The following is a 72,089-nucleotide window of genomic DNA, read 5'->3' as shown; positions in this document are numbered from 1 at the left end:
TAAGTTGAAACAAGACTCATCTGAATAAAAGTGGCATTGAAGAAAGCATTGACATTTTGTCCCCAAAATGCTCATGTTATTGATACTGCTGCTTGTTTTTCTCCCTCATATTGTGAGCAAGAGCCATTCCATTCTTTACAGCTTGAAGACCCGATTTGTCCAATGCAAAGTAAGAAACATCACTTCACAGGAGTTTTCTCAGTCAGGAAATATTGTCATTGGGTTTATTGCTTCTCGGTTCTACATGATGCACTTCCCTACAATTTCATCTGAACAGCCTTCTTTAGCACCCCAGAAGGAACTCATGTAAGTCACCCTCTTTTTCCTCTGTAGAATTAATGTTTTTATCTCACAGAAATTAAGAACAGATAATGAAGCAACAAGAGGTATTTTCCTCCGATATAATCTGAAATGTGAGATGCAAATCATATGTTGGTACTTCTGAACATTTCTATATTTTTTGAATGTAGCTCCATCCCTTTCTAAGAAATCTCACATTCAACAACAGTGCTGGAGAGACAATACAGCTTAACGAACATGGAGAGTTAAAGGCAGGATTTGATGTGACCAACTGGGTAATGTTTCCAAATCAATCTTTTGGTAGAGTCAAAATTGGAAGGCTGGATCTTCAAGCTCCTCCAGGCAAGGAATTAACTATTCAGGATGAACGCATTGTGTGGCATAGAACATTTAAATCTTTTTCTTCCAAATAACTGGAAATGGATTTTTGAAATGTGCCTGATGACTTTTTTCAATATTGTTACATACACTCCAATTAGTGCACCCCATTCTGCAATCAGCAAAAGGTTTCAAGACTTCCAACATGTACCCTGAATTGGTTTCATTTAAAGAGGGTCTCTGGAGACTCAGGAAATGCTTGTAATGTAAGGCTAATCTGTACATATATTCACAGTAAGCATAAGAAGTTGGTTCATAGCCCTAATTTCAGGTGTATAGTATTTCCATTGATTTCCCATCCTTTCTCCCATGATCCCAGGGATGGTTACAGATAGAACATCAGCAAATCAATCAAATGCAACATTCATAATACAGAAATAAAACAAGAACTAATAATTTAATTGTACACAGAAAATAAAAAAGGCAAAGAATAAATGAATAGCAGCTGGCCTTCTGAAAGAAGAGTGTTTTCAACTGCCAGCAAAAGAGTAAATGGTGGGCAGCAGAACTACTTAGGAAGGGGGATTCAAAAAAATGGAACATTAAAACTAAGATGGCTCTGGAGTATGTTGCTTACTCTCAGTCTTCAGGTAGTAATTTTATAAAATACGAGCAGGAAAATATATGGGGATATCATTCCCCATCAAATCTCCCCAGGCTCCAATGGGATTAGAACCACCAATATCACAGCACTGTATTGTCCTACTAGGGAATTCAAGTCTATGTCTCTTTCAGAATCAGTTTCAGGAGTGCTGATCATTTGATCACTTTCACAAACCCTTGAAAGTCATCTCTGGGCATCAGAAGAAGACCAGCACCTTAATCATGGGCCAGCAGCAAATTGGTAGCCAGTGCCATTCTCTCAGCAGTGGTGTGACTGGTTGCCAATACTGTGTCCCAGTAAGCAGTCAAGCAATTTGTATCAGCTTCAGCCTCTTGACCAGCCTCAAGGGATTCCCCACATAGACACCAGGTCTACAGCCCCCCTTGTTTCAGATGTTACAGAGAAGTGGAGTCCATTACGTCAACTCAGAAGGATACCATGGTCAATGGCATCAAAAGCTTTGACATATCCCCTGTCCTTCTCCTCATAACCAAGCATGAAACCAGACTGGCATGGGTCAGCCATGATACACTGGAAAAGAGATATAGGACATATTATAGAATTAAGTGTGTTGGAAAAAATGAGGAGTAAGAATTTATAATTTACAGACTGTGATACGTTGAAAGACGTATGAAAACTTCATGAAGATTATATATAGGTGGTATTTTATGCCCAGTAAATTAGTGAAAATGTATAAATCAGAATCAAGTGCCTGTTGCAAGTGTCAAGAAAGGGAGGGTACTTTTTATCATATGTGGTGGACATGTGGAATTCCGCAGAAATTCTGGGAGGTGATATATAATGAAATCAAAAATGTTACAAAAAGACCAGAAACCTTCTTACAAGGTATATTAGGAACAGATACCGCCGCAGAACTGCAGAATTTCTTTAAGCAATTACAGCAGTCTGAGGTATATGCTAAGAAATAGAAAGAGAGAATGAACCCAACAAAGGAGGAGTGGCAGATACAATTATTGGAATATGCAGTATTGGCAAATTTAACCAACAGAATAAGAAATCAGCAAGATGGCGTGTTTAAGAAAAAGTGGAAAATTTTTACAGATTACCTCAAGAATTATGCAAAGCAAGATAAAGTGTTAGCAGGATTAATCTAAATGTAGCAGTTTAAATTATTAAAATTATAGTGGGGGAAAAATTGAATAAAAGGGGAATTAGAATATGTAGTCTTAATTGATAAATAAATGGAACCATGGAAGGGGGAAACATAAGTCTATTATTCAATGTGTGGTGATATTCAATGAAATGTGAATTGTAATGAAAATGATAAAATTGGACATTTATTTATAGATTCTTCCCACTTCTCTGTGTAATGACAAGTGCCGTCCTGGATACAGTAGGAAAAAGAAGGAAGGGGAGCCTTTTTGCTGTTATGAATGTGTTCCTTGTCCAGAAGGGAAGATTTCTAACCAGACAGGTAGGAGATATTGTTGTCACAGAGGTCAATGTGCCTTTGAAACTTAAGGTAGGTGTTTTCAGTACATTCCTGTACTACTAATTATTTTAACAGTATCATAACTGTTTTTAATGTACAGTTTTAAAATGTTGCATCTGTTGGGATCTGTTGGTAAAGGGTGAGTAATAAATTGAATATTAGTAAGTGCAGAATGAATTCCACAATTATCCAGCAAGACTGACGTGACTATATTTGGTATTCAGCTAAGTTGTTGTGCATGCAGAACAAGGCCTGCGCATGCAATGGAACCTCCCTGCTCCCCCCCCCCCCTTCAGCACCTAAACCCATTCTGAGTTTCCCAGAAGGCTCCAGGGAATAATTATGGAGTTCATGGAGAATAGGGGGAGGCCAAGGCGGGAAGTGCCAGTTCATGTGTGGACCTCATTCACCATGTGCTTGGTCCACAGAGTGCTACATTGAAACCCACCATATGGCTTTAAAGGGGGGAAATAATCATGCTTAACATGTGCATTATCTTGTTTGAATGCTGAAAATATTCCATATGCAGTACACTTTCCACCAACAATGTAAACAATTCCTTTTCAGAAGTAGCCCAGTCCAAATTTAAGACATTTAGTAAAACAAGTTACTATTTAGACTTTCATGTTCTGACATCAGCAATTCTGGCCTGGGCCTTAGAAGGACACCAAATGGGTTTTATTATATTTGTTGTTGTTGTTGTTTAGTCATTTAGTCGTGTCCGACACTTCGTGACCCCATGGACCAGAGCACGCCAAGTACTTCTGTCCTCCACTGCCTCCCGCAGTTTGATCAAACTCATGCTGGTAGCTTCAAGAACACCATCCAACCATCTCATCCTCTGTCGTCCCCTTCTCCTTGTGCCCTCCATCTTTCCCAACATCAGGGTCTTTTCCAGGGAGTCTTCTCTTCTCATGAGGTGGCCAAAGTATTGGAGCCTCAGCTTCACGATCTGTCCTTCCAGTGAGCACTCAGGGCTGATTTCCTTAAGATTGGATACGTTTGATCTTCTTGCAGTCCATGGGACTCTCAAGAGTCTCCTCCAGCACCATAATTTATTATATATCTTTTGCTAACTATTGGTATTGGAAGTAACATCTCTTATTCTATATTTCACTACAGACATTTATTGTGAGACACATCACATCAAGGGGAAGCTGAATTTTCAAAAATTCATCTTCATTATAATTTTCCAATGATATATATAACAAAAAAATTCAATACACATTACTTATTCCATTTTTATTAACCCCACCATAGAAAAATAGATATAAAGCAAAAACAAAACAACAAAAAATATGTATATTGAGAAACTGAAATTACATGATCTGAGAACCTATTAATCTCAATTTATTTCTTCAAATAAGTAAAACATGTGAATCAATAGAATGATTTATTATTATTTTTTTATTACTTATACCCCATCCATCTGACTGGTTTGCCCCAGCCACTCTGGGTGGCTTCCAACAGACGTCTTTGAAAAGTTGCGTAGTTGTTTAACTGTTTGACATATGATGAGATGACATTCCACTGGGCAGGTGCCACCACCAAGAAAGCCCTCTGCCTGGTTCCCTATAACTTACTAGCAGTGAGGGAACCTCCAGAAGCACTAGCAGAGGAAGAGGAGTGCGGGTGGAACGCACAGCCCCTGGCAGCGCGATCCCAGTAAGTGCCATCGCAGCTGCCACCCACCTATGCTGGGTGCCACGCCCCTGCAGGCAGCATACCCCGCCCCAGGATGTGCACCAGCCCTGCCCCCACCTGCTCTCTGCTCCCTGGTGCCGGAGCATGAAGCTCCGTGACTAACCAGAAGGCCCTTGGAGCTGGACATTATTGTCTGGGATGAACAGGCCCTGAATATATACATATTCCTATATACAGGGCCTGAATTGTGCTCAGAAATGTAGTGGGAGCCAACGTAGATCTTTAAGACCAGTGTTATAACATCATGCTCATTAGGGTGGAAGGTGGCTGTGATTTTTTAAATTAGTTTTATGCTTTCTGCTAGTTCTTCCAGGGCTGGCATAGCTGCCCCACAGTTCTGGACTAGGATCTGTGGAATAATGTGCCTTCTTTGCTGATATCTCACATCTGATGGAACTGTTCTTTGCTTAAAAGCAAAGATGGATAGTCTTCGCATGTGAGGAGTTTGCAGTTGAATGACAACCCTTGGCTAATGAAAATGGAAATGAGGAGAGATTTAATGCAGCTCCAACAATGACTTTATTCTAGATATGGATGCCTGCACCGAATGTCCAGAAGATCAATACTCAAACTTCCACCAGAACCAATGCATTCCCAAAGTCATAACCTACCTTTCATACGAGGAACCTTTAGGAATGACTTTAGCTTTGTCTGCTCTTGCTCTTGCTCTGATCACAGCTTTGGTGATAATGATATTTGTGAAGCACCAGAACACACCCATCGTCAAAGCCAACAACCAAAGCGTCACCTACATTCTTCTCGTATCCCTCCTACTGTGTTTCCTCTGCTGCTTGCTTTTTATTGGAAAACCTGGACAGCTAATTTGCTTACTCCGACAAACAACGTTTGGCATCATATTTTCTCTTGCTCTTTCCAGCTTGTTAGCTAAAACCATCACTGTAGTCCTGGCATTTATGGCTACTAGACCAGAATCTAGAATGAGAAAATGGATGGGGGAAAAGCTGACAAACTCTATCATGTTTTCAGGCTCCTTTATTCAAGCAGGAATTTGTACCCTTTGGCTGAGTATTTCTCCCCCATACGCAGATACAGACATGTACTCCGTCAATGGGGAATGTACTCCGTCAATGGGGAAATTAGAGCAGAGTGTAATGAAGGCTCAACTGTCATGTTTTATACTGTCCTGGGCTATATGTGCTTCCTGGCCATTGTCAGCTTCACGGTGGCATACCTTGCTAGGAGGTTGCCAGACACTTTCAATGAAGCCAAATTTATCACTTTCAGCATGATGGTGTTCTGCAGTGTATGGTTGTCCTTTGTTCCTGCCTACCTGAGCACCAAAGGAAAATACATGGTGGCTGTGGAGATCTTCTCTATCTTATCCTCCAGTGCTGGGTTACTGCTTTGCATCTTTGCCCCTAAATGCTATATTCTTCTGTTCAGGGCTGACTTGAATAACAGGGAGCAACTAAAATCAGGAAAAGACTAAGTTATATGAGAATTAAAAACAGATGGAACTTCCCTCCCCCCCCCTTTGAAGTATCCAATCTGAATGGTAGAATGAATAGTATAATGACCGACACATACAGTACTTCACAGAGGTTAAATATACCAAGAAACATCCTTTCTAAAGCTTTCTAAAGCTTTCTTGACCTGAAAATTAATCTCAACGATGTTAATGGACCTTTTCTTTGACATTTTAGTGAAATTATTTGCAAGATCCACAAGGTGAAGTTGCACATTTATTCTCTTCATATTCATCAGCCAAACAGAATTATGGACTGAAATTTCCATGAATAAATATAAGATAGGGACTGAAGGTAATAATATATTGTTATTTTTCTCTCTGTTGGAAAAACGTTAGTGGAAATGGTGGTTCATGGACCAGTGCCTTTATGTAAGCAATTGGCTGCTGGTCTGTGATGATTTCCCAGAAATTACAGGAGTAGGAAGGGAAGGGAAAGGGCAGCCAGGATACGGAGGAGGAGGAAGCGAAGAGGAGGAGGAAGAAAACTACCTACCTATCTGCAGGGCCATAGCTAGGGGGTGGCAAGGTGGGCCCCCACCATGGGGCACGGGTGATGGGAGGGAACAAAATTTGCTTTAAAATATGTCCTTAAATATAAATATTGATTATTGCCTCATAAGAAATGGTTTCAAATAGCGGGTGAATTGAATGGGTGGAGGGGTTGGGGTTGGAGGAGAGGTGGAAAGAAGAGCTAATTTGTCCATGGCTAGGGGGTGCAATGTGGACAGTTGTGCCAGGGGTGCAAGATCACCTAGTTACGGCTCTGCCTATCTGCCTATGTCAAGGGGGAGGGGGCTGGAGTTGTTGCTGCTGCTGAGTCTGAATTGGGAGTAGGAAGACAGGGTCCTTGGAAACACTGAGCCAGGGGAGGGAGGAGAAACCCATAATGAAGCAAGGAGTGTCTGGTGGCCCCCTCAGGAGCAGTTCAGCAGACTCCCTTACCTGGACCTTGTGTATGGACCTTGTTAAGGTGGCATCTGTACTCTTTAATTAAGTACTTCCCTTTCATTCCCAGATACAGACATGCAGTCACTGAATGGTTAATTCATATTTGAATGCAATGAGTGCAATACCGTGTTGAATGCAATACCGTGTTTAATTGTGTCTTGGGTTATATGTGTTTTCTGTCTGTTGTGAATTTCATTCTGGCTGTCCTAGCCAAAAAGTTACCTGATGGTTTTAATAAGAATAAGTATACAAATAATGCACTATTGTTGTGTCAAGAACATGCTGCAGAATAACCCCACAATAAAACACCAGTCTGCATGGGTACGTTGTTTCTTTCCATCTATCTACCCCTACCCAAACATGCTGACCCACGTAGAATACAACTCAGATTAATCAACCTTCTTAAGAGTCAACAGCCACTAACTGTTATTGATGTTGGCTTTTCAATTTATGCAAATTTTTATGGTTGGCATATAAAGGTAAAAAAGGTGAAGGACCCCTGGAAGGTTAAGTCCAGTCAAAGGCAACTGTGGGGTTGCAACCCTCATCTTGCTTCAGATCGAGGGAGCCAGCATTTGTCCACAAACACCTTTCTGGTCATGTGACCAGCATGACTAGACCACTTCTGGCCAATGGAAACGCTGTTACCTCCCCACTGCAGTGGTACCTATTTATCTACTTGCACTGGCATGCTTTTGTACTGCTAGATTGGCAGGAGCTGGGACAAAGCAACGGGACATCACCCAATCATGGGGCTTCAAACTGCCCACCTTCTGATCAGAAATCCCAAGAGGCTCAGTGGTTTAGACCACAATGACTATACTAAGAGTTATTATGCAGCGCCAAGTCAGCACCATTTCTACTTTTTGTAGATCCAAGAGAAGACAGAGAAAGAATGCCCTTTCAATGTTTTATTCACTCTCACATTTGTTGATACACTTATATGTAGTAAATCACTTCAATACTATGACATGCCTCCTAACTTTTTTAATGAAATGCTGAGAAGAAGGGAGATGTAGAGTGAATTTTTTTTGGCCATCTCTCCAACAACCTATTATTATTAATATTATATCACTCAATACAGTGGTACCTCAGGTTAAGTACTTAATTCGTTCTGGAGGTGTGTTCTTAACCTGAAACTGTTTTTAACCTGAATCACCACTTTAGCTAATGGGGCCTCCCTCTGCCGCTGCACCGCCGCCATGAGATTTCTGTTTTCATCCTGAAGCAACGTTCTTAACCCGAGGTAATATTTCTGGGTTAGCAGAGTCTGTAACCTGAAGCGTATGTAACCTGAAGCGTTTGTAACCCGAGGTACCACTGTTCATGCAAGAAGCTGAGAATCAATGTACCAAGATGAATATGGGTCAAGCAACTGATATGGTCCAAACATATAAAAGAATGAAGAAAAGAGAAAGAGGATAAAAAACTGAATTCTTACATTGGTTCATAAATCACAATCTGTGAAGGCTGTTCCATGAAAGAGGGTGTATTATAAAGGAACACGACTTGAGAAACAATCCCACCAATGAAAAGGTCACCTCATTGGTACAATTCATGAGGTATTGTGATTGGCGAGTGTATGTAAGACACCATCCTCCTCCTCCACCTCCTCTCTCTTTCTCTTTCTCTCTCTCTCTCTGTCACACACACACCCACATTTTTGTAATGTGTTCAGATCATAGTTACCATAACACATATTCAATGAATATTGCATTTATTTATTGTGGGTGTGATGAAAGTGTCATGCTGGCAATGCTTGGACTGGCTAGTAAATATTTTGCCTTCTATATTCTATTGCTGGGCACAAGGCATTAGTAAGCCTTTCCTCATAAGTGCCAATGAAATGAATGAATGGATCTGGTATACTTCTGTTTGCCCCTGCAAACTGACCTCCTAAAGGAATATACAGTGGTACTTTGATAGTGCTTCTATCATAAACATCACATGTTGTTTATTTAACCAGACTGATCCATTTTTGTTCTACAAAGGGTCCCTTTCTGCATCTCCTACCTCCCAGAAATTAATACAGCTCCAAGGCTTCAGCAAAACTTAATCTGACCTGCTTATTGCAGAATCAAGATCCCCATGGTCAAGGGGAAAGTCATTTTGTAAGTATTCTCTTTTTCTATTCCCATTGGACAAATTATATCATTTAGGGAAAACTCATATAGTATTCTGAACAAGGGCCTTGCCTTGCCTTAAAGTAACTCGGTCTCAAGTCACCTCAACATGACTCTGACGCATCTTTTTATACAATATGTGAAGGAGCACAGCCAATAAACCACTTGCATAAGAGACTGGTTGAATTGTGGTAGGATGAAAGTGATACCTGTTCCACCTGCATATACAAATCATTATCACATATTATTTTATGTTCATAGAGGGAGGAAAATAACACGGCAGAGTTCTTTTTCAACTTACATTCATTAGAATTTGTGCATAATATTCATGTTATTAAGTTGTGTGGCGAGTTCCCGCCCCCCAGTGGAAATAATGAGACAGGACAGAATTATTAAGGTTAATGGGCTAAATAAGGCCACAACCTTATTGGTTACAGGTGATGAGTGGTATTGGCTTAGGCATTGGTCCAGCAGACTATATCCGACTTCAGCCCATCCACCTGAAGTCCAGGAAGGGTTAACCACCAGTAGGGGAAGTCCTGCTGACACACATCAACCAGGAACTCCCCCAGGGTCACCAGTTGGGGGTGTGCCTTAGGCCATCACATCCATAGGCTTCGGACAGGGCCACACACCCGGAATCCTTTATCAATATCAATATACGGGGCAGGTGATGGTGCTACGTCCCCTCTTTCATCTACAGAGCAATACCAATGCATAACCACCAATATCAAGAAAGTTGTGATGATTTGCTATGAGGTAGGCAAAAACCAAGTGGCTGGTGCCAATTTGCCAGGACCCTCAACGGCGACCAACCAAGGCCCATAGCAAGGTCAAGGAACGAAAACCTTATAGGGCGGGAGGGTGGGAAAAGCAGCAACAGCTGGCAGGCAGCAAAGAGGGAGATCCCTGGCTGCGTCCTGGTTTAAATCAGGCAGGCCACACCCCCAGAGCCAGCTGATTGCCTGGCCAGGAAGTGACACGGCCGGGAATCCCCCCGCGCGTGTGGTGGGGCCGTGAAGCCCGCTACTCCACCTCCTCTGAAGGGCGGAAGTGGCTTTTCTCTCTTTCCAAGAGAATAGAAACCACATTGAACTAAGTACAAGTGAATGATTCTACTCTGATTTTGGGAAAATATAATACCATACCCTCCAACACAGTGACAGCAAAATCCAGGAAAAATCTTACTGAACACCATATTCCCATTTTTTCCTCATGAATGAACGGTGGTGGTTTTGGTTGTCATGATCTCACATGTTTTTGCAAGACTATTTCCCCAAGGAATGGTGCCCAAAAATGTGTGTTTGCGGGAACCGTGCAAGATTGCACGACCCCAACCCTTTAAAAAGTGGGGGTTTCGAGAGGGAAAATTGTGGTGCAAAATCTTGCAAGACCTTGGTGACCAAAAATGCCACTGGTCTCTCATGATAAAAATTGAGATGCCCCTTCAAAGGTCTTTTGTCTCATTTGTTTAATCTTCCATTCTATTTATTGGTTCATCAGTTCCATATATTGTGTCTGATGTAATTTTATTTCTCTCAAAATTTCTTGAGACTTTGGTTTTGCTCTCAGTTTCTTTTCCCCTTCTTCTATTTTCTTTAAAATTTTATCTTTCTTCTAATTTTGCTTTTCTTCTTTATTGCATTCTGTTGGATCAGAAACCCTCTCATAACGGCCTTACTTGCGTCCCAAATTGTTCTTTTTTCGACGTCAGTATTCATATTTATTTCAAAATAGTCTCTCAGAGTTTTTTGGGCCTTTTTGTAAACTTCTTCATCTCTGAATAAGGTGTCATTCATCCTCCATCTAAAAGAACCAATTGTTATTTGTTTCATCTCCATCCTAACGGCATTGTGGTCGGAGCAAGTTTTTGGGCAGATTTCCACTCTCTTTATCTTCGGTGCCATCCCTCTAGTTATCCATATTGAGTCAATTCAAGTCCATGTCATCTTGGCTTCAGAAAAGAAGGTTCCCTCTCTTCTCAAAGGATTCTTTGTTCTCCAGATATCCACCATATTGTCAGTCATTTCAAAGAAGGTTTTAGGTAGTCTGCCATCATTGGTGACTACCTGTTTTTGTGCTTTGTCCATATTTGTAGATACCACTCCATTCATATCTCCCATCAAGATTAAATTGTAATCCAAATGTTCAAGTAAAGTCTCATGCAACTTCTTAAAGAATTCAGATTTTCCCCCGTTCGGCGCATAAATTCCCACTGCCAGAAATTTTTCTCCTTGATATTGAATTTCAACTGCCAAATATCTTCCTTGTTCATCTTTGAAAATTAATTTTGGTAAAAGTCTCTCCTTTACATATATCACAACTCCTCTTTTTTTTACTCTGTCCGATGAAATAAATTCTTGTCCCAATCTCTTATTAATAAGTAGTTTCCTGTGTTGCCTCGTTACATGTGTTTCTTGCAAACAAATCAAATCCAGTTGTTCTTTTTTCAATATATGAAACACACATCTTCTTTTTCAAGGGGAATTCAGTCCATTACAATTCCAACTAAGAAGTTGCAAAGCCATGATGGGATTACTTCGCTTCTCTTCCCACTGCTCCAAGTAGTTGCTCTTCGTCTCTCGGTGGTTTTCTCTTCTCTGGGCTAGGGAGTCCAAATGGTAAGTTTGCTATACCCAAAATTCCTTTTTCCAGTGTTTTTGTCACTTCCTCTGATTCTGCTTGTTTCTGAAGGTGTTCTCCGTAGTCTCTCAAAAACTTGTCTTTGTCGTTTACTGTTCTTATTCTTATTTTCCTTTCTTTATATTTGAACGATAGGCCTTGGGGAAATTCCCACCTGAAAAGTATCTTGTTCCTTCTCAACAAAACCATGAGATCTCTGTAATGTGTCCTTAAATCCAAAATGTATTTTGGAATATCCTTAAAAATCTCCATAAAAGAGTCCCCAATTTCCAGAGTTCTCTGGTAATGTAAGTTCAGAATTTTGTCTCTTTCTTCTTTCGTTCGCAGAGTGATCAAACAGTCTCTTACCCTATTCTTCTTCTGGCGTAGCCCAATTCTGAAAGCACTCACAATCTTAAATTCTTCCTTCCCCAATTTTTCTTGCCAAACGTCTGTAAATTCCTTTGTAAGAAAGTCCTCCAGGTTCTCAGGTTCTCCAGGTTCTCAGATTTTGCTCCTTGGATCGTAATTCTATACAAGACAATGCCAAATCATGATCTTCCAATTTCTTATATGCTGGTGAAATCTTTTCCTCAGCGGCAGATGCAATCTGTTTTGCTTCCTCAGCTACCTTCTGGGTCGTGGCTGATTCCTCAATTAATTTTTCGATAGATTCTGTGTTAAAAGTCACTTTCTTTACCAAATCATTAATACTTGCTGTATTCACATCAGTTTTTGTTGATGCTGCCACCACCTGTTTTTTTGTATCTACCACTTCTTTTGCTAAATTTTCCAAGGAGTCATTGATTTTACTGAGTGCTTGAGTCAACACATCGTCAGTTGACATAATTTTTGATTTAGTCTGCGTGGCGGTTGCCCTTCCTGTTACTCCCGGAGTTGAAGGCTTTAGCTGATGGTATGTTTTGCCTGACCTAGTATGATGTATTGGGTCTATTTTTTCTTTACCATCTGCTGCCATAGCCTTCTCATGAGAATTCAAGGTCAGATCCCACGCCTGGGAGATTTCTTAAAAGTTTGTTTTGAGAAGGAATTTTCCAGTGGCACAGTTACTATAGCAAGAGAGGAATTTTCCAGTGGCTTAGCTATTATTGCAACAATGTCATTGTCCTCTAGGGGGATAACTTCAGCAACAAAATAATCTTAACAACAAATATAGTCTTTAAGAGGCCCCCTTAGCCCTTCCAAGCCACCATTTTAGAGTTCCAAATAGCTACTGTAAAACCCTAAAAGGGTTACTTTGTGCCCAGAAGAAGTCCAAAAACACTGTATCTTTCTTGCAGAGTTACTTAAAAGACTTAACTTTCCCTTTCAAGTCGAGCCCCTTTCAAATGGCAGTCCGTTTCCAGGGCTTTGAGACAGCGGAATTAACTTTCAACTTCAACTTTCACGCAGGAATATAATTTAAATCTTCCCCCCTCCGTTCCTGCAAACTCGGGGGGAGACCGCTTTTTGGTGTTTGGTTTTATATCTTTCAAAAAAGAGTCTTTTCAAGGTTTCCGCTTTAAAAGTCCCTTTTGCTTTGTTCTATCTACAAAGAGGGGAAGCAGACTTCCTGTTTATACTTTCCCCTTTCAGCACCAAATTTGTTCAAATTTGTTCTTCAATTTAAATCCAAGAAAAGCCTACTCACGGGTAGATATTTTAGCATCAAATTGTCCAGGAAAAAGTCAGCGCTCTCCAGCCACAGCTGCGCAGCTTCACTCCACGAAAATGACAGTCGGCTCTCAGCAATGCGCCGCTCACTCCGATCCACTTCGGAGCCTTTAAAAAGGCTTTTTCTCCGGCCGGGGGGGCGCAAAAGGTGCCCACTGAGCCCCCACGCTCACAGGCTTCACCCGCCTGTGATTCTCAGAGGTCCCCGCTTTGCTGTAGCAGCAGGACCCGATCTCGTGGAGCTACTCCCTCTGGAGCTCAGAGGGATTCCGCCATTAGCGGGAGGCGCCAACCCGGAATCGGCAAATAAGTGTGGGAAACTTTTGTCCTGGCAAATGAGAAAAAGACAAAAGTTAAATACCATTACAAATATAGAAGTGGAAGGAAAGAATATACATAACCCAACTGAGATCAGAAACTGTTTTCAAAAGTATTTTAAACAATTATACTCAAAAGGGCCTCAGAAAGATACAGACATAGAACGTTTTTTAAAGATAAATGGATTACAGAAAATTTCACAAGAAAACAAATTGATGTTGAATCACAAAATATCAGAACAGGAAATAGAAGGTGCCATTCAAAGTATGCAATTGGGCAAGTCTCCAGGACCAGATGGGCTGACCTCCCGGTATTACAAATCTTTGAAGGACTATTTAATACAACCTTTGAAGGAGGTCTGCAATGAGATCTTGGAGGGGAAAAGGGCGCCGGAGTCGTGGAAAGATGCATACATTACGCTTATACCGAAAACAGAGACTGAAAAGACTCAACTTAAGAACTACCGCCCCATATCCTTATTAAATGTGGATTACAAAATTTTTGCTGATATTTTGGCTAGAAGATTGAAAAAAGTTTTGGTGGATGAGATTCATAAGGACCAGGCGGGCTTTCTCCTGGGAAGGCATTTATCTGATAATTTGAGGAACATAATTGACATTTTGGAAAAATTAGAAGTAAACATAAACACGAAAGCAGTTTTTGTATTTGTGGACGCGGAGAAAGCCTTTGACAATATTTCCTGGAGTTTTATGAAAAAGAATCTACACGGTATGGGGGTACGGCAAGGGTTTGAAAACGGTATAGGCGCAATTTATTCAGAACAAAAAGCAAAATTAATTGTAAATAATGTGGTTACGGAGGAATTTAAGATAGAAAAAGGGACACGACACGGGTGCCCAATCTCCCCACTGCTTTTTATATCGGTCTTGGAGGTTTTGCTGAACATGATTAGAAAAGACCAGTTGGTTAGAGGGATACAGGTCGGAGCCAAACAGTATAAATTGAGAGCATTTGCAGATGACCTAGTTTTAACGTTACAGGAGCCAGAATCTAGTACGAAAAGGGCTTTAGACCTAATTAATGAATTTGGTCAAGTAGCAGGATTTAAACTGAACAAGTCAAAAACTAAAGTTTTAGAGAAAAATCTAACATCAATGGAAAAAGAAAGGTTTCAGAATGAGACTGGTTTGACTGTGGTTAAGAAAGTCAAATATTTGGGGATTAAGATGACAGCGAAGAATGTGAACCTATTTAAAGACAATTATGAAAAATGCTGGTCAGAAGTGAAAAGAGATTTAGAAATATGGTCAAATTTGAAGCTTTGCTTGCTGGGCCGAATTGCAGTTATAAAAATGAATGTATTGCCTAGAATGTTATTTTTGTTCCAAACATTGCAAATTGTGGATAAGATGGACTGTTTCAAGAAGTGGCAGAAAGATATTTCTAGATTTGTCTGGCAGGGCAAAAAGCCCAGAATAAAATTTAAGATTCTAACTGATGTAAAGGAAGGGGGGGGGGCTTTGCCCTACCGGACTTCAAACTTTACTATGAATCAGCAGCTTTTTGCTGGTTGAAAGACTGGCTGCTTCTTGAGAACACAGACATTTTGGACTTGGAAGGTTTTAATAATGCTTTTGGGTGGCATGCATATTTATGGTATGACAAGGTTAAGGTTCATAAAGTGTTTAAAAATCATATTGTCAGGAAAGCATTGTTTAATGTTTGGATAAGATACAAAGATTTACTGGAAAATAAAACCCCAAGGTGGCTGTCACCGATGGAAGCTAAGGCTTTCAAAAGACTTAATATGGAGTCCAATTGGCCAAAATACTGCGAGATTCTGGAACAAGAGGGAGACAAATGGAAATTGCGGAGTTTTGAGAAACTAAAGAGTAAAGTACGAGATTGGCTTCATTATTACCAGATAATGGAGGCTTATAAAATGGATAAAAAAATCGGATTCCAGGTGGAAAAATCAAAATTAGAAACAGAATTGTTAGAACCTAAAACTAAGAATTTGTCTAAGATATATAACTTGCTGTTGAAATGGAACACTCAGGATGAAACTGTGAAGTCTGCTATGATTAAATGGGCACAAGACGTTGGACACAACATTATGTTTGCTGACTGGGAACAGTTATGGACCACTGGTTTGAAATTCATGGCATGTAATGCCTTAAGAGAGAATATTATGAAAATGATTTATAGGTGGTACATGACCCCAGTCAAGCTTGCAAAAATCTATCATTTGCCCGATAATAAATGTTGGAAGTGTAAAGAGACTGAAGGCACATTCTTTCACCTTTGGTGGATGTGCCCAAGGATTAAGGCCTTCTGGGAAATGATTTATAATGAATTGAAAAAGGTACTTAAGTACACCTTCTTGAAGAAACCAGAGGCCTTTCTTCTGGGCATGGTCGGCCAAATGGTATTAAAGAAGGATAGAATTTTTTTTATGTATGCGACAACAGCAGCTAGAATTCTTATAGCAAAATACTGGAAAACACAAGATTTACCCACTCTGGAGGAATGGCAGATGAAGATGATCAAATACATGGGATTGGCGGAAATGACTGGCAGAATCCAAGACCAGGGGAAAGAGTCGGCGGAAGAAGATTGGAGGAAATTCAAGGACTATCTACAGAAATACTGTAAAATTAATGAAAGTTAGAATGATGTTGGACAGAAATTAAATGGTTACCAGCTGTAATGTAAAGGTGGAATAATAAATTAAAATAAGCTATATTAAGGTGGTAACAAGGACTTTGCTGAATTTAAGATTCTAAACTGGAATACAAAAGGGGGAGGTGAGAGGAAGTCCGGGATATAAGGTAATGGAAATAAGAATTGGGAATTATACTTGTTTTGTTTTGTTTTTAAATGTATATTTTTGTTTTTTGCTGTGTTAATTGGATTTCTTTTGTTTATAAAATTGGAAAATCTTAATAAATATATATGGGGGGGGGGGAAATTGGGATGCCCCAATTTTTCTGAGACACTTGCTGGGTATGCCATACAAGTTTACCAGACTGTTCAGCTCCCACTGTTTTTCCAGTTGTTTTTCTGTATGTAGCAGAAATAGCAATGTCTGCAGATGGGGAGATGATTATCACCCCTATAATTATGAGCATATAATTACCCTGCTATACAAACCCCAGGAAATGTATGTTCAAGGCCTTGAGAAAATAAACCACAACAATAAAAGTACTTGTAAGAGTCTTCTCCAATGCTCAGAGCTGGCACAAAGCATAAAGGGCAGGAAAGGCCCTGTCATTCTGAGCTCTAACAGTTTTAGGATAAGTTTGCAGTCTTTGGGTGTGCTGTGGTTTCTTCCAGACTAAGCATATTTTGAGTTGCTCGAACGATCTGCACCTCACTGTATCTGTTTTTCCCAGCAGTGCCTCACTTATAGATCCCCCTAATAAAGAAAATACAACTTCTGTGTGCAGGCAGAAAAAAAATGTACAATCTTGCAGTTAAGAACTGAGGTGCATTAAATAGGGGAGAAATCAATTAAAATCAATTAAAAAACATGAAATAGGAGTGGAGGAGATAGATGCAGTCACCTTCTTACACCAACTTCCTTGTGAAGGTAGAAAAATTTGCACAATCTTTCAGTCAAGAACTGAGGTGCATTAAAGAGAATTTTTAAAATAAAAAAAATTTAAAAACATGAAATAGGAACAAAGGAGATGGATGCAGTCACCTTCTCACACCAACTGATCAATGTAAAAATGGGGTCACATCTTGTTAATGTAAAAATGGGGTCACATTAAGTTGAAACAAGACACATTTGAATAACAGTGGCATCGAAGAAAACAGTGGCATGTGTGTCTGGAAGGAACATTTTGTCCCCAAAATGCTGATGTTATTGATACTGCTGCTTGGTTTTTTTCCTCATATTGTGAGCAAGAGCCATTCCATTCTTTCCAGCCTTAAGATGCGTTTTGACCAATGCAAAGTAAGTAACACCTACTTCACTCCACAGGAGTTTTCTCAGCCAGGAAATCTTGTCATTGGGTTTATTGCTTCTCGGTTTTACATGAGGCACTTCCCTACAATTTCATCTGAACAGACTTCTTTAGCACCCCAGAAGGAACTCATGTAAGTCACCCTCTTTTTCTTCTCGGTAGAATTAAAGGTTTTATCTCACAGAAATTAAGAACAGATAATGAAGCAAAAAGAGGTATTTTTGCAAATCATATGTGTTGGTACTTCTGAACTTTTATTGGCTGCACTTTCAGCATAGGTGGTTTTGTTTGTTTTTTAGTAGATGTAAACCTGTTCATTATTTTATCACTTAATTCTACTGTTACTTTTTTGCAGTCTACTAATATTATAGATCTAGTGTTCCACATGATATGCTTACGTAATTTCTTTCTGGACACCTGATTTTAGAGAGCAGAAGGGCTGCCTTGATGCACCTTATACTTCAATTAGTAATGCAGGAAATATTCTATGCACAGCAGATTTTTCTAATGAATGTATCCACCCTCTATTGTGTGGGCAGGTAATCCCTCCCCTTACCTGGCCTGGTTTCCCTGGCAACGCTTCCCCCAGGTGGGATTGGACAACTCACTGGGGTAGGCGGGGACCTCCAGGTATCCCACCTGAGGGAAGGCAAAGCCTATGCTGATGGGGCCACTCCAGATCCAGTGCTGCATGCGTCCACGCAAAAGGCGCCCCCCGTTTTAAGTGGGGAGCGGTCATTCTGGACACCTGATTTTAGAGAGCAGAAGGGCTGCCTTGATGCACCTTATACTTCAATTAGTAATGCAGGAAATATTCTATGCACAGCAGATTTTTCTAATGAATGTAGAAGATTGTTGCCACTAAATAAATACATCAGCCTGTTTTATTTAATGGAGGTGATAAAAAAATATGAGAAATCATTTTCTGTGTGCTTCTTTGGTTCTTTCCTCCCATCTTTTTATTATATCTAATCTAATTTGTATTGCAGTGTCGTGCCAAAAAACTACCAGGAGGTTCTTGCCATGATATTTGCTGTAGAGGAGATAAACAAAAATCACCACATTTTGCCTAACATCACGTTGGGCTTCCGAATCTATGATAGCATGCACAGGGTTCTAGTTACTTATAAGCTCTCACTGGACCTACTTTCTCCACGGCATATTTCAGCTCCAAATTATAAATGTGATCGCCAGAACAATTTGATGGCCATTCTTGGAACAAAGTCCACTGAGCTCTCCTTAAATTTGGCCACTATTATAAGCATGTACAAGATTCCTCAGGTGGGTGTTTTTGAGGATAGTGCTGAGATTGTGTGAGATATGAGCATTCAAAATGCTAAGTAAAGGGTTAATACTCACAAGGGCTGCAACATTCTAAGAAAGAATCTTGTGAGGTCATATAACTTGTGCATGAGGCAGTTGTGTAAGTTGGTACAGTTATGTCAATTAATAACAGTCTTTTTGAGTTAGAGACACGGAGCAGCAGACCTGTTCAGTTCTGCTGCAGTATGCCTCAAAGTTTGTTGGTCTGTAAGGGTTTTAGACTTAGTGATAAACAGAGAGGGCGCTTGGAGGGGCATTTCTCCCTCTCTGCAGCTTGAGCTCCTACACTTCTTTGGAGAAGAATATTAAACAAACCCTATGACTACTGAGACACCTTTCTAGGAGTCAGTGGATTGCACCCTAAATTATGTTTATTTAGATTATTTCAAATTAAATGCATCAAGATTGCCTTGGCTTGAAATATCCATTGATGTGAACTAAATTAAACTAGTTTAAGAATGCATCTAACCCATTGCTTCTAATGAGAAAGTCATCTAAATATATCCTGCTATGCATGTGCTGCTGCTGCTGCTGCTGTTGGTAGTAGTAGTAGTAATTAGATTTCTATACCACCCTTCATCTGAAGATGCTATCATTATTTTTGCCTGGTTAATGAAATATTCATTTAACCCAAAGTAGTGGCTGTGGACAAAAATAATCCATTTTAACAATGCATACCATTAATCCACACATTTTCTGTGCTATTCATATCATATATGTGTTTGTTTTTAGTTCACCTATGCCTGTCTTGACTCAAGGGTGACTGAAAGAAGGCAGTACCATTCCCTGTACCAGATGGTCCCTAATGATGTCCATGAGTACAATGGGTTGGTCAAGTTACTTTTGCATTTCAAATGGACATGGGTTGGTCTCTTTACTATGAAATACATTACTGGAGAATTTTTTTTGGAAGCATTAGTTCCCCAGCTTACCCTGAATTACATCTGTGTTGATTTTATACGTAGGATATGGCCATTGGCTTATGCTGAAGGAATGTCAGATTTGCTCTTCAGTGAATTTAATAAAATTTCAATTATCATGACAAGCAAAGCCAATGTTTTTGTGGTCTATGGTAGTTCCATGGTGATGCACATTTTGATCGGGTATCTTCATATGGCAAAACTTCCTATGGGTAAAGTATGGCTTGTGACAAGTCATTGGGATTTCAAAACCACCAATGAAAAGAGGTGGGATATGCACCATTTACAGGGTGCCTTATCTGTATCTATACACTCAAATGAACCCCTGGGATTCAGAACATTTCTTCAGAGTCTAAATCCTTTTGAGGAAAAACAAAATGATTTGAGCAAGGATTTCTGGGAAAAGACCTTCAATTGTTCATTGAAAAATAATAATGTGGGTGAAGAGCCTAAGAAACGTTGCACTAAGGAGGAGAAATTGGAGAGTCTTCCATTACAAATCTTTGAAATGAGCATGACTGGCAGCAGCTATGCTGTGTATAATGTTCCTCACGCAGTGGCACATGCTCTACATGCTATGTATCAATCTAGATTCAAACAAAAATCAAAGGCGGCTAGAGTGGATTTGCAGAATCTGCAGCCATCGGAGGTAATTTTACCCACAGCACAGTATTGACTCCTCTTGGGTCGCCTAGAATACCATATTATTCCATAGCTGTGTAAAAAAAATATATCTCCTGTACATAAACATAACTTACATTCAAGGCTTTTTCTTTCCTATCAAATAGCTTGGTGAGAATGGCTGGCTTCCCTGTTTGCTGTGTTATACATAGCACTTTCACTAATAAATCATCCACTTTTATGTCATACCTCCTAAATGAGAAAATTTTGGTCTGGTTGTATTCCCCTACTGACCTCCCTGATAGACGTTATGTATAGGTGGAGTATACAATTCTGCATTCTCCAGGGCTGCTGATAACATTCTCACTGCTGGCTAATATACCTGGAACCCGTTTTTAAAGAAAGAAATAGGAGGATTTTTTTTACTTTTTCATCTTTTATTAGAAAGCATCCTCATCATGTTGAGTTTTTGCCTGCACTTTATTATTCATTTGTCTCTTCCCAAGCTCCTTTTACTTCGTCTAAATGTGTCTTGCTGTCACACCATACATTTGGATACTTCTGAACCTATTGTTGTCCAGTTTTGTGTGATGCATCCTAAGAGGGATAAACAGGTTTTTGACCCTTTTCCTGAATCAGGTGGAGGATGAGCCACCTCCAAGTATGCAGAAGTGATGACTCCTAATGAGTTAGCTGCCAGAGACTAGGCTGCCTACCTGAAAAATAACTATTACTCAGGTGTGACAGGCTGTTCCTCAAAGACCAAATTTCTTATGCTATGCTGATGACCTGCAGTTATGCTCTGGGTGTGGCTCTGAAGACCCATAGTTTTAATCTGGCAGTTTCTAGTAGAGAGTGGTGGCACAACTTCCTTACATGAGTTCACTGGCAAGGAGAGTTAGCAAACGTTGCATGATAATTCCTAAGATTGAGAACCTAGTTTTTGTCTATGTTTGGTTACAATTGGATGCAATTTTAAATCAAGATGATGAACTGAACCTTTCAAAACTTCACTGTTTTTATACAAAACTACCAATATTCTGTAGTATTTTACAAATTAACTTTAGAATGATTTTTTTTAGGGGGAAACTAAATTAAGGGTTTTTTATTTCATAAAATGTCTGGACTGGATACACACACACTTGTGCACACCTCTCTGAAAATTATGGTTGTATTCACCACTCTGAGGATTCAAACATTTTACCCCTTTCTATATTTTTTGAATGTAGCTCCATCCCTTTCTAAGAAATATCACATTCAACAACAGTGCTGGAGAGACAATACAGCTTAACGAACATGGAGAGTTAAAGGCAGGATTTGATGTGACCAACTGGGTAATGTTTCCAAATCAATCTTTTGGTAGAGTCAAAATTGGAAGGCTGGATCTTCAAGCTCCTCCAGGCAAGGAATTAACCATTCAGGATGAACGCATTGTGTGGCATAGAACATTTAACCAGGTGAGCTAGGAAGACTTGTAAATCTTTTTCTATCAAATAACTGGAAATGGATTGTTCAAATGTGCCTGATGACTTTTTTTTCCATATTGTTACGTACACTCTAATTAGTGCACCCCATTCTGCAATCAGCAAAAGGTTTCAAGACTTCCAACTTCCAACATGTACCCTGGGTTGGTTTCATTTAAAGAGGGTCACTGGAGACTCGGGAAATGCATGTAATGTAAGGCTAATCTGTACATATATTCACAGTAAGCATAAGAAGTTGATTCATAGCATTTTCATTGATTTCCCATCTTTCCTCCCATGATCCCAGGGATGGTTACAGATAAAACATCAGCAAATCAATCAAATGCAACATTCATAATACAGAAATAAAACAAGAACTAATAATTTAATTGTGCACAGAAAATAAAAATGCAAAAAATAAATCCATAGCAGCTGGCCTTCTGAAAGAAGAGTGTTTTCAACTGCCAGCAAAAGAGTAAATGGTGGGCAGCAGAACTACCTAGGAAGGGGGGGGGGGGGTTCAAAAAATGGAATATTAAAACTAAGATGGCCCTGGTGTATGTGGCTTACTCACAGTCTTCAGCTAGTAATTTCCTAAAATACGAGCAGGAAAATATATGGGGATATCAGTCCCGATCAAATATCCCCAAGCCCCAATGGGATTAGAACCACCAATATCACAGCATTGTATTTTCCTACTAGGGAATTCAAGTCTATGTCTCTTTCAGAATCAGTTTCAGGAGTGCTAATCATTTGATCACTTTCACAAACACTTTGACGTCATCTCTAGGCATCAGAGAGCATGTGAGAAAGAAATACCCCTCTTTCCAACCAAAAAATCACATGTCCTTGGCTGTCCCTTTAGTACACAAAGTTTTATCATGCCAAGCAAAGGAAAAATTGAATAAAAGGGGAATTAGAATATTCAGTCTTAATTGATAAATAAATGGAACCATGAAAGGCCGGTAAGATAAGTCCATTATTCAATGTGTCTTGATATTCAATGAAATGAAAATTGTAATGAAAATGATAAAATTGGATGTCTATTTGTAGATTCTCCCCACTTCTCTATGTAATGACAAATGCCTCCCTGGTTACAGCAGGAAAAAGAAGGAAGGGAAGCCTTTTTGCTGTTATGAATGTGTTCCTTGTCCAGAAGGGAAGATTTCTAACCAGACAGGTAGGAGATATGGTTGTCACAGAGGTCAACGTGCCTTTGACACTTAAGATATGTATTTTCAGGATCCACTACATTCTTGCACCACTAATTATTTTAACTGTTTTTAATATTCCATTTTAAAATGTTTCATTCTGTCACGGGATCTGTTGGTAAAGGGTGAGTAATAAATTGAATATTAATAAATTGCAGAATGATTTCCACAATTATCCAGCAAGCCTGATGTGACTATATTTGGTATTCAGCTAAGTTGTTGTGCATGCAGAACAAGGTCTGTGCATGCAATAGAACCTCCCTGCTGTTTTCCCCCTGCAGCACCTAAACCCATTCTGGGTTTCCCACAAGGCTCCAGGGAATAATTATGGAGTTCATGGAGAGTAGGGTGAGGACAAGGGGGGAAGTGCCATTGCATGCGTGAACTTCATTCACCATGTGCATAGTCCACAGAGTGCTACATTGAAACCCACCATATGGCTTTAAAGGAGGGAAATAATCATGCTTAAAATGTGCATTATCTTGTTTGAATGCTGAAAATATTCCATATGCAGTACACCTTCCACCAACACTGAAAACAATGCCTTTTCTGAAGTAGCCCAGGCCAAACTTAAGACATGTAGTAAATCAAGCTACTATTTAGACATCCATGTTCTGATATCAGCAGTTCTGGCCAGGGCCTTAGAAGGACACCAAATGGGTTTTATTATATATCTTTTGCTAACTATTGGTATTATACACTGTCCATCTGACTGGTTTGCCCCAGCCACTCTAGGTGGCTTCCAGCATGATAAAAAACACAGCAAAATGTCAAACATTAAAAACTTCCCAATGCAAGGCGCTGTTCAGATGTCTTTGATAAGTTGCGTAGTTGTTTATCTGTTTGACATCTGATGGAATGACATTCCACAGGGCAGGTGCCACCACCAAAAAAGCCCTCTGCCTGTTTCCTATAACTTCATTTCTAGCAGTGAGGGAACCACCAGAAGACCCTCAAAGCTGGACTTTGTTGTCTGGGATGAACAATAGGGTGGAGATGCTCCTTCATATATACAGGGCCTGAATTGTGCTCAGAAATGTACTGGGAGCCAATGTAGATCTTTAAGACCAGTGTTATAACATCATGCTCATCAGGGTGGAAGGTGGATGTGACTTTTTAAATTCGTTTTATGCTTTCTGTTAGTTCATCCAGAGCTGGGATAGCTTCCCCACAGTTCTGGACTAGGATCTGTGGAATAATGTGCCTTCTTTGCTGATATCTCACATCTGATGGAGCTGTTCTTTGCTTAAAAGCAAAGATGGATAGCTTTCGCATGTGAGGAGGTTGCAAATGAATGAGAACCCTTGGCTACTGAACTTGGAAATGAGGAGAGATTTAATGCAGCTACAACAAGGACTATAAAAGTATCCAATTTTAAAACTGTTTATTTTAGATATGGATGTCTGCATGGAATGCCCAGAAGATCAATACGCAAACTTCCACCAGAACCAATGCATTCCCAAAGTCATAACCTACCTTTCATACGAGGAACCTTTAGGAATGACTTTAGCTTTGTCTGCTTTTGCTCTTGCTCTGATCACAGCCTTGGTGATAATAATATTTGTGAAGCACCAGAACACACCCATCATCAAAGCCAACAACCAAAGTGTCACCTACATTCTTCTCGTATCCCTCCTACTGTGTTTCCTCTGCTGCTTGCTTTTTATTGGAAAACCTGGACAGCTAATTTGCTTACTCCGACAGACAACTTTTGGCATCATATTTTCTCTTGCTCTTTCCAGTTTGTTAGCTAAAACCATCACTGTGGTCCTGGCATTTATGGCTACTAGACCAGGATCTAGAATGAGAAAATGGATGGGGAAAAAGCTGACAAACTCTATCATGTTTTCAGGCTCCTTTATTCAAGCAGGAATTTGTACCCTTTGGTTGAGTATTTCTCCCCCATACGCAGATACAGACATGTACTCCGTCAATGGGGAAATCATAGCAGAGTGTAATGAAGGCTCAACTGTCATGTTTTATATTGTCCTGGGCTATATGTGCTTCCTGGCCATTGTCAGCTTCACGGTGGCATACCTTGCTAGGCGGTTGCCAGACACTTTCAATGAAGCCAAATTCATCACTTTCAGCATGATAGTGTTCTGCAGTGTTTGGTTGTCCTTTGTTCCTGCCTACCTGAGCACCAAAGGAAAATACACGGTGGCTGTGGAGATCTTCTCTATCTTATCCTCCAGTGCTGGGTTACTCCTTTGCATCTTTTCCCCTAAATGCTATATTCTTTTGTTCAAGGCTGACTTGAATAACAGGCAGCAACTAAAGTCAGGAATATGAGAATTAAAAACAGATGGAACTCCCCCCCCCCTTTCAAGCATGCAATCTGAATGGTAGAATGAATAGTATAATCACCAACGCATACTTCACAGAGGTTAAATATACTGAGAAACATACTTTCTAAAGCTTTCTAAAGCTTTATTGACCTGAAAATAAATCTTTTTTTAAAAAAACTATTTTTTATTACATTTTCCATTTTAACAATCCAATCAAATCACATAAAATATTCCAAATTATACAAATACATCATATAGTCCAAATATTCCGCCAAACTAAATTTTTATTGGGACTTCCCATGCTTCTAGTGGGGCTCTGATCATCTTATATCTCTACTACCTTCAGTTTCAATAGTTTCTTTAAATCTTCCTGTTGTTACCCTTCCTTCTTTCATGGTCTCTGAGTTGTTTCCACAGGCGAGTTGAAGTAAGCAATGATGTGCTTCTGTGTGAAATTTGAATGCTTGACTCTCCTATTATTGCAGCTGGTAAGCCTATTGTTTGCAGTATATCCTCACATGCTGGTGTTTATGCCGAATCATTCCAAAAGTCATTTCGCTGCTGGCAGACACCATCTTCTCTCAATTTCGATGAAATAAAATCTAGGCATTTGCTCATTAATTTTCCCAGACCGGTTGCATCAAACATTAGCCTTTCCAGAGGAGATTTGCCAAATTGGACGTGAAGTGCAGAGATATTAACAAATTAAGAGCTCACCTCCCCCTATGACTATTTATCTCTGCAGCTCAGTCTTTCCAAACTATATCATTTAGTCCTGGTTTAAATCGGGCGGGCCACACCCCCAGAGCCAGCCGATTGGCTGGCCACGAAGTGACACGGCTGGGAATCCCCCCAATTGTGAGCAGGCTGGGTTCCAGCTGCCGCGCGCATAGTGGGGCCGTGAAACCTGCTAGTCCACGTCCTCTGAAGGTCAGAAGTGGCTTTTCTCTCCTTCCAAGAGAATAGAAACCGAAAGGGCAGGAAGAGAAGAGGAAGAGGAAGAAAACTACCTGCCTATCTTCAGGGCTGTAGCTAGGGGGTGGCAAGGTGGCCCCCCACCATGGGGCACAGGCAATGGGGGGCACATAATTGGCTTAAAAATATGTCCTTACATATAAATATTGATTATTGCCTCATAAGAAATGGTTTTAAATAGAGGGTGAATTGAATAGGTGGAGGGGTTGGGGTTGGAGGAGAGGCAGCAAAGAGGGAGATCCCTGGCTGCGTCCTGGTTCAAATCGGGCAGGCCATGGCCGGGAATCCCCTCAATCGTGAGGTGGCTGGGTTCCAGCTGCCGTGTGCATAGTGGGGCCGTGAAACCCGCTACTCCACCTCCTCTGAAGGTCAGAAGTGGCTTTTCTCTCTTTCCAAGAGAATAGAAACCACATTGAACTAAGTACAAGTGAATGATTCTACTTTGATTTGGGGAAAATATAATACCATACCCTCCAACACAGTGATAGCAAAATCCAGTAAAAATCTTACTGAACAACATATTCCCATTTTTTTCTCATGAATGAATGGGGGTGGTTTTGGTTGTCATGATCTCACATGATTTTGCAAGAAAATTTCCCCAAGGAACGGTGCCCAAAAATGTGTGTTTGCGGGCACTGTGCAAGATTGCACGACCCCAACACTTTAGAAAGGGGGGGGGCTGAGAGTGAAAATTGTGGTGCAAAATCATGCAAGACCTTGGTGACCAAAAATGCCACTGGTCTCTCATGATAAAAATTGGGATGCCCCAATTTTTCTGAGACACTTGCTGGGTATGCCATACAAGTTTACCAGACTGTTCAACCTCCACTGTTTTTCCAGTTGTTTTTCTGTATGTAGCAGAGACAGCAATGTCTGCAGATGGGGAGATGATTATCACCCCTATAATTATGGACACATCATTGCCCTGCTAAACAAACTCCAGGAAATGTATGTTCAAGGCCTTGAGAAAATAAACCACAACAATAGAAGTACTTATAAGAGTCTTCTCTAATGCTCAGATCTGGCAAATAGCATAAAGGGCAGGAAAGGCCCTGTCATTCTGACCTCTAACAGTTTTAGGATAAGTTTGCAGTCTTTGGGTGTGCTGTGGTTTCTTCCAGACTAAACATATTTTGAGTAGCTTGAACAATCTGCACCTCACTGTATCTATTTTTCCCAGCAGTGCCTCACTTATAGATCCTCCTATTAAAGAAAATACAACTTCTGTGTGCAGGCAGAAAAAAAAAGTACAATCTTGCAGTTAAGAACTGAGGTGCATTAAATAGGGGAGAAATCAATTAAAATCAATTAAAAAACATGAAATAGGAGCGGAGGAGATGGATGCAGTCACCTTCTTACACCAACTGATCAATGTAGGAATGGGTTCACATCTTGTCAAATTAAGTTGAAACAAACTCATCTGAATAAAAGTGACATTGAAGAAAACAGTGACGTGTGTCTGGAAGTAATTTCTTGTCCCCAAAATGCTGATGTTATTGATACTGCTGCTTGTTTTTCTCCCTCATATTGTGAGCAAGAGCCATTCAGTTCTTTCCAGCCTGAAGATGCGTTTTGACCAATGCAAAGTAAGTAACACCTACTTCACTTCACAGGAGTTTTCTCAGCCAGGAAATCTTGTCATTGGGTTTATTGCTTCTCGGTTTTACATGATGCACTTCCCTACAATTTCATCTGAACCATCCTCTTCAGCACCCCAGAAGGAACTCATGTAAGTCACCCTCTTTTTCCTCTCTGTAGAATTAATATTTTTTATCTCACATAAATTAGGAACAGATAATGAAGCAACAAGAGAGCTTTTCCTCTCTTATAGTCTGAAATGTGAGATGCAAATCATATGTTGGTACTTCTGAACTTTTATTAGCTGCACCTTCAGCATAGGTGGGTTTGGGTTTATTTTAGTAGATGCAAACTTGGTGCATATTGTATCACTTAATTCTACTGTTACTTTTTTGCAGCCTACTAATTTGATAAATCTAGTGTTCCATATGATAAGCTTATGCAATTTCTTTCTTGACACCTGATTTTAGAGAGCAGAAGGGCTGCCTTAGTGCAGTGCTTCTTTAAATCTGTTTTTGCTCCAGATTCATTTGTTTAAATAGAGCAAATAAAGGAATATAACACAAGTTTACAGTGTTGTTAATTGAGGCCCCGTCCCCCCCTTTATGATGAAATAAGACACATGGACACAAGTATTTTAGGTAAATTGGCTAAAGAAGCCACAACTTTATTGGTTGCAGAATGTGATTGGTATTGGCTTAGGCATTGAATCTGAACAGACTAAAACTGATTCCTGCCTGCCATGCAGGAAGTCACAGAAGGGTTAACAACCTGCAGGGGCAGCTTGTTGATACAAATCAACTGGAAGCTTTCCCCTAGAGTCACCGGAGAGTCGTGTCATGGCCCTGGTCACCACCTGGGCTTCAGACAGGAACCACGACTACTGGATTCCTTTAATGGAATACCCTTCAAAGGGAGTGGTAGGTGATGGCCCCAACCTTCCCTCCAACACACAACACTTTTCCAATGCCTAACTGCCAAACCTTACAAAGTTGTGATGATTTGCTATGAGGTAGGTGAAAAATCAAGTGGCTGGTGCCAGTCTGCCAAGAGGAAAAAATACCTACCAGGCCCCTTCAATAGGCAACCAACCGAGGTCCATAGAAAGGTCAGATATTGAATGCACGAGAATAGAGGGAAGGAGGGAGGGAGGGAGGGAGGGAGGGAGGGAGGGAGGGAGGCGGGGGATCCATGCATGCAGGAAAGAAACAGGCTGAGCCACAGTCCCACGCTCATTTAAGAGTAGCAAACCACGAACCCCCCGTCAGCCATATTGGCTGGATGTGGGCATGACACAGGCCAGGGACTCTCTGACACAGTGGGCCATCCATGCCCCCTGCAAACTGTGGGAAGTGAGACCCACTCACAACTCCTCACTTTGGGGAAGAGGAGAGGCTTTTTCTAATTCATTTGTAAATAATGCACATGGTAGCCCTACCCTAGAAACATTCCATTGGATGTCCATGAGTTTTAGACTAGAAATATTTCACAGCTCTAGAAGGTGTAGAGAATATGAAAATACCGTACTTTTTTCTGAATTGTTCAAAAGACTATAAATCTATGCAAAAAACCGTACAAAGGCCATGTAGCAATGGATTTGCAGTAAAGGACACCTTACACTGCAATTTGTATTGCAGGAAATACTTTGTGCACAGCAGATTTTTCCTAACGGATGTAGAAGATTGTTGCTACTAAATAAGTAGGTCAACCTGCTTTATTTCATGGAGGTGATAAAAAATATGAGAAATAGTATACTGTGTGTCCCCCCCCCCAATTTGTATTGCAGTGTGGTACCAAAAAACTACCAGGAGGTTCTTGCCATGGTATTTGCTGTAGAGGAGATAAACAAAAATCACCATATTTTGCCTAACATCACGTTGGGCTTCCGAATCTATGATAGCATGCACAGGGTTCTAGTTACTTATAAGCTCTCACTGGACCTACGTTCTCCACGGCATATTTCAGCTCCAAATTATAAATGTGATCGCCAGAACAATTTGATGGCCATTCTTGGAACAAAGTTCACTGAGCTCTCCTTCAATATGGCCACTATTATAAACATGTACAAGATTCCTCAGGTGGGTGTTGTTTTAGGATAGTACTGAAATTGTGTGAGATATGAGCATCCAAAATGCTAAGTAAAGGGTTAATACTCACAAGGACTGCAACATTCTAAGAAAGAATCTTGTGAGGTCATATAACTTGTGCATGAGGCAGTTGTGTAAGTTGGTACAGTTATGTCAATTAATAACAGTCTTTTTGAGTTAGAGACACTGAGCAGTAGGCCTGTTCAGTTCTGCTGCAGTCTGCCTCAAAGTTTGTTGGTCTGTATGAGTTTTAGTCTTAGTGATAAGCAGAGAGGGGGCTTGGAGGGGCATTTCTCCCTCTCTGCAGGTTGAGCTCCTGCACTTCTTTGGAGAAGAATATTAGACAAACCCTATGACTACTCAGACACCTTTCCAGGAACCAGTGGGTTACACCCTAAATTATGTTTGTTTAGATTATTTCAAATTAAATGCATCAAGATTTCCTTGGCTTTACATATCCAGTGATCATAACTTTTCCCTGGTAAATGAAACATTCATTTAACCCAAAGTAGTTGCTGTGGACAAAAGTAATCCATATTAACAATGCATACCCTTAATCCACACATTTTCTGTGCTATTCATATCATATATGTGTTTGCTTTCAGTTCACCTATGATTGTCTTGACTCAAGGGTGACTGAAAGAAGACAGTACCATTCCCTCTACCAGATGGTCCCTAATGAAGTCCATGAGTACAATGGGTTGCTCAAGTTACTTTTGCATTTCAAATGGACATGGATTGGTCTCTTTACTATGGAATACATTACTGGAGAATTTTTTTTGGAAGCATTAGTTCCACAGCTTACCCTGAATTACATCTGTGTTGATTTTATACATAGGATATGGCCATTGGCTTATGCTGAAGGAATGACGGATTTGCTCCTTAGTGAATTTAATAAAATTTCAATTGTCATGACAAGCGAAGCCAATCTTTTTGTGGTCTATGGTAGTTCCATTTTGATGGACATTTTGATCGGGTATCTTCATATGGCACAACTTCCTATAGGTAAAGTATGGCTTGTGACAAGTCATTGGGATTTCAAAACCACCAATGAAAAGAGGTGGAATATGCACCATTTACAGGGTGCCTTATCTGTATCTATACACTCAAATGAACCCCTGGGATTCAGGACATTTCTTCAGAGTCTAAATCCTTTTGAGGAAAAGCAAAATGATTTGATCAAGGATTTCTGGGAAAAGACCTTCAAGTGCTCATTGAAAAATAATAATGTGGGTGAAGAGCCTAAGAAACGTTGCACTGAGGAGGAGAAATTGGAGAGTCTTCCATTACAAATCTTTGAAATGAGCATGACTGGCAGCAGCTATGCTGTGTACAATGTTCCTCACGCAGTGGCACATGCTCTACATGCTATGTATCAATCTAGATTCAAACAAAAATCGCAGGTGGCTAGAGTGGATTTGCAGAATCTGCAGCCATGGGAGGTAATTTTACCCACAGCACAGTATTGACTCCTCTTGGATCGCCTAGAATACCATATTATTCCACAGCTGTGTAAAAAAAATATATCTCCTGTACATAAACATAACTTACATTCAAGGCTTTTTCTTTCCTATCAAATAGCTTGGTGAGAATGGCTGGCTTCCCTGTTTGCTGTGTTATACATAGCACTTTCTCTAATAAATCATCCACTTTTATGTCATACCTCCTAAATGAGAAAATTTTGGTCTGGTTGTATTCCCCTACTGACCTCCCTGATAGACGTTATGTATAGGTGGAGTATACAATTCTGCATTCTCCAGGGCTGCTGATAACATTCTCACTGCTGGCTAATATACCTGGAACCCGTTTTTAAAGAAAGAAATAGGAGGATTTTTTTTACTTTTTCATCTTTTATTAGAAAGCATCCTCATCATGTTGAGTTTTTGCCTGCACTTTATTATTCATTTGTCTCTTCCCAAGCTCCTTTTACTTCGTCTAAATGTGTCTTGCTGTCACACCATACATTTGGATACTTCTGAACCTATTGTTGTCCAGTTTTGTGTGATGCATCCTAAGAGGGATAAACAGGTTTTTGACCCTTTTCCTGAATCAGGTGGAGGATGAGCCACCTCCAAGTATGCAGAAGTGATGACTCCTAATGAGTTAGCTGCCAGAGACCAGGCTGCCTACCTGAAAAATAACTATTACTCAGGTGTGACAGGCTGTTCCTCAAAGACCAAATTTCTTATGCTATGCTGATGACCTGCAGGTATGCTCTGGGTGTGGCTCTGAAGACCCATAGTTTTAATCTGGCAGTTTCTAGTAGAGAGTGGTGGCACAACTTCCTTACATGAGTTCATTGGCTAGGATAGTAAGCAAACTTTGCATGATAATTCCTAAGACTGAGAACCTAGTTTTTGTCTATGTTTGGTTACAATTGGATGCAATTTTAAATCAAGATGATGAACTGAACCTTTCAAAACTTCACTGTTTTTAAACAAAACTACCAATATTCTGTAGTATTTTACAAATTAACTTTAGAATGATTTTTTTTAGGGTGAAACTAAATTAAGGGTTTTTTATTTCATAAAATGTCTGGACTGGCTACACACACACAACTAGTGCACACCTCTCTGAAAATTATTGTTGTATTCACCACTCTGAGGATTCAAACATTTTACCCCTTTCTATATTTTTGAATGTAGCTCCATCCCTTTCTAAGAAATCTCACATTCAACAACAGTGCTGGAGAGACAATACGGTTTAATGAACATGGAGAGTTAAAGGCAGGATTTGATGTGACCAACTGGGTAATGTTTCCAAATCAATCTTTTGGTAGAGTCAAAATTGGAAGGCTGGATCTTCAAGCTCCTCCAGGCAAGGAATTAACTATTCAGGATGAACGCATTGTGTGGCATAGAACATTTAACCAGGTGAGCTAGGAAGACTTGTAAATCTTTTTGTTCCAAAAAAGGGGAAATGGATTGTTCAAATGTGCCTGATGACTTTTTTCAATATTGTTACATACACTCCAATTAGTGCACCCCGTTTTGCATTCAGAAACGTTTTCAAAACTTCCAACTTCCAACATGTACCCTGAATTGGTTTCATTTAAAGAGGGTCACTGTAGACTCAGGAAATGCTTGCAATGTAAGGCTAATCTGTACATTTATTCACAGTAAGCATAAGAAATTGGTTCATAGCCCTAATTTCAGGTGTATAGTATTTCCATTGATTTCCCATCCTTTCTCCCATGATCCCAGGGATGGTTACAGATAAAACATCAGCAAATCAATCAAATGCAACATTCATAGTACAGAAATAAAACAATAACTAATAATTTAATTGTACACGGAAAATAAAAAGGCAAAGAATAAATGAATAGCAGCTGGCCTTCTGAAAGATTAGTGCTTTCAACTGCCAGCAACAGAGTAAATGGTTGGCAGCAGAACTACTTGGGAAGGGGGATTCAAAAAATGGAACATTAAAACTAAGATGGTCCTGGAGTATGCTGCTTACTCTCAGTCTTCAGCTAGTAATCTTATAAAATACGAGCAGGAAAATATATGGGGATATCATTCCCCAACAAATCTCCCAAGGCCCCAATGGGATTAGAACCACCAATATCACAGCATTGTATTTTCCTACTAGGGAATTCAAGTCTATGTCTCTTTCAGAATCAGTTTCAGGAGTGCTAATCATAGAATCATAGAATCATAGAGTTGGAAGTGACCACAAGGGCCATCGAGTCCAACCCCCTGCCAAGCAGGAAACACCATCAGAGCACTCCTGACATATGGTTGTCAAGCCTCTGCTTAAAGACCTCCAAAGAAGGAGACTCCACCACACTCCTTGGCAGCAAATTCCACTGTCGAACATCTCTTACTGTCAGGAAGTTCTTCCTAATGTTTAGGTGGAATCTTCTTTCTTGTAGTTTGGAGCCATTGCTCTGTGGTGCCCAGAACTGGACACAGTACTTCAGGTGAGGTCTGACCAGAGCAGAATACAGTGGCACTATTACTTCCCTTGATCTAGATGCTATACTCTTATTGATGCAGCCCAGAATTGCATTGGCTTTTTTAGCTGCCGCATCACACTGTTGGCTCATGTCAAGTTTGTGGTCAACCAAGACTCCTAGATCCTTTTCACATGCACTGCTCTCAAGCCAGGTGTCACCCATCTTGTATTTCTGCATCTCATTTTTTTTTGCCCAAGTGCAATACTTTACATTTTTCCCTGTTAAAATTCATCTTGTTTGTTTTGGCCCAGTTCTCTAATCTGTCAAGGTCGTTTTGAAGTGTGATCCTGTCCTCTGGGGTGTTAGCCACCCCTCCCAGTTTGGTGTCATCTGCAAATTTCATCAGGATGCCCTTGAGTCCATCATCCAAGTCGTTGATAAAGATGTTGAATAAGACCGGGCCCAAGACAGAACCCTGTGGCACCCCACTAGTCACTCTTCTCCAGGATGAAGAGGAACCATTGATGAGCACCCTTTGGGTTCGGTCAGTCAGCCAGTTACAAATCCACTGAGTGGTAGCATTTGATCACTTTCACAAACCCTTCAATGTCATCTCTGGGCATCAGAAGTAGACCAGCACCTTAATCATGGGCCAGCAGCAAATTGGTAGCCAGTGCCATTCTCTTAGCAGTGGTGTGACTGGTTGCCAATACTGTGTCCCAGGAAGCAGTCAAGCAAATTGCATCAGCTTCAGCATCTTGACCAGCCTCAAGGGATTCCACACATAGACACCAGATCTACAGCCCTCCACTTGTTTCAGATGTTACAGAGGAGTCCATTACGTCAACTCAGAAGGATACCATGGTCAATGGCATCATAAGCTATTGACAAGTCCTCTGTCCCCCTCATAACCAAGCATGAAACCAGACTGACATGGGTCAGCCATGATACACTGGAAAAGAGATATTATTGTTGTTGTTGTTGCTGCTGCTGCTGTTGTTTAGTCATGTCCGACTCTTTGTGACCCCATGGACCAGAGCACGCCAGGCACTTCTGTCTTCCACTGCCTCCCGCAGTTTGGTCAGACTCATGTTTGTAGCTTCGAAGACACTATCCAACCATCTCGCCCTCTGTCTTCCCCTTCTCCTTTCCCAGTATCAGGGTCCTTTCCAGGGAGTCTTCTCTTCTCATGAGGTGGCCAAAGTATTGGAGCCTCAGCTTCACAATCTGTCCTTCCAGTGAGCACTCAGGGCTGATTTCCTTAAGAATGGATAGGTTTGATCTTCTTGCAGTCCATGGGACTCTCAAAAGTCTCCTCCAGCACCATAATTCAAAAGCATCAATTCTTCGGCGATCAGCCTTCTTTATGGTCCAGCTCTCACTTCCATACATCACTACTGGGAAAACCATAGCTTTTACTATACGGACCTTTGTTGGCAAGGTGATGTCTCTACTTTTTAAGATGCTGTCTAGGTTTGTCATTGCTTTCCTCCCAAGAAGCAGGTGTCTTTTAATTTCGTGGCTGCTGTCACCATCTCCAGTGATCATGGAGCCCAAGAAAGTGAAATCTCTCACTGTCTCCACTTCTTCCCCTTCTATTTGCCAGGAGGTGATAGGACCAGTGGCCATGATCTTTATTTTTTTGATGTTGAGCTTCAGACCATATTTTGCGCTCTCCTCTTTCACCCTCAATAAAAGGTTCTTTAATTCCTCCTCACTTTCTGCCATCAAGGTTGAGTCATCTGCATATCTGAGGTTGTTGATATTTCTTCCAGCAATCTTAATTCCGGCTTGGGATTCATCCAGCCCAGCCTTTCGCATGATGAATTCTGCATATAAGTTAAATAAACAGGGAGACAAAATACAGCCTTGTCGTACTCCTTTCCCAATTTTGAACCAATCAGTTGTTCCATATCCAGTTCTAACTGTAGCTTCTTGTCCCACATAGAGATTTCTCAGGAGACAGATGAGGTGATCTGGCACTCCCATTTCTTTAAGAACTTGCCATAGTTTGCTGTGGTCAACACAGTCAAAGGCTTCTGCATAGTCAATGAAGCAGAAAAGAAAAAAAAGGAAAAGAGATATAGGACATAGTATAGAATTAAGTGTGTTGGAAAAATTGTGGAGGAAGGATTTAAAATTTACAGATCGTGATACGTTGAAAGAAAACTTCATGAAGATTATATATAGGTTGTATTTTATGACGAGTAAATTAGCGAAAATGTATAAATCAGAATCAAGTACCTGTTGCAAGTGTCAAGAAAGGGAGGATACTTTTTATCATATGTGGTGAACATGTAGAATTCTGTGGGAATTCTGGGAGGTGATATATAATGAAATCAAAAAATGTTATAAAAAGACCAGTAACCTTCTTACAAGGTGTATTAGGAGCAGAAGTCCCCGCAGAACTGCAGAATTTCTTTAATCAATTACAGCAGTCTGAGGTATATGCTCAGAAATAGAAAGAGAAAATGAATCTAACAAAGGAGGAGTGGCAGATAAAATGATTGGAATATGCAGAATTGGCATATTAACCAACAGAATAAGAAATCAGCAAGTTTAAGAAACAGAGGAAAATGTTTGCAGTATACCTCAAGAATTATGCAAAGCAAGATAAAGTGTTAGCAGGATTAATCTAAATGTAGCAGTTTAAATTGAATAGTGGGGGGGGGGAATCGAATAAAAGGGGAAATAGAAGATGTAGTCTTAATTGATAAATGAATGGCACCATGGAAGGGGGAAAGATAAGTCTGTTATTCAATGTGTGGTGATATTCAATGAAATGCGAGTTGTAATGAAAATGATAAAATTGGACATTTATTTATAGATTCTTCCCACTTCTCTGTGTAATGACAAGTGCCATCCTGGTTACAGTAGGAAAAAGAAGGAAGGGGAGCCTTTTTGCTGTTATGAATGTGTTCCTTGTCCAGAAGGGAAGATTTCTAACCAGACAGGTAGGAGATATGGTTGTCACAGAGGTCAATGTGCCTTTGACACTTAAGGTAGGTGTTTTCAGGACATTCCTGTACCACTAATTATTTTAACAGTATCATAACTGTTTTTAATGTACAGTTTTAAAATGTTGCATCTTTTGGGATCTGTTGGTAAAAGGTGAGTAATATATTGAATATTAATAAGTGCAGAATGAATTCCACAATTATCCAGCAAGAGTGATGTGACTATATTTGGTATTCAGCTAAGTTGTTGTGCGTGCAGAACAAGGCCTGCGCATACAATGGAACCTCCCTGCTGTTTTCCCCCTGCAGCTCCTAAACCCATTCTGGGTTTCCCACAAGGCTCCAGGGAATAATTATGGAGTTCATGGAGAATAGGGTGAGGACAAGGGGGGAAGTGCCATTGCATGCATGAACTTCATTCACCATGTTCATAGTCCACAGAGTGCTACATTGAAACCCACCACATGGCTTTAAAGGGGGGAAATAATTCCGCTTAACATGTGCATTATCTTGTTTGAATGCTGAAAATATTCCATATGCAGTACACTTTCCACCAACACTGTAAACAATTCCTTTTCAGAAGTTGTTGTTGTTTAGTCGTTTAGTCGTGTCCGACTCTTCATGGACCCATGGACCCAGAGCACGCCAGGCACTTCTGTCTTCCACTGCCTCCTGCATTTTGGTCAAACTCATGCTGGTAACTTTGAGAACACTCTTCCAACCCTCTCGTCCTCTGTTGTCCCCTTCTCCTTGTACCCTCCATCTTTCCCAACATCAGGGTCTTTTCCAGGGAGTCTTCTCTTCTCATGAGGTGGCCAAAGTATTGGAGCCTCAGCTTCAGGATCTGTCCTTCCAGTGAGCACTCGGGGCTGATTTCCTTAAGAATGGATAGGTTTGATCTTCTTGCAGTCCATGGGACTCTCAAAAGTCTCCTCCAGCACAATAATTCAAAAGCATCAATTCTTCGGCGATCAGCCTTCTTTATGGTCCAGCTTTCACTTCTATACATCACTACGGGAAAACCATAGCTTTAACCATACGGATCTTTGTTGGCAAGGTGATGTCTCTGATTTTTAAGATGCTGTCTAGTTTTGTCATTGCTTTTCTCCCAAGAAGTAGGCATCTTTTAATTTTGTGGCTGCGTCACAATCTGCAGTGATCATGGAGCCCAAGAAAGTAAAATCTCTCACTGCCTCCATTTCTTCCTCTTCTATTTGCCAGGAGGTGATGGGACCAGTGGCCATGATCTTCGTTTTTTTGATGTTGAGTTTCAGACCATGTTTTGCCCTATCCTCTTTCACCCTCAATAAAAGGTTCTTTAATTCCTCCTCACTTTCTGCCATCAAGGTTGTGTCATCTGCATATCTGAGGTTGTTGATATTTCTTCCAGCAATCTTAATTCCGGCTGGGGATTCATCCAGACCAGCCTTTCGCATGATGAATTCTGCATATAAGTTAAATAAGCAGGGAGACAATATACAGCCTTGTCGTACTCCTTTCCCAATTTTGAACCAATCAGTTTTTTCCATATCCAGTTCTAACTGTAGCTTCTTGTCCCACATAGAGATTTCTCAGGAGACAGATGAGGTGATCAGGCACTCCCATTTCTTTAAGAACTTGCTATAGTTTGCTGTTGTCGATGCAGTCAAAGGCTTTTGCATAGTCAATGAAGCAGAAGTAGATGTCTTTCTGGAACTCTCTAGCTTTCTCCATAATCCAGCACATGTTTGCAATTCGGTCTCTGGTTCCTCTGCCTCTTCTAAATCCAGCTTGCACTTCTGGGAGTTCTCAGTCCACATACTGCTTGGGCCTTCCTTGTAGAATTTTAAGCATAACCTTGCTAATGTGTGAAATGAGTGCAAGTGTGCAGCAGTTAGAGCATTCTTTGGCACTACCCTTCTTTGGGACTGGGATGTAGACTGATGTTCTCCAATCCTCTGGCCACTGCTGAGTTTTCCAAACTTGCTGGCATATTGAGTGTAGCACCTTAACAGCATCATCTTTTAAAATTTTAAATAGTTCAGCTGGAATACCATCACTTCCACTGGCCTTGTTATTTGCAGTGCTTTCTAAGGCCCATTTGACTTCACTCTCCAGGATGTCTGGCTCAAGGTCCACATTACCTGGGGTGTACGAGCCATCCGTATCTTTCTGGTATAATTCCTCTGTGAATTCTTACCACCTCTTCTTGATGTTTTCTGCTTCTGTTAGGTCCTTGCCACTTTTGTCCTTTATTATTTTCAGAAGTAGCCCAGTCCAAATTTAAGACATGTAATAAAACAAGATACTATTTAGACTTTCATGTTCTGATAACAGCAATTCTGGCCAGGGCCTTAGAAGGACACCAAATGGGTTTTATTATATATCTTTTACTAACTATTGGTATTGGAAGTAACATCCCTGATTCTATATTTCACTGCAGAACTTTATTGTGAGACACATCACATCAAGCGGAAGCTGAATTTTCAAAAATTCATCTTCATTATTATTTTCCAAAGACATATATAACAAAAAAATTCAGTACGCATTACTTATTCCATTTTTATTAACCCCACCATAGAAAAATAGATATAAAGCAAAAACAAAAACAAAAAAGATATGTATACTGAGAAACTGAAATTACATGATCTGAGAACCTATTAATCTCAATTTATTTCTTCAAATAAGTAAAACATGTGAATCAATAGAATGATTTTTTTATTTTTTTATTTATTACTTATACCCTGTCCATCTGACTGGTTTGCCCCAACCACTCTGGGTGGCTTCCAACAGATGTCTTTGAAAATTTGCGTAGTTGTTTAACTGTTTGACAGCTGATGAGATGACATTCCACTGGGCAGGTGCCAACACCAAGAAAGCCCTCTGCCTGGTTCCCTATAACTTCATTACTAGCAGTGAGGGAACCTCCAGAAGCACTGGCAGAGGAAGAGGAGTGCGGGTGGAACGCACAGTCCCCGGCAGTGCAATCCCAGTAAGTGCCATCGCAGCTGCCCCCCACCTGCGCAGGTGCCACGCCCCTGCAGGCAGCATACCCCCCCAGGATGCGCAGCAGCCCGCCCCCACCTGCTCTCTGCTCCCTGGTGCCAGAGCATGAAGCTCCGCGACTAACCAGAAGGCCCTTGGAGCTGGACATTATTGTCTGGGATGAACAGGGCCTGAATGTATATATATATTCCTATATATACATATTCCTATATACAGGGCCTGAATTGTGCTCAGAAATGCTCATCAGGGTGGAAGGTGGCTGTGACTTTTTAAATTAGTTTTATGCTAATTTAGCCTCCCCCCAGTTCTGGACTCGGATCTGTGGAATAATGTGCCATATACCTCAAAACACCTTCTTTGCTGATATCTCACATCTGATGGAACTGTTCTTTGCTTAAAAGCAAAGATGGTCTTCGCATGTGAGGAGTTTGCAGTTGAATGACAACCCTTGGCTAATGAACTTGGAAATGAGGAGAGATTTAATGCAGCTCCAACAAGGACTATAAAAGTATCCAATTTTTAAAAAATTTATTCTAGATATGGATGCCTGCACCGAATGTCCAGAAGATCAATATTCAAACATCCACCAGAACCAATGCATTCCCAAAGTCATAACCTACCTTTCATACGAGGAACCTTTAGGAATGACTTTAGCTTTGTCTGCTCTTGCTCTTGCTCTGATCACAGCTCTGGTGATAATAATATTTGTGAAGCACCAGAACACACCCTTTGTCAAAGCCAACAACCGAAGTGTCACCTACATTCTTCTCGTATCCCTCCTACTGTGTTTCCTCTGCGGCTTGCTTTTTATTGGAAAACCTGGACAGCTAATTTGCTTACTCCGACAAACAACTTTTGGCATCATATTTTCTCTTGCTCTTTCCAGCTTGTTAGCTAAAACCATCACTGTGGTCCTGGCATTTATGGCTATTAGACCAGGATCTAGAATGAGAAAATGGATGGGGAAAAAGCTGACAAACTCTATCATGTTTTCAGGCTCCTTTATTCAAGCAGGAATTTGTACCCTTTGGTTGAGTATTTCTCCCCCATACGCAGATACAGACATGTACTCCGTCAATGGGGAAATCATAGCAGAGTGTAATGAAGGCTCAACTGTCATGTTTTATATTGTCCTGGGCTATATGTGCTTCCTGGCCATTGTCAGCTTCACGGTGGCATACCTTGCTAGGCGGTTGCCAGACACTTTCAATGAAGCCAAATTCATCACTTTCAGCATGATAGTGTTCTGCAGTGTTTGGTTGTCCTTTGTTCCTGCCTACCTGAGCACCAAAGGAAAATACACGGTGGCTGTGGAGATCTTCTCTATCTTATCCTCAAGTGCTGGGTTACTCCTTTGCATCTTTTCCCCTAAATGCTATATTCTTTTGTTCAGGGCTGACTTGAATAACAGGGAGCAACTAAAATCAGGAAAAGTCTAGGTTATATGAGAATTAAAAACAGATGGAACTTCCTTCCCCCTCCCCCTTTCAAGTATCCAATCTGAATGGTAGAATGAATAGTATAATGACCAACACATACAGTACTTCACAGAGGTTAAATATACCGATAACATCCTTTCTAAAGCTTTCTAAAGCTTTCTTGACCTGAAAATTAATCTCAACGATCTTAATGGACCTTTTCTTTGACATTTTAGTGAAATTATTTACAAGTCAAGATCCACAAGGTGAAGTTGCATATTTATTCTCTTCATACTCATCAGCCAAAGAGAATTATTGACTGAAATTTCCACGAATAACTATAAAATAGAGACTGAAGGTAATAATATATTGCTATTTTCTCTCTCTTTTTTGTAATATTTTTTATTAATTTTAGCATAATTTTTTTTAAAAAAAGACATACCACACAAATTATTATACATATATCCTTATTTGGACTTCCTTCAGCATCTCTGATAGCCTTTCGTCTTAATTATTTCTCCTGCAATTCTTAACCTAATATTGCCTTTACATTTTCTAACAAATCATTTCTTCCTTTCCATTTTAACAATATTTCTTAAATTACTCCTCACAGAACTTCTTGTAGTCCTAGAAACGTAATTTGATCATCGCAAATACTTTTCAGATACTCAGTATACTTAGTCCAGTCTTCGGTAAACCTCTGGTCCCGCCGGTCTCGGATCCTTCCTGTTAGCTTATCTAATTCTGCATAGTCCATCAATTTCATCCTCCATTCTTCTAATGTTGGTAGTTCTTCTTGCTTTCATTTTTGGGCCAATAATATTCTTGCTGCTGTTACTGCATATAAAAACAACTTACAGTCTTTCCTTTTTATATCATTTCCAACAATACCTAGAAGAAATGCTTCTGGCTTTTTAATAAAAGTATATTTCAACCTTTTTAAAAACTCATTATATATCATCTCCCAGAAGCATTTCACCTTTTTACATTCCCACCACATAGGATAAATTAATCCTTCTTTTTCTTTACATTTCCAACATTTATTTATAACTTTATTTATTTATTTATAGCATTTTTGCTAACTTAACTGGTGTGATGTACCATCTATACATCATCTTCATCACGTTTTCTTTCAATGCATTACATGCAGTAAATCTCAAACCCTCTTTCCATAATTTGAGCCATAATTTGTTATTTTCTCTTTATTGGAGAAACGCTACTGAAAATGGTGGTTCATGGACCAGTGCCTGTATGTAAGCAATTGGCTGCTGGTTTGTGGTGATTTTCCAGGAATTCCAGCAGTAGGAAGGGAAGGGAAAGGGCAGGAAGAGAAGAGGAAGAGGAAGAAAACTACCTGCCTATCTTCAGGGCTGTAGCTAGGGGGTGGCAAGGTGGCCCCCCACCATGGGGCACAGGCAATGGGGGGCACATAATTGGCTTAAAAATATGTCCTTACATATAAATATTGATTATTGCCTCATAAGAAATGGTTTTAAATAGAGGGTGAATTGAATAGGTGGAGGGGTTGGGGTTGGAGGAGAGGCAGCAAAGAGGGAGATCCCTGGCTGCGTCCTGGTTCAAATCGGGCAGGCCATGGCCGGGAATCCCCTCAATCGTGAGGTGGCTGGGTTCCAGCTGCCGTGCGCATAGTGGGGCCGTGAAACCCGCTACTCCACCTCCTCTGAAGGTCAGAAATCGCTTTTCTCTCTTTCCAAGAGAATAGAAACTACACTGAACTAAGTACAAGTGAATGATTCTACTTTGATTTTGGGAAAATATAATACCATACCCTCCAACACAGTGATAGCAAAATCCAGGAAAAATCTTATTGAATAACATATTCCCATTATTTTCTCATGAATGAATGGCGGTGGTTTTGATTGTCATGATCTCACATGATTTTGCAAGACAATTTCCCCAAGGAATGGTGCCCAAAAATGTGTGTTTGCGGGCACTGTGCAAGATTGCACAACCCCCAATCCTTTAAAAAGTGGTGGTGGGGTTTCGAGAGGGAAAATTGTGGTGCAAAATCATGCAAGACCTTGGTGACCAAAAATGCCACTGGTCTCTCATGATAAAAATTGGGATGCCCCAATTTTTCTGAGACACTTGCTGGGTATGCCATACAAGTTTACCAGACTGTTCAACTCCCACTGTTCTTCCAGTTGTTTTTCTGTATGTAGCAGAGACAGCAATGTCTGCAGATGGGGAGATGATTATCACCCCTATAATTATGGGCACATAATTACCCTGCTAAACAAACTCCAGGAAATGTATGTTCAAGGCCTTGAGAAAATAAACCACAACAATAGAAGTACTTATAAGAGTCTTCTCCAATGCTCAGATCTGGCAAATAGCATAAAGGGCAGGAAAGGCCCTGTCATTCTGACCTCTAACAGTTTTAGAATAAGTTTGCAGTCTTTGGGTGTGCTGTGGTTTCTTCCAGACTAAACATACTTTGAGTAGCTTGAACAATCTGCACCTCACTGTATCTGTTTCTCCCAGCAGTGCCTCACTTATAGATCCTCCTATTAAAGAAAATACAACTTCTGTGTGCAGGCAGAAAGAAAAATGTACAATCTTGCAGTTAAGAACTGAGGTGCATTAAATAGGGGAGAAATCAATTAAAATCAATTAAAATCAATTAAAATCAATTAAAATCAATTAAAAAACATGAAATAGGAGCGGAGAAGATGGATGCAGTCACCTTCTTACACCAACTGATCAATGTAGGAATGGGGTCACATCTTGTCAAATTAAGTTGAAACAAACTCATCTGAATAAAAGTGGCATTGAAGAAAACAGTGACGTGTGTCTGGAAGTAATTTCTTGTCCCCAAAATGCTGATGTTATTGATACTGCTGCTTGTTTTTTCCCCTCATATTGTGAGCAAGAGCCATTCAATTCTTTCCAGCCTGAAGATGCGTTTTGACCAATGCAAAGTAAGTAACACCTACTTCACTTCACAGGAGTTTTCTCAGCCAGGAAATCTTGTCATTGGGTTTATTGCTTCTCAGTTTTACATGATGCACTTCCCTACAATTTCATCTGAACCATCCTCTTCAGCACCCCAGAAGGAACTCATGTAAGTCACCCTCTTTTTCCTCTCTGTAGAATTAATATTTTTTATCTCACATGAATTAAGAACAGATAATGAAGCAACAAGAGGTCTTTTCCTCTCTTATAATCTGAAATGTGAGATGCAAATCATGGTATTTCTGAACTTTTATTAGCTGCACTTTCAGGATAGGTGGGTTTATTTATTTTTTAGTAGATGCAAACTTGGTGCATATTTTATCACTTAATTCTACTGATATGGTTATGCAATTTCTTTCTGGACACCTGATTTTAGAGAGCAGAAGGGCTGCCTTGGTGCAGTGCTTCTTTAAATCTGTTTTTGCTCCTCCAACGTTGGTATATCACTCCTGTGAAATTGCAAAAAATGTATAAGACTGGCGACAAAAGGTGTTGGAAGTGTAAATCCAAAGAGGGGAGCTTCTACCACATGTGGTGGAAATGTGAAGAAGTTAAAAAAAATTGGGATTCTATCTACAATGAACTAAAGAAAATACTTAAATACACCTTTGTCAAAAAGCCCGAAGCTTTCCTTCTGGGAATGATTGGAGAGGAGATCAAGAAAGAAGATCATATAATGTTTCAATATGCAATTGTAGCTGCCAGGATTTTGTTAGCACAAAATTGAAAATCCCCAAATATCCCGACCATTAAAGACTGGCAAATTAAATTGTTTGAGTATATGGATTTGGCAAAAATGATGCAGAACATCAGACAGAAAAAAGGCATAAAGTTTTTTGACAATTGGTCTAAATTCATAACATATATGGAAACAAATTCTAGATATATAAAAATTACAGTAGGTTTAATATAACTCTTGCAATGTGTAGACGTTATAAAAGGAAAAACTGCAGAATGGTTCTAATTTTCACATAATCCAAAACCGAGAGGGAGGGAAGTCAATCATTATTTGTTGTTATTTAATGTCTGTTTTTTTGGTTGGTGTAGGTGTTTTGCTTTGGGTGATGATTGCTTTTTTCTTTGGTATGTGTGGGCTATTTTTTGTCTTTATTTTCCCTTTATGTTGTTGTTTGATTACAGAAAATGAATAAAAAGAATTTTTAAAAATAATAATCTGTTTTTGCTCCAGATTCATTTGTGTAAATAGAGCAAATAAAGGAATATAGCACAAGTTTACAGTGTTGTGAGTTGAGGCCCCGCCCCCTGCTTTATGATGAAATAAGACACATGGACACAAGTTTTTTGTTCAAAAGATTATAAATCTATCCAAATATCCTTACAAAGGCCATGTTGCAATGGATTTGCAGTAAGGGACAACTTACACTGCAATTTGTAATGCAGAAAAAAAATTCTGTGCACAGCAGATATTTCCTAACAGATGTAGAAGATTGTTGCTACTAAATAAGTAGTTCAGCCTGTTATATTTCATGGAGGTGTTAAAAAATATGAGAAATAATATTCTGTGTGCTTTTTTGCCCCCCCCCTAATTTGTATTGCAGTGTGGTACCAAAAAACTACCAGGAGGTACTTGCCATGGTATTTGCTGTAGAGGAGATAAACAAAAATCACCATATTTTGCCTAACATCACGTTGGGCTTCCGAATCTATGATAGCATGCACAGGGTTGTAGTTACTTCTAAGCTCTCACTGGACCTACTTTCTCCACGGCATATTTCAGCTCCAAATTATAAATGTGATCGCCAGAACAAATTGATGGCCATTCTTGGGACAAAGTTCACTGAGCTCTCCTTCAATATGGCCACTATTATAAACATGTACAAGATTCCTCAGGTGGGTGTTGTTTTAGGATAGTACTGAAATTGTGTGAGATATGAGCATCCAAAATGCTAAGTAAAGGGTTAATACTCACAAGGACTGCAACATTCCAAGAAAGAATCTTGTGAGGTCATATAACTTGTGCATGAGGCAGTTGTGTAAGTTGGTACAGTTATGTCAATTAATAACAGTCTTTTTGAGTTAGAGACACTGAGCAGTAGGCCTGTTCAGTTCTGCTGCAGTCTGCCTCAAAGTTTGTTGGTCTGTATGAGTTTTAGTCTTAGTGATAAGCAGAGAGGGGGCTTGGAGGGGCATTTCTCCCTCTCTGCAGGTTGAGCTCCTGCACTTCTTTGGAGAAGAATATTAGACAAACCCTATGACTACTCAGACACCTTTCCAGGAACCAGTGGGTTACACCCTAAATTATGTTTATTTAGATTATTTCAAATTAAATGCATCAAGATTGCCTTGGCTTGAAATATCCATTGATATGAACTAAGTGAAACTAGTTTAAGAATGCATCTAATCCATTGCTTCTAATGAGAAAGTCATAGAAATATATCCTGCTATGCATCTGCTGCTGCTGCTGCTGCTGCTGCTGCTGTTGGTAGTAGTAGTAGTAGTAGTAGTAGTAGTGGCAGTAGTCGTAATTAAATTTGTATACTGCCCTTCATCTGAAGATGCTATCATTATTTTTCCCTGGTAAATGAAATTAATCCATATTAGCAATGCATACCATTAATCCACACATCTTCTGTGCTTTTCATATCATATATGTGTTTGCTTTTAGTTCACCTATAATTGTCTTGATTCAAGGGTGACTGAAAGAAGACAGTACCATTCCCTGTACCAGATGGTCCCTAATGATGTCCATGAGTACAATGCATTGGTCAAGTTACTTTTGCATTTCAAATGGACATGGATTGGTCTCTTTACTATGAAATACATTACAGGAGAAATTTTATTGGAAGCATTAGTTCCCCAACTTACCCTGAATTACATCTGTGTTGATTTTATACATAGGATATGGCCATTGGCTTATGCTGAAGGAATGACGGATTTGCTCTTCAGTGAATTTAATAAAATTTCAATTGTCATGACAAGCAAAGCCAATGTTTTTGTGGTCTATGGTAGTTCCATTTTGATGGATATTTTGATCGGGTATCTTCATATGGCACAACTTCCTATAGGTAAAGTATGGCTTGTGACAAGTCATTGGGATTTCAAAACCACCAATGAAAGGAGGTGGAATATGCACCATTTACAGGGTGCCTTATCTGTATCTATACACTCAAATGAACCCCTGGGATTCAGGACATTTCTTCAGAGTCTAAATCCTTTTGAGGAAAAACAAAATGATTTGATCAAGGATTTCTGGGAAAAGACCTTCAAGTGCTCATTGAAAAATAATAATGTGGGTGAAGAGCCTAAGAAACGTTGCACTGAGGAAGAGAAATTGGAGAGTCTTCCATTACAAATCTTTGAAATGAGCATGACTGGCAGCAGCTATGCTGTGTACAATGTTCCTCATGCAGTGGCACATGCTCTACATGCGATTTGTCAATCTAGATTCAAACAAAAATCGCAGGTGGCTAGAGTGGATTTGCAGAATCTGCAGCCATGGGAGGTAATTTTACCCACAGCACAGTATTTTCTGCTCTTGGGTGGCCTAGAATACCATATTATTCCATAGCTGTGTAAAAGAAATATTAAAGTCTCATGTACATAAACAGATCTTACATTCAAGGCTTTCTGTTTCCTATCAAATAGCTTGATGAGAATGGCTGGCGTCCCTATTTGCTGTGTTATACATAGCACTTTCACTAATAAATCATCCACTTTTATGTCATACCTCCTAAATGAGCAAATTTTGGTCAGGTTGTCTTCCCCTACTGACGTCTCTGATAGACCCTATGTATAGGCTGAGTCTACAATTCTGCATTCTTCAGGGCTGCTGATCACATCTTCACTGCTGGCTAATATACCAGGAACTCTTTTCTAAAGGTGAAACTAAATCAAGGGTTTTTTATTTCATAAAATGTCTGGACTGGCTACACACACACAACTAGTGCACACCTCTCTGAAAATTATGGTTGTATTCGCCACTCTGAGGATTCAAACATTTTACCCCTTTCTATATTTTTTGAATGTAGCTCCATTCCTTTCTAAGAAATCTCACATTCAACAACAGTGCTGGAGAGACAATACAGCTTAACGAACATGGAGAGTTAAAGGCAGGATTTGATGTGACCAACTGGGTAATGTTTCCAAATCAATCTTTTGGTAGAGTCAAAATTGGAAGGCTGGATCTTCAAGCTCCTCCAGGCAAGGAATTAACTATTCAGGATGAACGCATTGTGTGGCATAGAACATTTAACCAGGTGAGCTAGAAAGACTTGTAAATCTTTTTCTATCAAATAACTGGAAATGGATTTTTCAAATGTGCCTGATGACTTTTTTTCAATATTGTTACATACACTCCTATTAGTTCACCCCATTCTGAAATCAGCAAAAGGTTTCAAGACTTCCAACATGTACCCTGGGTTGGTTTCATTTAAAGAGGGTCACTGGAGACTCAGGAAATGCTTGCAATGTAAGGCTAATCTGTACATATATTCACAGTAAGCATAAGAAGTTGGTTCATAGCCCTAATTTCAGGTGTATAGTATTTCCATTGATTTCCCATCCTTCCTCACATGATCCCAGGGATGGTCACAGATAGAACATCAGCAAATCAATCAAATGCAACATTCATAATACAGAAATACAACAAGAACTAATAATTTAATTGTGCACAGAAAATAAAAAAGGCAAAGAATAAATCCTTAGCAGTTGGACTTTTGAAAGAAGAGTGTTTTCAACTGCCAGCAAAAGAGTAAATGGTTGGCAGCAGAACTACTTAGGAAGGGGGATTCAAAAAATGGAACATTAAAACTAAGATGGCTCTGGAGTATGCTGCTTACTCATAGTCTTCAGGTAGTAATTTTATAAAATACGAGCAGGAAAATATATGGGGATATCATTCCCCATCAAATCTCCCCAGGCCCCAATGGGATTAGAACCACCAATATCACAGCATTGTATTTACCTACTAGGGAATTCGAGTCTATGTCTCTTTCAGAATCAGTTTCAGGAGTGCTAATCATTTGATCACTTTCACAAACCCTTCAAAGTCATCTCTGGGTATCAGAAGAAGACCAGCACCTTAATCATGGGCCAGCAGCAAATTGGTAGCCAGTGCCATTCTCTCAGCAGTGGTGTGACTGGTTGCCAATACTGTGTCCCAGTAAGCAGTCAAGCAATTTGTATCAGCTTCAGCCTCTTGACCAGCCTCAAGGGATTCACCACATAGACACCAGGTCTACAGCCCCCTCCCCCTTGTTTCAGATGTTACAGAGGAGTCCATTACGTCAACTCAGAAGGATACCATGGTCAATGGTATATGCTCAGAAATAGAAAGAGAGAATGAACCCAACAAAGGAAGAGTGGCAGATTCAGTTATTGGAATATGCAGTATTGGCAAATTTAACCAACAGAATAAGAAATCAGCAAGATGGCGTGTTTAAGAAAAAGTGGGAAATGTTTACAGAATACCTCAAGAATTATGCAAAGCAAGATAAAGTGTTAGCAGGATTAATCTAAATGTAGCAGTTTAAATTATTAAAATTATAGTGGGGGAAAAATTGAATGAAAGGGGAATTAGAATATGTAGTCTTAATTGATAAATAAATGGAGCCATGGAAAGGGGAAAGATAAGTCTATTCTTCAATGTGTGGTGATATTCAATGAAATGTGAATTGTAATGAAAATGATAAAATTGGACATTTATTTATAGATTCTTCCCACTTCTCTGTGTAATGACAAGTGCCGTCCTGGATACAGCAGGAAAAAGAAGGAAGGGGAGCCTTTTTGCTGTTATGAATGTGTTCCTTGTCCAGAAGGGAAGATTTCTAACCAGACAGGTAGGAGATATTGTTGTCACAGAGGTCAATGTGCCTTTGAAACATAAGGTAGGTGTTTTCAGTACATTCCTGTACTACTAATTATTTTAACAGTATCATAACTGTTTTTAATGTACAGTTTTAAAATGTTGCATCTGTTTTGATCTGTTGGCAAAGGGTGAGTAATAAATTGAATATTAGTAAGTGCAGAATGAATTCCACAATTATCCAGCAAGACTGACTTGACTATATTTTGTATTCAGCTAAGTTGTTGTGCGTGCAGAACAATTCCTGCGCATGCAATGGAACCTCCCTGCTGTTTCCCCCCTGCAGCACCTAAACCCATTCGAGGTTTCCCACAAGGCTCCAGGGAATAATTATGGAGTTCATGGAGAATAGGGGGAGGATGGGGGGGGAAGTGCCAGTGCGTGCGTGGACCTCATTCACCATGTGCTTGGTCCACAGAGTGCTACATTGAAACCCGCCACATGGCTTTAAAGGGGGGAAATAATCATGCTTAACATGTGCATTATCTTGTTTGAATGCTCAAAATATTCCAGTACATTTCCACTAACAATGTAAACAATTCCTTTTCAGAAGTAGCCCAGTCCAAATTTAAGACATGTAGTAAAACAAGTTACTATTTAGACTTTCATGTTCTGACATCAGCAATTCTGGCCAGGGCCTTAGAAGGACACCAAATGGGTTTTATTATATATCTTTTGCTAACTATTGGTATTGGAAGTAATATCTCTTATTCTATATTTCACTACAGAAATTTATTGTGAGACACATCACATCAAGGGGAAGCTGAATTTTCAAAAATTCATCTTCATTATAATTTTCCAATGATATATATAACAAAGAAATTCAATACACATTACTTATTCCATTTTTATTAACCCCACCATAGAAAAATAGATATAAAGCAAAAACAAAAACAAAAAAGATATGTATATTGAGAAACTGAAATTACATGATCTGAGAACCTATTAATCTCAATTTATTTCTTCAAATAAGTAAAACATGTGACTCAATAGAATGATTTTTTTTTTATTACTTATACCCCGTCCATCTGACTGGTTTGCCCCAGCCACTCTTTGTGGCTTCCAACAGATGTCTTTGAAAAGTTGTGTCGTTGTTTAACTGTTTGACATATAATGAGATGACATTCCACTGGGCAGGTGCCACCACCAAGAAAGCCCTCTGCCTGGTTCCCTATAACTTCATTACTAGCAGTGAGGGGACCTCCAGAAGCACTGGCAGAGGAAGAGGAGTGCGGGTGGAACGCACAGCCCCTGGCAGCGCGATCCCAGTAAGTGCCATCGCAGCTGCCACCCACCTGTGCTGGGTGCCACGCCCCTGCAGGCAGCATACCCCCCCAGGATGTGCACCAGCCCCTCCCCGACCTGCTCTCTGCTCCCTGGTGCCAGAGCATGAAGCTCCGCGACTAACCAGAAGGCCCTCGGAGCTGGACATTATTGTCTGGGATGAACAGGGCCTGAATATATACATATTCCTATATACAGGGCCTGAATTGTGCTCAGAAATGTAGTGGGAGCCAACGTAGATCTTTAAGACCAGTGTTATAACATCATGCTCATTAGGGTGGAAAGTGGCTGTAACTTTTTAAATTCGTTTTATGCTTTCTGCTAGTTCTTCCAGGGCTGGGATAGCTTCCCCACAGTTCTGGACTAGGATCTGTGGAATAATGTGCCATATACCTCAAATCACCTTCTTTGCTGATATCTCACATCTGATGGAACTGTTCTTTGCTTAAAAGCAAAGATGGTCTTCGCATGTGAGGAGTTTGCAGTTGAATGACAACCCTTGGCTAATGACCTTGGAAATGAGAAGAGATTTAATGCAGCTCCAACAAGGACTATAAAAGTATCCAATTTTTAAAAATTTTATTCTAGATATGGATGCCTGCACCGAATGTCCAGAAGATCAATATTCAAACTTCCACCAGAACCAATGCATTCCCAAAGTCATAACCTACCTTTCATACGAGGAACCTTTAGGAATGACTTTAGCTTTGTCTGCTCTTGCTCTTGCTCTGATCACAGCTCTGGTGATAATAATATTTGTGAAGCACCAGAACACACCCATCGTCAAAGCCAACAACCGAAGTGTCACCTACATTCTTCTCGTATCCCTCCTACTGTGTTTCCTCTGCTGCTTGCTTTTTATTGGAAAACCTGGACAGCTAATTTGCTTACTCCGACAAACAACGTTTGGCATCATATTTTCTCTTGCTCTTTCCAGCTTGTTAGCTAAAACCATCACTGTAGTCCTGGCATTTATGGCTACTAGACCAGGATCTAGAATGAGAAAATGGATGGGGAAAAAGCTGACAAACTCTATCATGTTTTCAGGCTCCTTTATTCAAGCAGGAATTTGTACCCTTTGGCTGAGTATTTCTCCCCCATACGCAGATACAGACATGTACTCCGTCAATGGGGAAATTATAGCAGAGTGTAATGAAGGCTCAACTGTCATGTTTTATACTGTCCTGGGCTATATGTGCTTCCTGGCCATTGTCAGCTTCACGGTGGCATACCTTGCTAGGAGGTTGCCAGACACGTTCAATGAAGCCAAATTTATCACTTTCAGCATGATGGTGTTCTGCAGTGTTTGGTTGTCTTTTGTTCCTGCCTACCTGAGCACCAAAGGAAAATACATGGTGGCTGTGGAGATCTTCTCTATCTTATCCTCCAGTGCTGGGTTACTGCTTTGCATCTTTGCCCCTAAATGCTATATTCTTTTGTTCAGGGCTGAGTTGAATAACAGGGAGCAACTAAAATCAGGAAAAGACTAAGTTATATAAGAATTAAAAACAGATGGCACTCCCCTCCCCCCCCTTTCAAGTATCCAATCTGAATGGTAGAATGACCAACACATACAGTACTTCACAGAGGTTAAATATACCGAGAAACATCCTTTCTAAAGCTTTCTAAAGCTTTCTTGACCTGAAAATTAATCTCAACGATCTTAATGGACCTTTTCTTTGACATTTTAGTGAAATTATTTGCAAGTCAATGTCCACAAGGTGAAGTTGCATATTTATACTCTTCATATTCATCAGCCAAACAGGATTATGGACTGAAATTTCCATGAATAAATATAAGATAGGGACTGAAGGTAATAATATATTGTTATTTTCTCTCTGTTGGAAAAACGTTAGTGGAAATGGTGCTTCATGGACCAGTGCCTGTATGTAAGCAATTGGCTGCTGGTCTGTGGTGATTTCCCAGAAATTACAGGAGTGGGAAGGGAAGGGAAAGGGCAGCCAGGATACGGAGGAGGAGGAAGCGAAGAGGAGGAGGAAGAAAACTACCAGAATTGCTGATGTCAGAGAGCCAGTGTGGTGTAGTGGTTAAGAGCTGTAGACTCATAATCTGGTGAACCAGGTTCGCGTCTCTGCTCCTCCACATGCAGCCGCTGGGTGACCTTGGGCCAGTCACACTTCTTTGAAGTGTCTCAGTCTCACTCACATCACAGAGTGTTTGTTGTGGGGGAGGAAGGGAAAGGAGAATGTTAGCCGCTTTGAGACTCCTTCGGGTAGTGATAAAGTGGGATATCAAATCCAAACTCTTCTTCCTCTTCTACCTACCTATCTGCAGGGCCATAGCTCGGGGGTGGCAAGGTGGGCCCCCGGCATGGGGCACAGGTGATGGGGGGAACAAAATTTGCTTTAAAATATGTCCTTAAATATAAATATTGATTATTGCCTCATAAGAAATGGTTTTGAATAGCGGGTGAATTGAATGGGTGGAGGGCTTGGGGTTGGAGGAGAGGTGGAAAGAAGAGCTAATTTGTCCATGGCTAGGGGGCGCAATGTGGACAGTTCTGCCAGGGGCGCAAGATCACCTAGTTACGGCTCTGCCTATCTGCCTATGTCAAGGGGGAGGGGGCTGGAGTTGCTGCTGCTGCTGAGTCTGAATTGGGAGTAGGAAGACAGGGTCCTTGGAAACACTGAGCCAGGGGAGGGAGGAGAAACCCATAATGAAGCAAGGAGTGTCTGGTGGCCCCCTCAGGAGCAGTTCAGCAGACTCCCTTACCTGGACCTTGTGTATGGACCTTGTTAAGGTGGCATCTGTACTCTTTAATTAAGTACTTCCCTTTCATTCCCAGATACAGACATGCAGTCACTGAATGGTTAATTCATATTTGAATGCAATGAGTGCAATACCGTGTTGAATGCAATACCGTGTTTAATTGTGTCTTGGGTTATATGTGTTTTCTGTCTGTTGTGAATTTCATTCTGGCTGTCCTAGCCAAAAAGTTACCTGATGGTTTTAATAAGAATAAGTATACAAATAACGCACTATTGTTGTGTCAAGAACATGCTGCAGAATAACCCCACAATAAAACACCAGTCTGGATGGGTCCCTTGTTTCTTTCCATCTATCTACCCCTACCCAAACATGCTGACCCACGTAGACTACATCTCAGATTAATCAACCTTCTTAAGAGTCAACAGCCACTAACTGTTATTGATGTTGGCTTTTCAATTTATGCAAATTTTTATGGTTGGCATATAAAGGTAAAAAAGGTGAAGGACCCCTGGAAGGTTAAGTCCAGTCAAAGGCAACTGTGGGGTTGCAACCCTCATCTTGCTTCAGATCGAGGGAGCCAGCATTTGTCCACAAACACCTTTCTGGTCATGTGACCAGCATGACTAGACCACTTCTGGCCAATGGAAACGCTGTTACCTCCCCACTGCAGTGGTACCTATTTATCTACTTGCACTGGCATGCTTTTGAACTGCTAGGTTGGCAGAACCTGGGACAAAGCAAAGGGACATCACCCAATCATGGGGCTTCAAACTGCCCACCTTCTGATCAGAAAGCCCAAGAGGCTCAGTGGTTTAGACCACAATGACTATACTAAGAGTTATTATGCAGCGCCAAGTCAGCACCATTTCTACTTTTTGTAGATCCAAGAGAAGACAGAGAAAGAATGTCCTTTCAATGTTTTATTCACTCTCACATTTGTTTATACACTTATAAGTAGTAAATCACTTCAATACTATGACATGCCTCCTAACTTTTTTAATGAAATGCTGATAAATAAAATATTTGAACTGAAATGCTGAATTCTTAAAATGTTGATGGTTCATTCTACTTAATTAGCTTCTATGTGCACTTATTGGATTCACTCCCTTTGCCTAAAAACAACAAACAATAAGCCCAAGTTAGATAGTCCATATATAAACTATGACATGCCTCCTAACTTTTTATGCTGAGAAGAAGGGAGATGTAGAGTGAATTTTTTTTGGCCATCTCTCCAACAACCTATTATTATTAATATTATATCACTCAATACAGTGGTACCTCAGCTTAAGTACTTAATTCGTTCTGGAGGTGTGTTCTTAACCTGAAACTGTTTTTAACCTGAATCACCACTTTAGCTAATGGGGCCTCCCGCTGCCGCTGCACCGCCGCCATGAGATTTCTGTTCTCATCCTGAAGCAAAGTTCTTAACCCGAGGTAATATTTCTGGGTTAGCAGAGTCTGTAACCTGAAGCGTATGTAACCTGAAGCGTATGTAACCCAAGGTACCACTGTTTATGCAAGAAGCTGAGAATCAATGTACCAAGATGAATATGGGTCAAGCAACTGATATGGTCCAAACATATAAAAGAATGAAGAAAAGAGAAAGAGGATAAAAAACTGAATTCTTACATTGGTTCATTAATCACAATCTGTGAGGGCTGTTCCATGAAAGAGGGTGTATTAGAAAGGAACACGACTTGAGAAACAATCCCACCAATGAAAAGGTCACCTCATTGGTACAATTCATGAGGTATTGTGATTGGCGAGTGTATGTAAGACACCATCCTCCTCCTCCACCTCCTCTCTCTTTCTCTCTCTCTGTCACACACACACACACACACACACACACACACATTTTTGTAATGTGTTCAGATCATAGTTACCATAACACATATTCAATGAATATTGCATTTATTTATTGTGGGTGTGATGAAGGTGTCATGCTGGCAATGCTTGGACTGGCTAGTAAATATTTTGCCTTCTATATTCTATTGCTGGGCACAAGGCATTAGTAAGCCTTTCCTCATAAGTGCCAATGAAATGAATGAATGGATCTGGTATACTTCTGTTTGCCCCTGCAAACTGACCTCCTAAAGGAATATACAGTGGTACTTTGATAGTGTTTCTATCATAAGCATCACATGTTGTTTATTTAACCAGACTGATCCATTTTTGTTCTACAAAGGGTCCCTTTCTGCATCTCCTACCTCCCAGAAATTAATACAGCTCCAAGGCTTCAGCAAAACTTAATCTGACCTGCTTATTGCAGAATCAAGATCCCCATGTTCAAGGGGGAAGTCATTTTGTAAGTATTCTCTTTTTCTATTTCCATTGGACAAATTATATCATTTAGGGAAAACTCATATAGTATTCTGAACAAGGGCCTTGCCTTGCCTTAAAGTAACTCGGTCTCAATTCACCTCAACATGACTCTGACGCATCTTTTTATACAATATGTGAAGGAGCACAGCCAATAAACCACTTGCATAAGAGACTGGTTGAATTGTGGTAGGATGAAAGTGATACCTGTTCCACCTGCATATACAAGTCATTATCACATATTATTTTATGTTCATAGAGCGAGGAAAATAAAATGGCAGAGTTCTTTTTCAATTTACATTCATTAGAATTTGTGCATAATATTCATGTTATTAAGTTGTGTGGCGAGTTCCCGCCCCCCAGTGGAAATAATGACACAGGACAGAATTATTAAGGTTAATGGGCTAAATAAGGCCACAACCTTATTGGTTACAGGTGATGAGCGGTATTGGCTTAGGCATTGGTCCAGCAGACTATATCCGACTTCAGCCCATCCACCTGAAGTCCAGGAAGGGTTAACCACCAGTAGGGGAAGTCCTGCTGACACACATCAACCAGGAACTCCCCCAGGGTCACCAATTGGGGGTGTGCCTTAGGCCATCACATCCATAGGCTTCGGACAGGGCCACACTCCCGGAATCCTTTATCAATATCAATATACAGGGCAGGTGATGGCGCTACGTCCCCTCTTTCATCTACAGAGCAATACCAAAGCCCCTCCCGATCTACGGAGGGGGGGGGTTGCGGGCGCACGCCCCCACCCGCATTATCGCGGGGCTATTCCAGCCCCGCGGGATTTAGTGGCCTCATGCATATTCATTGCTGGCAGCGCCAGCCAATCGCGGGCGCCGTGGGCGGGACTACCGGGAGGGCACTTAAGGTCGGGGCAGCCTAGGCTCGCCCCTTTTCCTCCTCGGCAGCTTCAGCGATATCCCACCCACCCACCCTTTAGGCAAGCTTCCGGACTTTGCTATGGGCTTCGGCTGGTCGCCGCAAGGGGCCTGGTAGGAGTTTTTCCATTTGGCTAATTGGCTATAATTTGGTGCCACTTGGTTTTTTCGCCTACCTCGTAGCAAACGTCACAACTTTCTGGTTTTGGCGGTTAGGCATTGGCCAGGGTATTGTTATGCAAATGAGGTCGGGGGGGGAGGAGCGCCATCACCTCCCCCAATGCTTGGAGGGTAGTTCGTTAAAGGACTCCGGGGGGCGTCGCCTCGTCCGAAACCTACGGAGGCTAGGGCCTAAAGCGCGCTCCCGAGCGGTAACCCCTTGGGGAGCGCCTATGGATGTACATCTGGGGGGCTCCCCCTGTTGGTGATTAACCCTCCCCGGTTAGACCGGTTATTCTGTTAGGGGCCAATGCCTAAAAGCCAATACCGCTCTTACCTGTAATCAATAAAGTTGTGGCCATTTTCGCCCATCAACCTTAATTCTGGTCTCCGGTGTCTTTATTTATTTCATCTGTGGGGGGGGCAGGTATCGCCACGCAATGCATAACCACCAATATCAAGAAAGTTTTGATGATTTGCTATGAGGTAGGCAAAAACCAAGTGGCTGGTGCCAATTTGCCAGGCCCCTCAACGGCGACGAACCAAGGTCCATAGCAAGGTCAAGGAACGAAAACCTTATAGGGTGGGAGGGTGGGAAAAGCAGCAACAGCTGGCAGGCAGCAAAGAGGGAGATCCCTGGCTGCGTCCTGGTTCAAATAGGGCAGGCCACACCCCCAGAGCCAGCTGATTGACTGGCCAGGAAGTGACATGGCCGGGAATCACCCCGCGCGTGTGGTGGGGCCGTGAAGCCCGCTACTCCACCTCCTCTGAAGGGCGGAAGTGGCTTTTCTCTCTTTCCAAGAGATTAGAAACCACATTGAACTAAGTACAAGTGAATGACTCTACTCTGATTTTGGGAAAATGTAATACCATACCCTCCAACACGGTGATAGCAAAATACAGGAAAATTTTTACTGAACACCATATTCCCATTTTTTCCTCATGAATGAATGGGGGTGGTTTTGGTTGTCATGATCTCACATGATTTTGCAAGACAATTTCCCCAAGGAATGGTGCCCAAAAATGTGTGTTTGCGGGAACCGTGCAAGATTGCACGACCCCAACCCTTTCAAAAGTGATGGGGGGGTTTCGAGAGGGAAGATTGTGGTGCAAAATCTTGCAAGACCTTGGTGACCAAAAATGCCACTGGCTTCTCATGATAAAAATTGGGATACCTCAATTTTTCTGAGACACTTGCTGGGTATGCCATACAAGTTTACCAGACTGTTCAATTCCCACTGTTTTTCAAGTTGTTTTTCTGTATGTAGCAGAGACAGCAATGTCTGCAGATGGGGAGATGATTATCACCCCTATAATTATGGACACATAATTGCCTTGCTAAACAAACTCCAGAAAATGTATGTTCAAGGCCTTGAGAATATAAACCGCAACAATAGAAGTACTTATAAGAGTCTTCTCCAATGCTCATAGCTGGCACAAAGCATAAAGGGCAGGAAAGGCCCTGTCATTCTGAGCTCTAACAGTTTTAGGATAAGTTTGCAGTCTTTGGGTGTGCTGTGGTTTCTTCCAGACTAAACATATTTTGAGTAGCTTCAACAATCTGCACCTCACTGTAGCTGTTTCTCCCAGCAGTGCCTCACTTACAGATCCTCCTAATAAAGAAAATACAACTTCTGTGTGGAAGCAGAAAAAAAATGTACAATCTTGCAGTTAAGAACTGAGGTGCATTAAATAGGGGAGAAATCAATTAAAATCAATTAAAAAACATGAAATAGGAGCCGAGGAGATGGATGCAGTCACCTTCTTACACCAACTGATCAATGTAGGAATGGGTTCACATCTTGTCAAATTAAGTTGAAACAAACTCGTCTGAATAAAAGTGACATTGAAGAAAACAGTGAGGTGTGTCTGGAAGTAATTTCTTGTCCCCAAAATGCTAATGTTATTGATACTGCTGCTTGTTTTTCTCCCTCATATTGTGAGCAAGAGCCATTCAATTCTTTCCAGCCTGAAGATGCGTTTTGACCAATGCAAAGGAAGTAACACCTACTTCACTTCACAGGAGTTTTCTCAGCCAGGAAATCTTGTCATTGGGTTTATTGCTTCTCGGTTTTACATGATGCACTTCCCTACAATTTCATCTGAACCGTCCTCTTCAGCACCCCAGAAGGAACTCATGTAAGTCACCCTCTTTTTTCTCTCTGTAGAATTAATATTTTTTATCTCACATGAATTAAGAACAGATAATAAAGCAACAAGAGGTCTTTTCCTCTCTTATAATCTGAAATGTGAGATGCAAATCATGGTATTTCTGAACTTTTATTAGCTGCACTTTCAGCATAGGTGGGTTTATTTATTTTTTAGTAGATGCAAACTTGGTGCATATTTTATCACTTAATTCTACTGATATGGTTATGCAATTTCTTTCTGGACACCTGATTTTAGAGAGCAGAAGGGCTGCCTTGGTGCAGTGCTTTTTTAAATCTGTTTTTGCTCCAGATTCATTTGTGTAAATAGAGCAAATAAAGGAATATAGCAAAAGTTTACAGTGTTGTGAGTTGAGGCCCCATCCCCCCTTTATGATGAAATAAGACACATGGACACAAGTATTTTAGGTAAATGGGCTAAAAAGGCCACAACTTTATTGGTTACAGAATGTGATTGGTATTGGCTTAGGCATTGAATCCGAATAGACTAAAACTGACTCCTGTCCGCCATGCAGGAAGTCACAGAAGGGTTAACAACCTGCAGGGGCAGCTTGTTGATACAAATCAACTGGAAGCTTTCCCCTAGAGTCACCGGAGAGTCGTGCCATGGCCCTGGTCACCACCTGGGCTCAAATTCAAATTCAAATTTATTTACGGCTATTAGCCCATAAAATATGTACAAACATAAAAGCACAGAAGCATAAAAAACCAATACATCTAACAACAGAAGGGGAACACCACGATGCAAGGGTGGGTCATTGAGCAGGACCACCTGGGCTTCGGACAGGAACCACGACCACTGGATTCCTTTAATGGAATACCCTTCAAAGGGAGTGGTAGGTAGTGGCCACAACCTCCCTCCAACACACAACACATTTTCCAATGCCTAACTGCCAAACCTTACAAAGTTGTGATGATTTGCTACGAGGTAGGTGAAAAATCAAGTGGCTGGTGCCAGTCTGCCAAGAGGAAAAAATTCCTACCAGGCCCCTTAAAAAGGCAACCAACCGAGGTCCATAGCAAGGTCAGGTATTGAATGCACAAGAATAGAGGGAAGGAGGGAGGGAGGGAGGGAGGGAGGGAGGGAGGGAGGGGGGGATCCATGCATGCAGGAAAGAAACAGGCTGAGCCACAGTCCCACACACATTTAAGAGTGGCAAACCATGCCCCCCCCAGTAAGCTGTATTGGCTGGCTGTGGGCATGACACAGGCCAGGGTCTCTCTGACACATTAGGCCATCCACGCCCCCTGCAAACTGTGGGAAGCGAGACCCGCTCACAACCCCTCACCTTGGGGAAGAGGAGAGGATTTTTTCTGATTCATTTGTAAATAATGCACATGATAGCCCTACCCTATTAACATTCCATTGGATGTCCATGAGTTCTAGACTAGAAATATTTCACAGCTCTAGAATGTGTAGAGCATATGAAAATACTTTTTTCTGAATTGTTCAAAAGACCATAAATCTATCCAAAAATCCTTACAAAGTCCATGTTGCAATGGATTTGCAGTAAAGGACACCTTACACTGCAATTTGTAATGCAGGAAATATTCTGTGCACAGCAGATTTTTCCTAACAGATGTAGAAGATTGTTGCTACCTGTTTTATTTCATGGAGGTGATCAAAAATATGAGAAATAGTATACTGTGTGTCCCCCCCCCCCAATTTGTATTGCAGTGTGGTACCCAAAAACTACCAGGAGGTTCTTGCCATGGTATTTGCTGTAGAGGAGATAAACAAAAGTCACCATATTTTGCCTAACATCACGTTGGGCTTCCGAATCTATGATAGCATGCACAGGGTTGTAGTCACTTCTAAGCTCTCACTGGACCTACTTTCTCCACGGCATATTTCAGCTCCAAATTATAAATGTGATCACCAGAACAATTTGATGGCCATTCTTGGGACAAAGTTAACTGAGATCTCCTTCAGTTTGGCCACTATTATAAGCATGTACAAGATTCCTCAGGTGGGTGTTTTTGAGGATAGTACTGAGATTGTGTGAGATGTGAGCATCCAAAATGCTAAGTAAAGAGTTAATACTCACAAGGACTGCAACATTCTGAGAAAGAATCTTGTGAGGTCATATAACTTGTGCATGAGGCAGTTGTGTAAGTTGGTACAGTTATGTCAATTAATAGCAGTCTTTTTGAGTTAGAGGCACAGAGTAGCAGGCCTGTTCAGTTCTGCTGCAGTCTGCCTCAAAGTTTGTTGGTCTGTAAGGGTTTTAGACTTAGTGATAAGCGGAGAGGGGGCTTGGAGGGGCATTTCTCCCTCTCTGCAGCTTGAGCTCCTGCACTTCTTTGGAGAAGAATATTAGACAAACCCTATGACTACTGAGACACCTTTCCAGGAACCAGTGGGGTACACCCTAAATTATGTTTATTTAGATTATTTCAAATTAAATGCATCAAGATTGCCTTGGCTTGATATATCCATTGATCATTATTTTTCCCTGGTAAATGAAACATTCATTTAACCCAAAGTAGTGGCTGTGGACAAAAGTAATCTATATTAGCAATGCATACCCTTAATCCACACATTTTCTGTGCTATTCATATCATATATGTGTTTGCTTTTAGTTCACCTATGATTGTCTTGACTCAAGGGTGACTGAAAGAAGACAGTACCATTGCCTGTACCAGATGGTCCCTAATGATGTCCAGGAGTACAATGGGTTGGTCAAGTTACTTTTGCATTTCAAATGGACATGGATTGGTCTCTTTACTATGGAATACATTATTGGAGTAATTTTTTTGGAAACATTAGTTCCACAGCTTACCCTGAATTACATCTGTGTTGATTTTATACAAAGGGTATGGCTATTGGCTTATGCTGAAGGAATGACGGATTTGCTCCTTAGTGAATTTAATAAAATGTCAATTGTCATGACAAGCAAAGCCAATGTTTTTGTGGTCTATGGTAGTTCCATTTTGATGGACATTTTGATCAGGTATCTTCATATGGCACAACTTCCTATAGGTAAAGTATGGCTTGTGACAAGTCATTGGGATTTCAAAACCACCAATGAAAGGAGGTGGAATATGCACCATTTACAGGGTGCCTTATCTGTATCTATACACTCAAATGAACCCCTGGGATTCAGGACATTTCTTCAGAGTCTAAATCCTTTTGAGGAAAAACAAAATGATTTGATCAAGGATTTCTGGGAAAAGACCTTCAAGTGCTCATTGAAAAATAATAATGTGGGTGAAGAGCCTAAGAAACGTTGCACTGAGGAGGAGAAATTGGAGAGTCTTCCATTACAAATCTTTGAAATGAGCACGACTGGCAGCAGCTATGCTGTGTACAATGTTCCTCATGCAGTGGCACATGCTCTACATACTATGTATCAATCTAGATTCAAACCCAAATCACAGGTGGCTAGAGTGGATTTGCAGAATCTGCAGCCATGGGAGGCAATTTTACCCACAGTACAGTATTTTCTGCTCTTGGGTGGCCTAGAATACCATATTACTCAACAGCTGTGTAAAAAAAAACCTTAAAATCTCATGTACATAAACAGATCTTACATTCAAGGCTTTTTGTTTCCTATCAAATAGCTTGGTGAGAATGGCTGGCTTCCCTGTTTGCTGTGTTATACATAGCACTTTCACGAATAAATCATCCACTTTTATGGCATACCTCCTATATGGGCAAATTTTGGTCAGGGCTGCTGATCACATCTTCACTGCTGGCTAACATACCAGGAACCCTTTTTTAAAGAAAGAAACAGGAGAATTTTTTTACCTTTTCGTCTTTTATTAGAAAGCATTCTCATCATGTTGAGTTTTTGCCTGCGCCTGAAAATTATTCATTTGTCTCTTCCCAAGCTGCTTTGGCTTGGTGGAAATGTATCTTGCTGCCACACCATCTTCATTGATACATTTGGATACTTCTGAACCTATTGTTGTTTTGTGTGATGCATCCTAAGAGGGATAAACAGGTTTTTGACCCTTTTCCTGAATCAGGTGGAGGATGAGCCACCTCCAAGTATGCAGAAGTGATGACTCCTAATGAGTTAGCTGCCAGAGGCCAAGCTGCCTACCTGAAAAATAACTATTACTCAGGTGTGACAGGCTGTTCCTCAAAGACCAAATTTCTTATGCTATGCTGATGACCTCCAGTGGGTGTGGCTCTGAAGACCCATAGTTTTAATCTGACAGTTTCTGGTAGAGAGTGATGGCACAACTTCCTTACATGAGTTCAATGGCTAGGATAGTAAAAACTTTGCATGATAATTCCTAAGATTGAGGACCTAGTTTTTGTCTATGATTGGTTATATTTGGATGCAATTTTAAATCAAGATGATGAACTGAACCTTTCAAAACTTCACTGTTTTTAAACAAAACCACCAATATTATGTAGTATTTTACAAATTAACTTTAGAATGATTTTTTTAGGGTGAAACTAAATTAAGGGTTTTTTATTTCATAAAATGTCTGGACTGGCTACACACACACAACTAGTGCACACCTCTCTGAATATTATGGTTGTATTCACCACTCTGAGGATTCAAACATTTTACCCCTTTCTATATTTTTTGAATGTAGCTCCATCCCTTTCTAAGAAATCTCACATTCAACAACAGTGCTGGAGAGACAATACAGTTTAACGATAATGGAGAGATAATGGCAGGATTTGATGTGACCAACTGGGTAATGTTTCCAAATCAATCTTTTGGTAGAGTCAAAATTGGAAGGCTGGATCTTCAAGCTCCTCCAGGCAATGAATTAACCATTCAGGATGAACACATTGTGTGGCATAGAACCTTTAACCAGGTGAGCTAGGAAGACTTGTAAATCTTTTTGTTCCAAAAAAGGGGAAATGGATTGTTCAAATGTGCCTGATGACTTTTTTCCCCATATTGTTACATACACTCCAATTAGTGCACCCCATTCTGCAATCAGCAAAAGGTTTCAAGACTTCCAACTTCCAACATGTACCCTGGGTTGGTTTCATTTAAAGAGGGTCACTGGAGACTCAGGAAATGCTTGCAATGTAAGGCTAATCTGTACATATATTCACAGTAAGCATAAGAAATTGGTTCATAGCCCTAATTTCCATTGATTTCCCATCCTTCCTCCCATGATCCCAGGGATGGTCACAGATAAAACATCAGCAAATAAATCAAATGCAACATTCATAATACAGGGGGGGAAAAGGACTAATAATTTAATTGTGCACATAAAATCAAAAGGCAAAGAATAAATGAATAGCAGCTGGCCTTCTGAAAGAAGTGTCTTTTCAATTACCAGCAAAAGAGTAAATGGTTGGCAGCAGAACTACTTAGGAAGGGGGATTCAAAAAATGGAACATTAAAACTAAGATGGCCCTGGAGTAAGCTGCTTACTCACTGTCTTCGGGTAGTAATTTTATAAAATACGAGCAGGAAAATATATGGGGATATCATTCCCCATCAAATCTCCCCAGGCTCCAATGGGATTAGAACCACCAATATCATAGCATTGTATTGTCCTACTAGGGAATTCAAGTCTATGTCTCTTTCAGAATCAGTTTCAGGAGTGCTAATCATTTCATCACTTTCACAAACCCTTCAACGTCATCTTTGGGCATCAGAAGAAGACCAGCACCTTAATCATGGGCCAGCAGCAAATTGGTAGCCAGTGCCATTCTCTCAGCAGTGGTGTGACTGGTTGCCAATACTGTGTCCCAGTAAGCAGTCAAGCAACTGTAATTTCCATCAGCTTCAGCCTCTTGACCAGCCTCAAGGGATTCCCCACATAGACACCAGGTCTACAGCCCCCCTTGTTTCAGATGTTACAGAGGAGTCTATTACGTCAACTCAGAAGCCATTGACATGTCCCCTGTCCTTCTCCTCATAACCAGGTATGAAACCAGACTGGCATGGGTCAGCCATGATACACTGGAAAAGAGATATAGGACATACTATAGAAGTGTGTTGGAAAAATTGAGGAGTAAGGATTTAAAATTTACAGATTGTGATACGTTGAAAGAAAACTTCATGAAGATTATATATAGGCTGTATTTTATACCGAGTAAATTAGCAAAAATGTATAAATCAGAATCAAGTACCTGTTGCAAGTGTCAAGAAAGGGAGGGTACTTTTTATCATATGTGGTGGACATGTAGAATTCCACAGGAATTCTGGGAGATGATATATAATGAAATCAAAAAATGTTAAAAAAAGACCAGAAACCTTCATTCAAGGTATATTAGGAACAGAAGTCCTGGCAGAACTGCATAATTTCTTTAAGTAATTACAGCAGTCTGAGCTATATGCTCAGAAATAGAAAGAGAGAATGAACCCAACAAAGGAGGAGTGGCAGATAAAGTTATTGGAATGTGCAGAATTGGCAAATTTAACCAACAGAATACGAAATCAGGAAGATGGCGTGTTTAAGAAAAAGTGGGAAATGTTTACAGAATACCTCAAGAATTATGCAAAGCAAGATAAAGTGTTAGCAGGATTAATCTAAATGTAGCAGTTTAAATTATTAAAATTATAGTAGGTGGAAAATTGAATAAAAGGGGAATTAGAATATGTAGTCTTAATTGATAAATAAATGGAACCATGGAAGGGGGAAATATAAGTTTATTATTCAATGTGTGGTGATATTCAATGAAATGTGAATTGTAATGAAAATGATAAAATTGGACATTTATTTATAGATTCTTCCCACTTCTCTGTGTAATGACAAGTGCCGTCCTGGATACAGTAGGAAAAAGAAGGAAGGGGAGCCTTTTTGCTGTTATGAATGTGTTCCTTGTCCAGAAGGGAAGATTTCTAACCAGACAGGTAGGAGATATGGTTGAAACAGAGGTCAATGTGCCTTTGACACTTAAGGTAGGTGTTTTCAGGACATTCCTGTACCACTAATTATTTTAACAGTATCATAACTGTTTTTAATGTACAGTTTTAAAATGTTGCATCTGTTGGGATCTGTTGGTAAAGGGTGAGTAATAAATTGAATATTAGTAAGTGCAAGACTGACGTGACTATATTTGGTATTCAGCTAAGTTGTTGTGCGTGCAGAACAAGGCCTTTGCATGCAATGGAACCTCCCTGCTCCCCCCCCCTTCAGCACCTAAACCCATTCTGGGTTTCCCACAAGGCTCCAGGGAATAATTATGGAGTTCATGGAGAATAGGGGGAGGACAAGGCGGGAAGTGCCAGTTCATGTGTGGACCTCATTCACCATGTGCTTGGTCCACAGAGTGCTACATTGAAACCCAACATATGGCTTTATAGGGGTGAAATAATCATGCTTAAAATGTGCATTATCTTGTTTGAATGCTGAAAATATTCCATATGTAGTACACTTTCCACCAACAATGTGAACAATTCCTTTTCAGAAGTAGCCTAGTCCAAATTTAAGACATGTAGTAAAGCAAGCTACTATTTAGACTTTCGTGTTCTGATATCAGCAATTCTGGCCAGGGCCTTAGAAGGACACTAAATGGGTTTTATTATATATCTTTCCTAACTATTGGTATTGGAAGTATCATCTCTTATTCTATATTTCACTACAGAACTTTATTGTGAGACACATCACATCAAGGGGAAGCTGAATTTTCAAAAAATAATCTTCATTATAATTTTCCAATGATATATATAACAAAAAAATTCAATACGCATAATACTGACTAATGTGGGGGAGGGAGACAGTGCTCCTGAAGGTAGGAGTCTATCAATTGATGAAGATGAGCATCCAAATGTCACAGACCAAATGGAGCAAACAGCACGCAGACCTAGTGGTGGGAGGAAAAAATCCTTAAATAAGAGACACAGGGGAATGATTAATGGACTTCAACGTCTGTACACTAATGCACAAAGCATGGGAAATAAACAAGATGAGCTTGAGCTCTTGGTACAGCAAACTAAATATGACATAATAGGCATCACTGAAACCTGGTGGGATAAGTCCCACGATTGGAATGTAATAATGGAGGGATACAATCTATTTCAGATAAACAGACCAGACAAGAAAGGAGGAGAGGTGGCATTATATGTCAGGGATGTGTATACCTGTGAAGAGATCCAAGATTTAGAACCTCAAAGCCAAAGTGAGAGCATTTGGGTCAAAATTAAGGGAGAGAAGAATAACAGTGACCTCATTGTGGGAGTTTACTATAGATCCCCAAGCCAAATGGAGGACATAGATGATGCCTTCCTGGAACAGATGGCCAAGCATGCAAAAGGAAGGGAGATAGTAGTTATGGAGGACTTCAATTACCCGGATATTTGTTGGATGTCAAACTCAGCCAAGAGCATAAGGTCAAACAGATTCCTCACTGGCCTTGCAGACAACTTCGTTGTCCAGAAAGTGGGAGAAGCAACAAGAGGAACAGCCATTTTAGATCTGGTCCTAACCAATGTTGATGACCTGGTTAGTGGGGTGGAAGTGGAAGGATCATTAGGCGCGAGTGATCATGCTCTTCTGAAGTTTACTATACAGAGGAAAGGAGCAGCCAAGCATACTAGGACTCAATTTCTTGACTTTAAGAAAGCCGACTTCATAAAACTTACGGAAGTGCTGGGTGAGATCCCATGGACAGTAATACTAAAAGGAAAGGGAGTTCATGATGGCTGGGAGTTTGTTAAGAGGGAGATAGTAAAAGCACAACTTCAGGCAATACCAATGAGACAGAAACATGGAAGGTGCCTAAAGAAGCAAGGGTGGCTATCTAAAGAACTTTTAACTGAGTTAGGATTAAAAAAAGGATGTGTACAAAAAATGGAAAAGGGAGGGGGAACCACCAAAGAAGAATTCTTTGCCACTGTATTCTGCTCTGGTCAGACCTCACCTGGAGTACTGTGTCCAGTTCTGGGCACCACAGTTCAAGAAGGACACTGACAAACTGGAACGTGTCCAGAAGAGGACAACCAAAATGGTCAAAGGCCTGGAAACGATGCCTAATGAGGAACGGCTAAGGGAGCTGGGCATGTTTAGCCTGGAGAAGAGGAGGTTAAGGGGTGATATGATAGCCATGTTCAAATATATAAAAGGATGTCACATAGAGGAGGGAGAAAGGTTGTTTTGTGCTGCTCCAGAGAAGCGGACACGGAGCAATGGATCCAAACTACAAGAAAGAAGATTCCACCTAAACATTAGGAAGAACTTCCTGACAGTAAGAGCTATTCGACAGTGGAATTTGCTGCCAAGGAGTGTGGTGGAGTCTCCTTCTTTGGAGGTCTTTAAGCAGAGGCTTGACAACCATATGTCAGGAGTGCTCTGATGGTGTTTCCTGCTTGGCAGGGGGTTGGACTCGATGGCCCTTGTGGTCTCTTCCAACTCTATGATTCTATGATTCTATGATTCTGTGACTTATTCCATTTTTATTAACCCCACCATAGAAAAATAGATATAAAGCAAAAACAAAAACAAAAAAGTTATGTATATTGAGAAACTGAAATTACATGATCTGATGACCTATTTATCTCAATTTATTTCTTCATATATGTAAAACATGTGAATCAATAGAATGATTTTTTTACTTATTTTGTTATTTATTACTTATACCCCGTCCATCTGACTGGTTTCCCCAGCCACTCTGGGCGGCTTCCAACAGATGTCTTTGAAAAGTTCGGTAGTTGTTTAACTGTTTGACATCTGATGAGATGACATACCACAGGGCAGGTGCCACCACCAAGATAGCCCTCTGCCTGGTTCCCTATAACTTCATTTCTAGCAGTGAGGGAACCACCAGAAGCACTGGCAGAGGAAGAGGAGTGCGGGTGGAATGCACAGCCCCTGGCAGCACGATCCCAGTAAGTGCCATCGCAGCTGCCACCCACCCGTGCAGGGTGCCACGCCCCTGCAGGCAGCAACCCCCCCCCCCAGGATGCGCACCAGCCCCACCACCACCTGCTCTCCGCCTCCTGGTGCCAAAACATTAAGCTCCGTGACTAACCAGAAGGCCCTCGGAGCTGGACATTATTGTCTGAGATGAACAGGGCCTGAATATATACATATTCCTATATACAGGGCCTGAATTGTGCTCAGAAATGTACTGGGAGCCAACGTAGATCTTTAGGACCAGTGTTATAACATCATGCTCATCAGGGTGGAAGGTGGCTGTGACTTTTTAAATTAGTTTTATGCTAATTTAGCTTCCCCCCAGTTCTGGACTCGGATCTGTGGAATAATGTGCCATATACCTCAAAACACCTTCTTTGCTGATATCTCACATCTGATGGAACTGTTCTTTGCTTAAAAGCAAAGATGGATAGCTTTCGCATGTGAGGAGGTTGCAAATGAAAACCCTTGGCTACTGAACTTGGAAATGAGGAGAGATTTAATGCAGCTACAACAAGGACTATAAAAGTATCCAATTTTTTTAAAAAATATTCTAGATATGGATGTCTGCACCGAATGTCCAGAAGATCAATATTCAAACTTCCACCAGAACCAATGCATTCCCAAAGTCATAACCTACCTTTCATACGAGGAACCTTTAGGAATGACTTTAGCTTTGTCTGCTCTTGCTCTTGCACTGATCACAGCTTTGGTAATAATAATATTTGTGAAGCACCAGAACACACCCATCGTCAAAGCCAACAACCGAAGTGTCACCTACATTCTTCTCATATCCCTCCTACTGTGTTTCCTCTCCTGCTTGCTTTTTATTGGAAAACCTGGACAGCTAATTTGCTTACTCCGACAAACAACTTTTGGCATCATATTTTCTCTTGCTCTTTCCAGCTTGTTAGCTAAGACCATCACTGTGGTCCTGGCATTTATGGCTACTAGACCAGGATCTAGAATGAGAAAATGGATGGGGAAAAAGCTGACAAACTCTATCATGTTTTCAGGCTCCTTTATTCAAGCAGGCATTTGTACCCTTTGGTTGAGTATTTCTCCCCCATATGCAGATACAGACATGTACTCCGTCAATGGGGAAATTATAGCAGAGTGTAATGAAGGCTCAACTGTCATGTTTTATATTGTCCTGGGCTATATGTGCTTCCTGGCCATTGTCAGCTTCTCGGTGGCATACCTTGCTAGGAAGTTGCCAGACACTTTCAATGAAGCCAAATTTATCACTTTCAGCATGATGGTGTTCTGCAGTGTTTGGTTGTCCTTTGTTCCTGCCTACCTGAGCACCAAAGGAAAATACACGGTGGCTGTGGAGATCTTCTCTATCTTATCCTCCAGTGCTGGGTTACTGCTTTGCATCTTTCCCCCTAAATGCTATATTCTTTTGTTCAGGGCTGACTTGAATAACAGGGAGCAACTAAAATCAGGAATATGAGAATTAAAAACAGATGGAACTCCCCCCCCCCTTTCAAGTATGCAATCTGAATGGTAGAATGAATAGTATAATCACCGACGCATACTTCACAGAGGTTGAATATACTGAGAAACATACTTTCTAAAGCTTTCTAAAGCTTTATTGACCTGAAAATTAATCTCAACGATCTTAATGGACCTTTTCTTTGACATTTTAGTGAAATTATTTGCAAGTCAAGATCCACAAGTTGAAGTTGCATATTTATTCTCTTTATACTCATCAGCCAAACAGAATTATTGACTGAAATTTCCACGAATAAATATAAAATAGGTACTTAAGGTAATAATATATTGTTATTTTCTCTCTGTTGGAAAAACCCTATTGAAAATGGTGGTTCATGGACCAGTGCCTATATGTAAACAATTGGCTGCTGGTCTGTGGTGATTTCCCAGGAATTCCAGCAGTAGGAAGGGAAGGGAAAGGGCAGCCAGGATAAGGAGGAGGAGGAAGAGAAGAGGAGGAAGGAAACTACCTGCCTATCTGCTTGGCTGTAGCTAGGGGGTGGCAAGGTGGGCCCCTGCCATGGAGCGCAGCTGATGGGGGGGCACAAAATTGGCTTAAAAATATATCCTTAAATATAAATATTGACTATTGCCTCATAAGAAATGGTTTTAAATAGAGGGTGAATTGAATGGTTGGAGGGGTTGGGGTTGGAGGAGAGGTGGAAAGAAGAGCTAATTTGTCCATGGCTAGGGGGCGCAATGTGGACAGTTCTGCCAGGGGCACAAGATCACCTAGTTACAGCTCTGCCTATCTGCCTATGTCAAGGAGGAGGGGGCTGGAGTTGCTGCTGCTGTTGAACCTGAATTGGGAGTAGGAAGACAGGGTCCTTGGAAACATTGAGTTGGGGAGGGAGGAGAAACTAATAAAGAAGCAAGGAGTGTCAGCAGACTCCCTACCTGGACCTTGTGTATGGACCTTGTTAAGCTGGCATCTGTACTCTTTAGTTAAGTACTTCCCTTTCATTCCCAGATACAGACATGCAGTCACTGAATGGTTAATTCATATTTGAATGCAATGAGGGTTCTGCTACCGTGTTTAATTGTGTTTTGGGTTATATGGGTTTTATGGGTGTTGTGAGTTTCATTCTGGCTGTCCTAGCCAAAAATTTACCTGATGGTTTTAATAGGAATAAATATACAAATAATGCACTATTGTTGTGTCAAGAACATGCTGCAGAATAACCCCACAA

General features: G+C 40.6%; 2 protein-coding genes across 2 annotated transcripts; both read left to right on the top strand.

Annotated features, from left to right (window-relative positions):
* Nucleotides 1-21,564: 21,564 nt before the first annotated feature.
* Nucleotides 21,565-52,843, top strand: LOC307201601 (vomeronasal type-2 receptor 26-like; the record flags this gene model as incomplete). Its single annotated transcript, XM_079950881.1, has 7 exons — nucleotides 21,565-21,866; nucleotides 36,737-36,911; nucleotides 44,239-44,354; nucleotides 45,805-46,096; nucleotides 48,235-48,462; nucleotides 49,917-50,043; nucleotides 51,942-52,843. The coding sequence occupies exons 1-7, from the start codon at nucleotides 21,832-21,834 to the stop codon at nucleotides 52,841-52,843; spliced, it is 1,875 nt and encodes a 624-aa protein (XP_079807007.1). The 5' UTR covers nucleotides 21,565-21,831.
* A 6,473-nt stretch (nucleotides 52,844-59,316) lies between these two features.
* Nucleotides 59,317-70,826, top strand: LOC307201600 (vomeronasal type-2 receptor 26-like; the record flags this gene model as incomplete). Its single annotated transcript, XM_079950880.1, has 6 exons — nucleotides 59,317-59,590; nucleotides 61,298-61,589; nucleotides 64,174-64,401; nucleotides 66,275-66,401; nucleotides 69,960-70,520; nucleotides 70,816-70,826. Exons 1-6 carry the CDS (start codon nucleotides 59,346-59,348, stop codon nucleotides 70,824-70,826), a joined length of 1,464 nt encoding a protein of 487 aa, XP_079807006.1. The 5' UTR covers nucleotides 59,317-59,345.
* Between the last annotated feature and the right edge of the window lie 1,263 nt (nucleotides 70,827-72,089).

The sequence above is a fragment of the Podarcis cretensis genome (assembly GCF_951804945.1).
Source record: "Podarcis cretensis genome assembly, chromosome: 13".
NCBI classification, from domain to species: domain Eukaryota; kingdom Metazoa; phylum Chordata; class Lepidosauria; order Squamata; family Lacertidae; genus Podarcis; species Podarcis cretensis.
The sequence above is the reverse complement of the archived record's forward strand: the minus strand, read 5'-3'. Positions and strand labels throughout refer to the sequence as shown.